This window comes from Gossypium hirsutum, chromosome D04, assembly GCF_007990345.1.
Source record: "Gossypium hirsutum isolate 1008001.06 chromosome D04, Gossypium_hirsutum_v2.1, whole genome shotgun sequence".
NCBI lineage: Eukaryota > Viridiplantae > Streptophyta > Magnoliopsida > Malvales > Malvaceae > Gossypium > Gossypium hirsutum.
This window is the reverse complement of record NC_053440.1, coordinates 1,449,527-1,500,170: the sequence shown is the minus strand read 5'-3', so window position 1 is coordinate 1,500,170 and position 50,644 is coordinate 1,449,527. Positions and strand designations below refer to the sequence as shown.

General features: G+C 34.0%; 6 protein-coding genes across 16 annotated transcripts; 2 read left to right on the top strand and 4 right to left on the bottom strand.

The window, feature by feature from the left end:
• Window positions 1-751: 751 nt before the first annotated feature.
• On the bottom strand, window positions 752-2,487 carry LOC107931562 (actin cytoskeleton-regulatory complex protein PAN1). Its single transcript, XM_016863483.2, has one exon. It carries the CDS (start codon window positions 2,411-2,413, stop codon window positions 965-967), a length of 1,449 nt encoding a protein of 482 aa, XP_016718972.1. The 5' UTR covers window positions 2,414-2,487; the 3' UTR covers window positions 752-964.
• Window positions 2,488-6,485: 3,998 nt separating this feature from the next.
• LOC107931557 (60S ribosomal protein L18a-like protein) lies at window positions 6,486-9,653 on the bottom strand. 6 transcript variants are annotated; one of them, XR_005912307.1, is made up of 6 exons: window positions 9,520-9,653; window positions 8,797-8,885; window positions 8,105-8,231; window positions 7,909-8,026; window positions 7,224-7,391; window positions 6,486-7,004 (listed from the first exon to the last, which is right to left on the bottom strand). XR_005912307.1 is itself a non-coding variant. In XM_041091601.1 (5 exons), the coding sequence occupies exons 2-5, from the start codon at window positions 8,813-8,815 to the stop codon at window positions 7,338-7,340; spliced, it is 318 nt and encodes a 105-aa protein (XP_040947535.1). In that variant the 5' UTR covers window positions 8,816-8,885; window positions 9,520-9,653; the 3' UTR covers window positions 7,011-7,337. The 6 variants fall into 6 exon arrangements, 4 of the variants coding, with proteins under 4 accessions (XP_040947535.1, XP_040947536.1, XP_016718969.1 ...); XR_005912308.1 differs by having other exon boundaries at window positions 8,797-8,880; window positions 9,520-9,601; XM_041091601.1 differs by lacking the exon at window positions 6,486-7,004 and having other exon boundaries at window positions 7,011-7,391.
• An 11,549-nt stretch (window positions 9,654-21,202) lies between these two features.
• LOC107931567 (U-box domain-containing protein 34) lies at window positions 21,203-26,470 on the top strand. The gene is made up of 9 exons (XM_041092109.1): window positions 21,203-21,358; window positions 21,589-21,686; window positions 21,812-21,933; window positions 22,407-22,634; window positions 23,137-23,470; window positions 23,951-24,052; window positions 24,147-24,575; window positions 25,147-25,944; window positions 26,049-26,470. The coding sequence occupies exons 1-9, from the start codon at window positions 21,217-21,219 to the stop codon at window positions 26,235-26,237; spliced, it is 2,442 nt and encodes an 813-aa protein (XP_040948043.1). The 5' UTR covers window positions 21,203-21,216; the 3' UTR covers window positions 26,238-26,470.
• On the bottom strand, window positions 23,987-29,983 carry LOC107931611 (tRNA N(3)-methylcytidine methyltransferase METTL2). 5 transcript variants are annotated; one of them, XR_005912306.1, is made up of 11 exons: window positions 29,675-29,983; window positions 29,371-29,460; window positions 29,120-29,224; window positions 28,705-28,812; window positions 28,464-28,535; window positions 28,343-28,393; window positions 27,957-28,019; window positions 27,732-27,856; window positions 26,636-27,152; window positions 25,069-26,410; window positions 23,987-24,705 (listed from the first exon to the last, which is right to left on the bottom strand). XR_005912306.1 is itself a non-coding variant. In XM_016863547.2 (9 exons), exons 1-9 carry the CDS (start codon window positions 29,873-29,875, stop codon window positions 27,116-27,118), a joined length of 852 nt encoding a protein of 283 aa, XP_016719036.1. In that variant the 5' UTR covers window positions 29,876-29,983; the 3' UTR covers window positions 26,594-27,115. The 5 variants fall into 5 exon arrangements, 3 of the variants coding, with proteins under 3 accessions (XP_016719036.1, XP_016719035.1, XP_016719037.1); XR_001693276.2 differs by having other exon boundaries at window positions 23,987-26,410; window positions 27,957-28,065; window positions 28,343-28,389; XM_016863547.2 differs by lacking the exons at window positions 23,987-24,705; window positions 25,069-26,410 and having other exon boundaries at window positions 26,594-27,152.
• A 1,853-nt stretch (window positions 29,984-31,836) lies between these two features.
• Window positions 31,837-32,594, top strand: LOC107931618 (uncharacterized). Its single transcript, XM_016863555.2, has one exon. The coding sequence runs from the start codon at window positions 32,025-32,027 to the stop codon at window positions 32,385-32,387; it is 363 nt and encodes a 120-aa protein (XP_016719044.1). The 5' UTR covers window positions 31,837-32,024; the 3' UTR covers window positions 32,388-32,594.
• Window positions 32,595-32,757: 163 nt separating this feature from the next.
• Window positions 32,758-38,685, bottom strand: LOC107931616 (probable phospholipid-transporting ATPase 4). 2 transcript variants are annotated; one of them, XM_016863553.2, is made up of 11 exons: window positions 38,145-38,685; window positions 35,922-37,756; window positions 35,731-35,841; window positions 35,346-35,622; window positions 35,176-35,264; window positions 34,994-35,066; window positions 34,698-34,907; window positions 34,473-34,598; window positions 34,190-34,288; window positions 33,906-34,097; window positions 32,758-33,819 (listed from the first exon to the last, which is right to left on the bottom strand). In XM_016863553.2, exons 2-11 carry the CDS (start codon window positions 37,649-37,651, stop codon window positions 33,184-33,186), a joined length of 3,543 nt encoding a protein of 1,180 aa, XP_016719042.1. In that variant the 5' UTR covers window positions 37,652-37,756; window positions 38,145-38,685; the 3' UTR covers window positions 32,758-33,183. The 2 variants fall into 2 exon arrangements, with proteins under 2 accessions (XP_016719042.1, XP_016719043.1); XM_016863554.2 differs by having other exon boundaries at window positions 35,922-37,726.
• Window positions 38,686-50,644: the final 11,959 nt, after the last annotated feature.

The following is a 50,644-nucleotide window of genomic DNA, read 5'->3' as shown; positions in this document are numbered from 1 at the left end:
CAAACTAACCCGACCCATTATCAGTTTTAAACACCCTGCCCACTACCACCATTTCTTAAACTCTATTACTCGCACAGGCCCTCTGCTTTAAAAATTTGTAAGGCCTCAGTTGTGGCATGCCACTTATTTAATAAACAAATGTTGCACATTGTTATTTAATTATATACTTAACGTGCCTACCGTTAAGATGCTGATGATTATTATATATATATTTTTAATCATTAGAAAGCGTAAAGTCTTAACAGCAATGTGACTTGAACTTAGGTCACATTTGATGTGATAAATATCTTAATTATCAGATCAGTACACAGGGTTCAATGATGATGATTATATTATTATTATATAAAAAATAGGTAAAAGTACCACAAAACCTTTTTGTACTATACTTCGTATTGCATTTTAATTTCTCTACTGAAAAATAAGTAAATTAGTTCTTGTATATTAGAATTTTGCCGTTAAAATTTGGTTTTTATATTTAAGGTATAATAACAAATTTAGCATTTACCTTTACACATTTATTCAATTTACTCTTACTCTTTTATTTTTTTCTATAAAAAATTTAATTAAAATAAAAAAATATTTAAAATTATGATATTTTGGATTTAAATTAAGTATATTTTACTTTTTACATGATTTAAAATAAAAAACATTTCTACTTATTTTTATAAAAATAAATGTTTTCGTTAATTATTTAAGAGTGACAACCATTTAATAAATTCCTTAAATAGAAAAAAAAATTGGGAATAATATGTACCACTTATAAACGCAAACTTTAATTATAAAATTTAAATAAATTAATATATTACATTGAAAAGAAATAAAAAAGCTGTATATATAATTGAACTTGTGTATATGCAAGTGCAACTGAAAGGACAAATTTGCCACGGAAAAATAAATAAACGAATGAATGAATGAAAGAAAATAATAAAAGCAAAGGGGACATTTTAGGGTTGTGGTTCATAAATCACGGTGAGGTTGGGCCAAGATTAGACCTCGCCCGAACGGAGTTTATTTTTTCCAGCGTCAGACCGGCCCTGAACCTTGCAATGAAATGATCGGCTTTGGTATTTACATCTGGACTTGGACAAAACAAAGCTCCTCCCCTTGAATCTTCACCCTCCATTTCACCCATTCTTTTAACATCCGACGGACTCGCTTCACCGCTTGATGGATCATCCGAATCCGCTGAATTAATACTTTTTATCCTAACAAAGTCACCCTGCACTTCGAACTTCCATGGCCGCAATTTAAACGGCGGAGGAGGTGGCGGTGGAGGGACTGGATATAACGGTGATTCATTCCCACTTTCCATGCTCTCTTCTACATTGTTCATGTTATTTATCTTGACTGGAAAAGGAGGCTTCTGGGTTGTTACCGGTGGTTCCATTGAATGGTGCTTTCTGGCTTTGCTTTTCTTGGAAGAAACGATGCTTTGGTAAAATGATGGTAATGGCGGTGGTGGAGGTGGTGGAGGCGGCGGCGGAGGTGATGGGGTTGGATATAAAGGAAGCGTTGAAAGGTTAAAGAATTCCTCAAGGTTTTCTACGCTTCTCTGCCTTTGCTTCTTCTTTTTTCTTCTTAAGGAAATTAAGAAATCATTAGTCCCTCCACCACCTGTCTTTTTCTCACTCTTGGAACTTCTCTTCTCCGGCTCGTCATCTATTGGAGGCGAGATCTTCATCTCACTGAATATTACTTCCTTACGTTCACTTCTCTCTTTGGTTTTAGCATCTTCATAATGAGTCCGCTTAGATTTTCTTCTAACTACCTTAGGAAGCTGCGGTGGAGGTGACTGAGGTGGTGGCTGCGGAGACGTGCAAACAGTATCAACAGCTATATCCTTGGTATTATTAATATAGACTTGTTGATCATGCTGTCGCCTTGACCTACTACGGTAATTATACAAATGAGTATCATCATAAAACCTCCAGCGATCATCACCGTTCACCATCCAAGAAGAATATTCCTGCCGTATATCTGGATACGAGCTGCTACTTTTTAACCTCCGTAATGAGTTATAAGCCGTGCGATCATACCATTGACTTGGCGTTGAAGGGTTTGATCCTGGGACATGATCATCAGCGTGTTTGGGACTGGGTCTGGTAGTAGCTTCGTAAGTAGTTGTTGGGGTTGGGGTATTATTATTACTGCTATTGCTTAAGAAGCCACAGATTATGGCGAAAAGCACGAGGACTAAGTTCACGGAATCCCATGATTTTTTAACAAGTTGAGGCTTGAATATGTTGGACGTCAAAGACAGAAACGAAGGGATGACAAACAACACAAATGCAAACGCAATGACTAGCAAGAGGATGATAAGGATACCGGTGTTTAAGAAGAAAGATGAAGGTTTCCGCCGCCGGCTGTCGGAGGTTTCCAGCCAAAATGGCGTCATCTCTCCATCTTCCTCCATCTTTTTCTAAGAGAGAAACACTTTTACTTGCCTTTTGGTTTTGGGTATATGCGTTTCATAGAGAGAGATGGGTTGCCTTCACAGTTCACATGCTGCCTGTCCTTATAAGAATGACTGCGAAACGCAACGTAGAGGTGTGTTGATGGTTTCTCCTCCATTGAAATTTTGTCCGTCAATCACTCCCATTAATCGGGACAGCAATGGCTTTAAAAGAAATAATACTTATAATTAATAAACCCATGTTTCTATTCTGCATCTTCTAATTTTCTATCGAGACATGCAATCCACTTCATGTTCGCGTTCAATCTAAATTGTTGAAACTGTATAATTATCTTATATTATTTTTATATTTATGAGTTAAAAATACTCTATAAATAATTTTAAATATTTCTTTAAAAAAATAAATATGAATTATTAAAAAAATTAAAAGAGACAATATTAAGCCGTAAAGTGAAGTGTCAATCCGCCGCGTAGCAAAACCAAATTAAAAGAAGAATGGAGTGACGTGAATTGCCAAAAGCTTGTAGTAGTAAGATAAGGGCAGCTAACAAGGAACAGTAAAGTATAAACTTGTTAATAAAATTTTATGGAATAAAAAAATTTAAATTAATCGAATTAATGGATTTTATTTTATTATCTTAATTCGATTAGAAATTTTTTTCGAATCGAGTTGAGTGAAATGAAATGAAATTTGAGTTGATCGAGTTAAATTAAAAAAATTAAACATGTGAAATTAAAATATTGTTACAATATAACTAATTTGAAACAATATATATTTGAAAACTTTTTTAAAGTAAAATAAGAAAAAAAGATATTTTAATATGATAAACTTGAATAGTTAATTAATTTATTTAGGTCCCAAAATTGTTATTTTAAAACATTTTAAAAGTTTTAACTTTCTTTATATATTCTTTAAATTTTTTATAATTTTTTTAAATATAAATTTTGGAATTTTTATAAATATTTTGATTTTTTTTTGTAATTTTTGTTGAGAGAGGCCAATTTGCTCAATTTCAAAATTATCAGGGACCAAAGAGATATTTACACCAATCTGCTTGAATTGTAAAATTCAACTCAACTTGAACTCAAAAATTGAATTACTTATTCTATTTTATTCGAAAAAAATCAAATAATTCGATTCGATTAACTTGAAATTCGTATTTTTTTCGAATCGAATTGAGTTTTACTCACCCTTATTTTATTTTCTCATCTGTCTTTTTCATTTCTCTTTTCTCTTGTTTATTGTTAATTTGCTTTGGTACGTAAAAGTATTATGGAGGCGCATGTACTAGTGTCACGGGCCAAAGTGCAGGTCTAGCCCCGTGACACTAGGAGATAGATTGCATTTTAGTTTCTTGATTCGAAAAATGAGTAAATTAGTCCTTGTACATTAGATTAAAAAGTAAATTGGTCTTTTCAATTAAAAATTTCATCCATTTGTACAATTAAAAACGAGTGTGATTGGCGGAATAACTAGACAGTTACACATGGCGTGCCACTTTTATCTCATGTTGACGTACAATGACCAATTTTTAATAACACAAATATATTAATTTTTTAACAGAATGACCAGTTTGCTCTTTCATCTAATGTATAAAGACTAATTTACTCATTTTTTTAGTATAGAGAACAAAATGCAATTTGACTTCTAGTATAGGAATCTTTATGATACTTTTACTGAAAATTTTCTATAAATTCTTAGTTGCATATTTAATTAGAATAATATTTGGCACAGTCCCAATAAAATCAGGGTCACACAAGTGTCTTATAGGGGTATAGTAAAATATTAAAAAAATAGACACATAGCAATTTTTTAAGGTTGCTTGTGGAATAATAATAAAAAAAACACATTGCTAGTATACCAAATACTAACCAATTTAATTATAGCAACCAATTTTATTAGTTTAAATTCACTATTAGTCTCGTAGGAGTTTGTCCCTCGTAGTTATCGTGCCAAGCGGTTGTGGTGTACCCTCGTTCATTGTTCCTTCCGCTCCCCTACTAATGCATTAGTTGGGAAGTTACGTATTGTTCAATTTGATCATTATTAAATTTCTACTTTTTAAATTTTTAAATTTCAATTCAAACTCAAACGATAGTCGTTAAATTTATTAATTAAAATATTTCAATTTTTGCATATAACGGTATCTTCGTCATATAATATTTTTCGTAAAGAAATTGTTTTATTGAAATAAAAGAATGGAAGAGTGTTAGTTGGTGTTGCTTCAAATCCAGATTTTAGGTAGGAATTAAGAGTCCAGCAAGACCTAATCACGTTTTCTTATTTCCATTATATCTACCGAATGAAACATGAAAATGGTCTTACGTAAACAACTGGGGGTTTACTTACGGCACAAATAATGGGAGACGTTAGATTCGTGTCAATTAATTTTGGGAAGGATTTCCGGTTCTGCCTGCTTTTGCAAGTTGGTTTATAAAACAGCAGTGGGGGATATACGCCATACTACATAAGCCTCTCCATGGTTCAGGTCGGGGTCCACTCGAAAAACGAGAGGGTTTGAATAAAAATATAGGTTTGAAAAATTAACTTGGGCGTAAAAATAAGATCCGCTTAATAAACAGGCTGAACCCTTAGTAAGGTATTTTTGGCTCCGGCCTGACTCGAATTAGCAAAAAAGATAAAAATTTTCTTACTGTTTTGCTATTATTTCACTATTATATTACTACTATTTTGTTATTATTTGGATATTGTATAACTCTTGTTACTATTTTAGAGGCATTTGCTTGTTAAGTTACACCTAATGTTATTTAAATATAAACATCTTTTAAATTTTATTTTCAATTTGTTGAGAAACATTTATTTTAATGTTCTTAGTATTTTTAATGTATTATATTTTTATTTTTTTTATATAAAAAATTAATTCGGGCTGGTTGAGTTGGGCCTGAATTTTAATATTTTTATCCGATCCATGGACAAGTCTATAGCAACTATAGCCCTATTCTAATTTCTATATTTTTATTTCTTTTTTCTCTTCATCAACGCTGTAGAACCCAAGACACAATTCTAATTCAGTCAACCTTCTAACAAATACATCTTTATTTATTTTCCTTTCTTAATTTTAGAGGTACTCATAGGTCAGGTCGGGTTGGGCCTAAGCATGAAATTAACATATTTTATGCATGCTCAAGTCCAGCTTGACTAAAAAATATGGGCTTAAAATTATGTCCAAACACACACATATTTACAAAAAATTAACCCAAGCAGAAAATAGAGGCCGCAAGCTTAATTGCTTATGTCACTCCTCCTCGGTGATAACTCCTCCCCCTTCATCCATCGTGATCTCCTCCGCTCTTTCACTTTTCTATCTCCAACTCCCATCATCCTTCATCGTCCATCCCCTCCACGACCACTTCTCTTGATCTTTCATTGACCACCCTTCTTTTTTTTGGCAAGAGAAGTTTTTTGAATAATAATTTTGGCCTAAGGTCTGACCCTTGGTTCGTTCCTTATGGGAGGATTTTTTAGTTGATGAAGACTTGTGTATTCTTGAATCCATTTTAACTCGTCTTTCTTGAGTTCATGGTAAACCTATTCTTGAATTCGAGTCAACTCGTTTTGTTTCCGTTTGATATGATGGATCTAATGTTTTTACGACTTCAAAAGATTTCAAAGATGATTAAGATCATCGATGGTGGTTACAATGCACTAGTTTGCATGTTTCATTTTCTAGTGGTTGATGCCTAACGATGAAGTAGGAGCTCTTGATGTGGCTTCTATCCATGATAATGACATTTTCTGCGGCATTTTTTTTTCTAGGACTAGACATATGGCTTGATTTGCAGCGAAGCACTCGTACAGTTTTATTTGATTTTTCTAATGTCTGATTTCTTTGTAATGATTTACAAACAAATTAACGAATATCCTGCTGTCGAACATAAAAAAAATTCCTTCTACGCTTTCTTCTTTATTAGGGTGTTTGGGTTGTAAAAGAATATAATGTTTATGAGCCAATTAAGCTAGAATTGAACTGGATTTAAATATAATATCAACACATTATACTTGCCCAACCAGACCAAAATATAAATATAAATTTTTGCTGAACCTCATCCGTACTTTTAAATGGCCAACCTAAACCATTTTAGGCCCACTTATATTATTAATTTTATAAAAAAAATATTTACATTCTTTGATTTAATATTATATATAACTATAAATCACATAATATAATATAATATAATATAATATATTACAAACTTAAGTTCCAGCAGCTGAGCCCAATCCATATTTCAAATAAGTAAATCCATTTTTTATGTAATATAATATAATATATATATTTTTTATGTAAATCCATTTTTCAAGTCTAATATTTTTACTCCAATCTTTCCCAAATTTGTATCCCAAATTTGCATCCTTCAAGCTTGGATGGGTAACCCAGTGGTAATAAGCAAATTTGCAAAAGAATCTCCATGTACTCAAGTTTCCCAGGCCACTTACCAGACGATGCCATGGCATCCTTTTATGAAACTACCAAGGTTCCCCTCATTACATTTTCAGTCATCATCTTCAATAACATCAACTTGATAATCTTTTCCATGGATCCGAACCCAGCAAAAATGGCCAAATAATACCCTACAATGAAGCATGAATTTTCCTCTGTTTTCAAAATGAAAACTGAAAGTAATGTCTCAAGAGATATATCAGTAATTACGTCGTGCTTGTGTTACCAGTACATACAATTCCTCTATGATATGGATATTACAAAGCTGTAATATAGATTGTGTTATGTTCATCACTAACGGGGGCTACAAAGCAGATAACTGAACCTTCAATGATTCTGAGGTATTATACCTTCTTGCTTCTTTCCTTCTGTTGCAGATTCACAACTGCATGTATTCTTGTCTCACCTTTTGTTCGAGGAAGCTCCTTAAGCAGTACTAAAGGTACAGACTGCAGTAGGATGAACTAGAAGACGAGAATAGCTATTGTGATTATCAAAGCAATTGTACATATCAATGCCTGCAAAAAGCAACGATCTGGGATTAAATAGAAAAGATAGCAAGGGGATGCTTATCCTTTCATTAACTTATCACTGCAAGGTCATCTGGACTACCTAGACACTTTTTACTATTACTCCAATTACTTTCAGATTTAATTCTTTCATATGCCACGACATTGCTACAGTTAAAGAGTGGCAAAATTGTTATATGCTGGCACCTGGTAACCCCAACCCCTTTTAATGATCAAAAAAAGCTTTCAAAATTTTTTTCTTTCATCTGAGTTTCAGTTAATGACATTTACAAGGTGTCTAATAGTTTTAGTGGAGTATCTCTCTGGTACACAAAATTGTCTTCCAAAGCATGGTATAGCAGTGCGGAATATAATAGAAATATATAAATTTGTTTATCATTTCTCTAGATTGCAGTAAAATGAACTTTAACTCAAAGTAAAAGTGAAATGGCAAATCATTAAAACCTTGTGTGCTGCTAAATACAACCATAACATCAAACATACCAATGCCTAAATTAGCACTTACAGCTATTGCAGAGGCAGCAAGTCCAGCTCTTTCTCTTGGGTCTTTGTGGTAGTAGTTTCCGAAGTAGAGAATGGTGGCATAATACCACATCAATGGGAAAACAAATCCAAGCAGAAGACTGCAAACGAGCATATATGCTCATGAGTCAAGAAAACAACATGCGATGGAAGAGTATGAAGAGGGCAGGAGAACTCACGAAAACCACCCTATCCCACAGCCAAAGCAAGGAAGAGGTTTATCATAAATGCTCAGCTGCGGGTTTTCCGCATCTCTAATAAGTGCATATTCACCAATTTTCTGTTCAACTGCTTCTGTTAAGTGCTCTGCATTAACCAAGTTGCTAACCATGATTTAACAATATAAACAAACATTTTTTTAAAAATAAACTTTACTCAAAGAGGCTAAATACAACACATTGACTGGCCTAATGGTGGTGTCAGTCAGCATGAACTAAGGCAGATGTTTGTGGTTTAACTTCATGTCAGACTAAAACAAAGGCTATAACTGAAATACACATCAGTTAGCCATTCGTATGAATGCAATAAATCAGTCCACAAGTTGAATGTGCAGGACAGTAGCTTTCTAGGATTCGTGATTACTGCTTATATCCATGCACTAGAATTCACATTTGGTTGAATTTTTCAGTTTTTTTATGCATAAACAGCATTGCATATAATATGGAAGTCATAATAGACGGTCCTCAGTAGCAATTACTTTAGCTGATTAATTGTAATTCATAAACTAACGCACATATCACAAAATACAAAAAGCAATAAAACTCCTGAAAGCTTTGAGATTTTGACAATTTTACAGGTAACTATCAACTTTTGAGCATAGCACTGAACTATCATATGCAGAGATAAAAAAGGAAGGGCATAGAAGGAATACGTTTAATACTCGGATCCATGCATGCATTCAGGATATCTAACTCTTAGTTGGTTGCCTCAGCTCCTCTCTCTGCCTTTGAAGGATCTGTCCTGTCGAGAATAAGTGAGGAATGTAAAATATTAGCAGCAATAATCACCATTAAAAAACCTTCATAAAACCAGAAAACTGTTAATACCTCAGTAAGAACACTGATTTCCTAATTTCTACTTCCTCAAAAAAGAAGGTTACAAAAACAATCTTCAAGCAAAACTCAACTAACCCCATCACCCTTTTCCTCGAAATAAGTACATCCACACTTAAAAACACACCACAAATTAAGAATTGAATTGAATATGCATAAAGAATTCTCAATCAACTAAACTCTCCTAGCTTAAAAGCAAAGAAATGACAGAGGCGGCCATTCTGGTAAAATTTTAATTTAATATCAACACTAACCAAAGGAAATATCGAAGAATCCTTGTCAATCCTCAAAGTATACCACCCCAAGAGTTACTACGATTAATAGCAAAAAAAGAAGAAAGGTAGACGATAATCCCCACAAAAGTCAAACCTTGATTTCTACAAAAAGGGTTAATTCTCAACAAAAAAAAACTACAGGGCAGAAAAAAATCATTCTACAAAGATCAAGTTTACCAATTTAGCAACAAAAATCTAAATTTCAAAGCAAACTGAGTATGGAACAGTAAAATGTTGGAAGACGGAGAGCGAAAGAGTGAAACTTGCCAGTCGAAGTGAGAGAAGGCGGCAAGGCGCAGGTGTTTTTTTTTTCTCCGCTGTCTCTGTTACATATATTATGTGATATAAAGATATGTACTAGTGTAATCACTTATTTGCTCCTCAAATTAAAAAAAAAAATTCATTTTAGTTTTTTTTTTTTTAAATTTAAAGAAAAATTCATTAATTATGAAATCATACAATTCGGGAAATAACTAATATCTTTTTTCACAATATTATGGCACGTTAATAATTAGTTCGGTTACAACTCAAACACAATATATTTGGAGTGATTGCAAGCACTTAATACAATAAAGAAATCAGTCTTGAATGGTCCAAAGCGACAGGTATAAATGGAAAAAAGAACCGAGCATCCATCAAACTTGAGAGAATGATGTCAAAATTAGCACTAAAATCACTCGCAAAATTAAGACTATATGCATAAGTAAGACTAAAAAGTGTATTACAAGAGTAGATAATAGCTTCTAAAAGTGATGAGTTATTAAATAATGGAAAAACAAACAAAAAAAAAAACAAATAAAACTGTTAAAATAGAAGGTCGATAATGATAATAAAAGAGAGAAATAAGATACACTAATTTTACGTGGAAACCCTTTCGGGATAGTTACAAATGGAAACCCTTTCGGGATAATTACAAGGGGTATAGATTGTGTCTACTTCGGGATAATGCAGTAAGGTTGAAGCACGTTATTCAAATCAATATCAAACAGAGGAAGTAAACTTCTAAACCTCGGTCTTTGCCCTCGTGGATTCCACTATCTTGCCACTTTTATTTTATTTTAATAAGAATTTGAGTCACAACTCTTACAAAAACTTAAGACAACACGAGTCCAAACTGACACATGAAATCATTTATTATTCTGAAATACTCTTAAACATAAACAAATTAATAAGTCAACGAAGAGCCACCCACTTTTTAAAAGAGACCACTGGTGGTCGATGGTGTTTTAGCGATGATAGGCATCGTCATCTGTTCATCACAATTTGTGAAAGACAATAATGATAGCCACAAAATAAATCTAAAAACTAAAAAGAGAGAAAACACATGGAGTGAATGAAAAGAAAAGAAAAAGAAAAAGAGGGTTTTATTTATTTCCCATTTCCTAACATGAATTTTATTTATTTAAATAATAATTGTATAAATAAAATAATAATCTTATAAATAAACAATTCAAGGGGAAAAGACCATGAAGAAAACTTAATGTAGATTCAACTTTTTCATTTTTTTCAACATTAATGACCACCATGTCTTTAGGTCGATAATGGTAAGAATAGATGTCTTTAGGTTGTTACCCAAAATGGGTATGTTGCGTTTGAAGCAAGCATGGTTGGGGATATATAGGTGAGGATGATTAGATGAGGTCTTAGAGACTTAGTAGGTGGAAGGCCATGCTAATAGCTCCATAATCAATTCCTAGTTCGATGGTGCGATGATGGAGGATGTAAAACTTGAGCAGCTCGGAGTAACAATTATTGGTGTTGATGGTTGTGGGTGAAGGCGGTGTCTAGCACTTGACAAATTTGACGAGGATTAAGGAGCAAGGCCAAGTGTATAATAAAATTTATTGTTTATAAAATAAACTAATAAAAAGGAAACGTTTAAATATGGTTTACGTCTTGTTTGTGTTTTTTTTAAAGAAAAATGTTTTATTTATAAAAATAACATCAGAAAAAGATAAAAAATGGGCATTCATTTATTTATAATTTTGTATGAATATTTTTTAAATCTTATGTATTTTATTAAAAAATGAAATTTTAAATAAATTTTTTTACTTTTAAAATTTTTTAAAATTTAAAATTTGCGTTTTTAAGAAATAAAACTAAATTGATAGAATGTGTAAAGTTGATGGCTAAATTTGTAGATTTTTTAGAATTATGACTAAATTGATAGAATCTGTAAACATTGAAGGGGTAAATTTGTTGTTATATCAATAAAAAGGTGACAATTAGTGATTTAATAGAGGAGTGACAAAATATTAAATTTCAATAATGTTAGTGGTTAAAATGAAAATTTTTAAACTTTAATGACCAATACAGGAATACGTTAATAGTTAGGTGTCTCTTTTATAGTTTACCCTATTTGTATGTATATGGACATAAACATGCCAATCAAGTGATAAGAGTTTGGTTTGTTGGAATATCCAAACGCCATTGCTGACTGCTACTCTCCACCAAACAAACGTTAAACTCATGACTCCATAGGATTAGACGATTGATATGTGATATTGATTCTTTAATGTTTATTGATTCATTTGAAAATGTCGGTTGAGTATTAACTTGATTAGTATAGGTATTATTATTAATGTAAGAAGACGTGGGTTTAAGTGCATTGAAGCGTATTATCTACCTATTTATGGGTTAGAGAAGAGTTATGTATAGTTTTAAGCATTATGTAAAAAAGAAGCAGTTATGATCAAAACCTATAATGAGATTGTTTAAAAATAATATTATTATGGTTAAAAGGTTACATTATGCTATAAATTTACATATTTTTTTATATATTTAAAATTTAATTTAATTTTTTAGAAATTTATTTATTTATATTTTGAATTTAAAATTTTAAGTTTATGAATACTTAGCTTTGACTACTCAGATTTTTATCACTTTTCAAAGATAAATAAGATTATATATTTCAAGAAATTGTGTTTTCAAGGATAAATATAACAAGGTTAACTCGAACAAATAGCAACATTGTAACATCCTCAACCCAATTCGAGTAGCCGAATCTGGATTTTGGGTATTACCACAAAATACAGACACAAGCTTAATTTACTTATACGATTTACAAATAATGACAACTTACTTAACTACAAAATTTTCAAATTAAAATACATAAGTAGATAAAATTAGTAAATACAACTACAACACGAAGTAATTAAATTACAGTGATATCCAAATTGAAACCCAAATTTATTACAATACCCCCAAGTGTGGATTTGTAAGTAGTATTTTAGTCTTTGAACACACCATCAAACTTGCTCTATATGCATATAATAGCCTAATATGCCACTCTTTAGGCATAGTCTTGAAATCGTCCCTACTGGCTCAGACTCATATAAATTCACCTAGAACAAAACATACATCCAAATAAGTTCATAAAAACTTAGCGAAGAAAACATCATTTACCTGTGTCATTTCTGCACATCTCAACTGATAACTTATTTAGATGATCTGATCGTTCTGAACCTTCAATTTAATCATTGGCATATACTCCCTCAATTTCTATTCTCATTTACACATAAGATACCATACATTGCTCAGAACTCATTTCTTACCCATCAACATCTTCGATACGCCACTTACCTCTTTCAATTTGACCTTTCATAAGTCATTACTCATTTCCTTTACAAAGGTCCATACGACTGAAACACCGTTGCTCTTGTATCCGTAACTTTAAGTCATCGTTTCACAATCCATGTTTGATCACAAACACAGATAACAGGTACATTCCTTCTGATATACAGTGATAAAAATCCTTATTCAAAAGACGCTTCTTTTATGTTTACCCATCACCTCTTCCATATCTCATCACTTCATTATTCATAGTCGAATCATGATCTTGTAAAACAATTTATCATAGCCTATTAAGACACTGTGCCTTTCTGATCTTTCTAATCACACTTACAAGCCATACTAAACGCGCCAAAGTAATTTAATACAGAATCCGCCACAAGAATCATTCCTTTAGGATACACCATTGCAAGCCTTACTAGGATACGCCGCAAAGGCATTGCTTTCAGATTTCGCCATGTACGCCGTTCTTTCAAGTTTTCGCCACAAAGTCTATTACGTCAGAATTTGCCATACAGGCCATTGATTCATTGTTTGCCACAAGGTCCGTTCTTAAGAGTGCGCTACGAAGGCGTTCCTTACGGAGTTTTCCACAAGGGCATTCCTTTCATATTCCGCCACAGGCTTTTTTTCATATTACACCACAAAAGCTTTTCCTTTCATATTACACCACAAATGAACGAAATGAATAGAAAAAGAGAAATGAGAAACATTCAAGAATGATTATGGTTTTCTCAGAAATGGAGAAATGGAATCATTTGGAAATGAATGTAGGTTTCCAAAAATGGAAATGGAAATGAAAACGAAAATGAAAACTTGCAATCCTATATAAGATTACTTAAAAATTGATGGAAGAATGGGATTATATTTTTGGACTATTTTGAAGCTTGAAAATGAAAATAAATCATTTGGTCATAGTGAACACGTTGAGTTGTGACATATTGAATGAATTTTCTCAAAATTTTATCAGTGGTAAAATCGTCAAAATTTTACCGAGGGTAAAATTGTCAAAATTTTACTGGGGTAAAATTAGGTGAGAAAATTATGTAAATATTAAAGTTTATTTTGGGAAATAGAAAATTTGAATAAAATTAGATCATATTACAGAATACTAGGTCAAAAAGGCCTAAGAAATACTCGTAATGGACCCGATGTGAGAGAGATCTAAAACCCCTCATGTAAGGAGGTGGGACGACAAAACCCTAATTAGAGTTGCCGCCTCCTATATCCTAGATAAACTAGGATATTATTTTTCCAATGAAAATAAACTTCTACAACTCTACAAGGGTTCTATCTTCTCTTCCTAAATAGATGACACGAGTAGAGCTATGAAAACAACTTTTGAGATATTGTTATTCTACTGAAAAATAAAGAGAATTTATTCTCAACTTATAAATATACTTTTCAGAATAACAATTTTACTGGTTTCTATTATAGAAGAGAGAATTTTTGTTTTCACCCCAAAAGGAAAACTTTTTCTAGTTTTGCGTTTTGATTCAATTGGTTTGAGGCCACACTCGAAGTAGTTCGTGGTACGAGAATAGCAGATAAGATCATTTGGTTGAAAGCTAGGAAAAATAAAGGTTCCGCTTATCTAAAAATACATGTATGAATTTGGTTAAGGTTTATCACTATAAATATCACAAACCGGGTTGGTTTTCAAATTTTAAATTTTTCGCTGTGCAAGAAAACCGTTTTCAAATTGAGTTTTTTTCCAACAGAAACCCCTTTCCACTTTTTCGTATTCCTTTTCGAAATCAAGTTTCATGGCAAAAACACATTTTCTCCTTCCTTTTCTCTTTTTGATGGCTTTGAACATATCATATGCAATAATGATATTGCCCTGAATCTGTTTCCTTTCTATGAAAGTTGATTGTACAAGGTGGATGACTGCTTCAAGAGTCGGTTTTATCCTAGCCGCTAAAAGTCTAGAAATAATATTGTATCCAGATTTACGTAGTCTAATAGGTCAAAATTAGGATATGTTAATCGAGTCTTTTTGTTCGAGGATTAAGACCACATTAGTATCATTTAAGCCTTTTAGAAGCCTTCCACTATGAAAAAACTCCATTCACCATCTTGAAAATGTCTTCCTCTATCAAGTTCTAGAAATGATGATAAAATATTTTGGAAAATCATTCGGGACTCGGGGCCTTATACCATACCAAAAGTCGCAGTCTTAGCCTCTTCCATCACGATCTCTTTACATATTTCCCTGTTCATATCATTGAAGATAACATTTTCAAAAGACCCCAACACTTCCTCAATTTCCGTAATCTCCTTCAAGTTGAAGACCATTTTTAAATGGCTTGCTATGTAGAACATTAAACTTTTGTCTCCCTCGATCCATTCGAAGTGATCATCCTTTAATTTTGTGATTTGGTTGAATCTTCTATTGGCCATAGTTGTAGCATGGAAAATCTAGTATTTTTGTCCTCGTGACGTAGCCAATTAATCCTCAGCCTTTGATGCTAGTGTCTTTCTTCCTTTTCCTATAGAACATCGAGGTCCTTTTCCAAAGCTCTAAACTTTTATCTATTGTGATTTTAAGGTAGTTCTTTTTTAATGTTCATCATCTTGCTAGTGATCGCATCAATCTTCCTTCTTAAGCTTCGATCATTTCCTTTACTCCTTTGTTGAAGTTTAGTCTTGGTTCTTGATATATATGTCCACGAATCCTATTCTTACCCCATTGTTCATATTCCTCCATTCTTTCTTAATAAAATCACTGCATTCACTAGTGACAACGGTGCCATAGTGTATAAACGTTGTGCAGAGAAATTTGTACAAAAGATGTAGAATAATAATGTGGCTTAGACTACAAGTGTGATAGGTCAGTTGTAATATAGAAATTTTACAACGAAATACTAAGTATTCAGAGGATATAACCAAATGAGATTAGGTGATAAAATTGATCAACATTGATTAAGCATGTGAGAAGGAAGGCTAGCTAGCTAATTACCAAATATCACAGTAAGACAAATCGAGAAAAGGGGTAAATTATACTAAATGATAAACTAAAATGACTAAGATGTAATAAATCCAGTTTTACAATATTAATAATCAGGCAAACAAGGTGGTTGATTAATATCCATGTTAATGGATAATTATCGGTTTAAGGGAGCTAGAATGTCTAATTTTCCTAATTGATCCAATTTTACTTCTCGATCACTATTTTACCCAATTAAGCTATTTAATTTGATTTATCTTTTGACCTCATTAAATTAAATCGATCTAATCGAATTAATACTCGATAAGATCTCCTTTCAGTCTCACTTATCTAGATAATCCCCTGTAGTCACCAATTCTAGGTTTTCAAATTCATTCGATCTGATCCAAATTTTACGATCTAATTGATAATCCTTAAATCAACCAAATAATATTTCAATTAATCAACCACAAGTCAATTTAGTTCCTACCCATTATCAATTCATAAGACACAATCAATTTCATGCTAGATTAAACAAGAAAATAACATAAAATAAACAAGGTTGAGAAATGCTTAGTAAAACCATAAATCCCTTGGATTGATTGATGGGTAATGTATTAAATCCTCATTTATCCATAGCCCAATCGTTAATAGATGAAATCAGATGAATAAAATAATCTAACTCTATTGAAATGATAAGAGATTGCAAAGAGTCTTGTACTCTTTTGCTAAGGAAAGCAAAGTGTAGAAAAAGAACTAAAATGAATTTTTTAAAAGTTAACCTAAAAGAGAATAATAGTAAGAATCTAAAGAATTGTCCTTTCAAATTGTTTCATAAAGTGACTTATATAGTCTAACACAATTTGACCTACAAATGATAAAAATGCCCTCTTTTAATAATTGACTTATGGCTGAACTAAAAATTGCCCATTAGATTTTTCCCTCGCTAGGAACCAATGACACTACACCCAACCTTCAGTGTCGCAACAGCCTCGATAGTGTACTTCCTTGGGTGCTTGGAAGCTTCAATGTTGCAACATTGACTCTTTGGTGTTGCAACATTGTCCTCAATAAACGTGGCTTCTTCAACTTTGGTGACTATGCTTGTAACATCCCACCCGACGTAGTTCCTGTTGAAGTTATGTGTGGGTAGATTGTTGGCTAAGTATAAGATAGAAAAGGCTGATTTACGCCCTATCCGCCAGTGTGATGTTAAGTGTTTGTTGTCACGCCATGATGGACGGACTGCTCGACTAATCTGGTAGGTTTGTAATGACTTGGATGAAGGATTTTTCTTTTGGCAAAGTGTGGGTATTTATGTTTTGGTGTGGTCGTTAGGGGAACTTGCCGGTTGGCGGATTCTCTTGGTAAGTTTTGTGTAATAGATTTTTATTTTTATACTCGCTAGTGGTGGATTGTAGAATTGTGGACTTGATAGTTTTCTGTTTGAACACGTGTGTTTACTATATAATTTTAGTTGGTTTTTTTGTTATGATCTAGTTAAAAATTGACTAGAATGCATTAGATATTTAAGATGAGATTTTCCTAGAAATTATTATGTTGACCACTATAGAGTGATAAGTTAGCTTTACATGGTTAGCCACGTGTAAGTTTTTATGGGAACTGTGTGAGCTATGAATATCAGTAAGGCTATTATAGTGGGGGTTCTTAATTTTTCTTCCTTTACCTTATTTTTACTCTAGTAACCCGTTTAAGTAAGAGTTCTTGGTTAGAGAAAGACCATCAAGTATTCCAATTATAAGAAAGAGTTGTAGAGTGTAGTGAAGGTCTTGTTGTAACCAGCTTCGTTAAAGTTATTTTGTGAGTATCTAGTTTGTATTAATCTTCTAAGTTTTCCTCTTAGTTTTAATATATTGCTAAATTTTGGTTGTCCTAGTTTAGAATTTAGGTAAAAAGGATCTTCATGAGATATGGTATGTTGTTGCATGTAATCATCTACATGTGCATGTTAGTGACAGGAAACAAACTCGACTTCTTTAGTGTGTAAACTCGATATCCAGATAAGATGGGCCACTGGTAGGGCATGTTAGTTGTTAACTAGAATAGCAAGTGTGGCAAAGCACTGGTAAGGCATGTTAGTTGCTAGCCAGATTATCTTGAGTGCTAAGTTTCTGGTAGAGCATGATAGTTGCTAACCAACCTAGCGAAATGGGTGCTGCCTAGGGTAGGACATGTTAGTTATTAGTCATGGAAAAGATCCCTTAATTCATGGGAATATGAATGTGTTTGAAACTGTAATGTCTAGGATATTTATTCCATTATGTAAATATGGGATCTGAGGTTAGCACAAGGAAGATTGAAAGGAAGGGTAAGAAAATGTGAATTTGGGATTTGTTACATGTTATGTATGTCTGTAATTGAGAAAGAAATGTTGATTAGGAAAGTGTGATAATTTTTTTATGTTAAGTAATATATCTGCATCCAGTGAATGTGTGGAGTACGCAACGAATCTGCTAAGTTATTGTGTTTTGGCATGTCAAATCCGCCTTAGTGAAATTAAGTTCGGTAGGTATGTAAGAATCAGTCTAACTTTATGTCTGAGATGTGAAGGGTAAGTGTTGTAATAGATTGTGTTTCTGAATGAATGTATACGTTCTAATAAGACAATGTGTTTGTTGTGATGGTAGATAAGAAAGGTATTCGCCCAAAATTAGAATTCGTCTAGGGATACTATCTGCCAAGGATAGGAATCCGCCACAGACCTACGTTGAAGAGTATACGCCATATGTTTAGGGTGTCAACTTAGTAAAAATGTGTGTATGTTTTTAATTATGTTATATTATCCTTGTTCTTGTGATTTGTCTAAAAAGGGTCAAGTATTCCTAAGTTTGGAGCTCATTAAGTTTTTTTGAACTTACTCCTTTTCTTTCTCCTCTTCCAAGTGGTGCTTCATCGTAAAGCTTGTTGAAGGAGCTCAGCCAAAAGGAGCGATCTCTTATATGAGCTTCGCCTATGTTTGTTTTGTAACATGCAATATATTTTTAGGAGTGGCGTATATTGCCATTTTGTAAATAAGATCTGTAATAAAATACCTCTTTATAAATCCCTGTTTTAAAAGCATGTTACCCTTGAAGGATTGGTTAAGCTCTGATGAAATTGGAATATATGGTATTTTTCTAAATTGTATACGCCAAATTGTTATAAATGGAGTTTATTGTTAGTGTTGCCTTTAGGATTTTTGTGAAAGAAGTTAACTCACTTGGTATCTATAACAATTTGTTAGTTTTATTTTAAAGGCTTCCGTCAAAAGCTATTTACTAAAAATGTTTATATTATATGATTTATACCTGTTTTGGTTGTTTTAACCTCTAAAAATTTTGGGTTAATGCCTCAGCTTGTATAATATACGTCAAAAGAAAAATAAAAGTCAACTAAGTTCAAGTCTGCTTTCTGTGTAACACCTCAACTCACTGTTGGGAATTGGGTGTTACAGTGCTTGATGTTGCAACCTTGATAGCTTGGAGTCGCGACCAAATAGGCTGGTGTCATGACATCATTCCCTTGATGTCGCGACTTCGGAGAAACGTCACTTAGGAGTGCAATTTGATGAAGTCTAACTCCTTGATTGGTGTTGGAGGTATTAGTGTCGCGACACCAAAACAATAGTGTCATGACCTTGACCACAGTGGAGGCTCTTCTTCTCGTTTTCACCTCAACCATATTCTTGAAACAAGCTTAATTCAAACATTAAACACCTAATGACATAAACTTGCTATTTTATTCCGAAAAGTATAAAAATTGCCATAAACATTAACATTGAACTTAAAATCTAATAAGTAAAGAAACATAGTAAAAAACATCATAAAATATTTGAGAACAAACTCTTTAAATGTCTAAAGAGCTTAACGTATATAAATACGATAGATCAAGTGACAAGCCATTTTGGGTCGAACTTAAAAGATCTCAAATAACGGCTATCACATCACTCAAGCTTTAGAATAACCGGCTTATGGTTTGAGCCTATGGCTAAGCCAGTGATACCGCTACAATGAGGGAAGATATCAAGCTATTTAAGATTGCATAAGACTTGGTCCAATCTTTCGTGAATAAAAGCATCATCATCACTTTTGTTATTGATTCTCATAAACACTTTTAGGATAAAAAGCACTTTAAAATAAAAGCATTGCTAAACAAGATGCTTTTGAACTTTTCAAAAGTATTTTTTGAAAAAAAATGATTTGCAAAAGCACTTTTTTAGTAGAAACTTTTGGGATAAAAAATACTTTTTCCCAAAAGCACCTATAAGAAACTATGTTAAACTAAGCCTTAATCTACTGAAAAATTCCCCACCTTTTTTGTGTTGGAATCTCACTTCGTTGAAGTCTCCAATGCAACACCACGCGACATCCTCTTCTCTATTGAAATTTTTAAGAGTCTCCCTGACCTTAGCTCTGCCTTCATTATAGGGACTACCATAAGAGAAGTTGCACCTCCATGGTCGGCCTTCATCATTCTTCACAATCACGTTGATGAAATTTTTTGAGAAATTTTCAACATTGATGTTGATGGATTGCCACCACCATAATGCAAGGCCTCCTGCTCTTCCTACAGGCTCAACATAAAAGGAATTATCAAAATTAAAGCTTCTTCTCAATTTCTCTAACTTCCCCCCTTTTTGTTTAGTTTCCATGAGAAAGATGATTTGAGGCTTATGTTTCCTATTAAAATCCTTTAAAGCCCCAATGGTAATTTGCTGGTCAATACCCCTGCAATTCTAGCTCAAAATTGTACTTATATTTTTATAGTATTGTACAATTTAAAAGTCTTTAATTTTTTAATATTATATATATTAATTATTTTAATAATGGTTATGAAATAAAAATATTTTATTAAATATATAATACAATGAATGTCATATCGAAAATTAAAAATACTATACCAACAAGAATTGCATAAATAAATCACATTACATTTTCAAAAGTAAACATAAATTCGAACCTTAGGACAGTTACGAACAACAAACATAGACCGACATGCAAAATAAAAATAAAAATAATAATAATTTTTTTCAACAATGAAAAGAAAACTAATTCTATTTTCAGTTTGGTGTTGGAACAAGGAAACCATAGAGCATCGTGTGGAAGAACTATTATTATTAAGCAGTGCACGGTTAAAATTGTTTTAAATGTAATTAATGAGGGAAAAAAAGGCAGTTTTCTGGTTCAAAGCTTCCAAGAAATTTAAGAGTAAAGAGCAGAACTAATTCCCCAACAGTGAATACCTGGTAACTAGAAAAGACGAGAAAAAATGGAGAAAACAAAACTAGGAAGGCAAGAAGTTGTTTTTTTTGTTCCCTGTAAACATGGTAGCAACCCTTACCCAAATTTAGCAGAGAAAAAACAAAAAGAAGACCAAACAATGATGATATATGTTGTTTCTTTCATTCTTGTTCATGCATTACATTGTTAATCATAACGCAGTCTTTCCTCCGGCTCGCTGTGACAATGGAAGAAACCTCTGGATATACAGCCATTGCCGTCGACAAGGACAGGAACAGCCAACTTGCTGCAAAATGGGCAGTGGATCACCTGCTGAAACCCGGCTCCAAATGCTTCTTCGTTCATGTTTTAAAGAGTTTGCATCCGCGTAGGTATCCCTCTCTTTCGTCATGGTCATGATATACAATCCCTTTTGTCTATCGGTGACTATGGTTTAGCATGTGGTGTCCTTCTCAGCAATCTAAAAACTTTGTGCTGATACTTGCGGTCCATTTCTTCAATTTATTTTATGTTGTCTAGAGGAGATGGCAATGAGCAACATCATTACTTTTTTTCCCTGTTGCATTTGATATGTGTTCTTTTGGGATTTTTTTTCAGAGGAGTTTGAAGCCATACCTATGGAAGGTCGGCCGCCGTCTGAAGCTGAGATGCAACTCTACTTCCTTTCTTGCCGAGGATACTGCTCTCGAAAAGGGGTAAGTTCGTTACCAAATTAGTCTCTCGAGCCTGAAATTTTTTCTCTTGTCATCGGGTTTGATGCAAGTGGATATAAATGCCATTTTGAAGAAGCTGAGTTTCATGAACACTGGGACATTTTCAGATTGAATCACATGAGATGGTCCTCCATGGCATTGATGTTCCAAGTACTCTGGTTGACTACATCAACAACAACGACATTGGAAATATCATTGTTGGTGCTTCCAGCCGGAATGTTCTTACAAGGTCTTCTCCCTCTCTCTCTTTCTCTCTCAAGAATATTATTCAATAATGTCATTTTCCTCCAGAAAATAAATGAAACCGGCTCAATAGGAACCACTATTTTGGAAGAGTAATAAGGCTACAGTGTGAGTTATGAGAATTAGAAGTGCATGCATGATTTATTGGTCACCAGATACGGATATTGTCTGTAGGACTTGCTAACTGATATTTGTTCTTTGAATTTATGTAAATGACATGGGGTAGTATGAACTCAGCAACATAAAAGCAAGATAAAACAAACTCTTATTTGCAGGTCAGAATAAAGAACAGAAATTCATTGCAGAAAATTGTAGTAAATTTTTTCTGCAATTACTAGTACTAGATATATTCCCCGCACATGATTGTTTCTCCTAGTAAAACTGTTCGGTATCAAGCAGTCCAAGGGTGTGGGTGTGGTTCGTGTTTTCCTAACATCATTCTGGAAATTGTCTTTTCAGGAAACTTAGAAATCCAGATGTGCCAACCAGCTTGCTCAAACTTGCACCAGAATCTTGTGGAGTATATGTCATATTGAAAGGAAAAGTTCAGGCTTCCCGATTAGCAAGCAGGTCTCAGAAATCCGAAGACAGCAAAAGCACAAACCCACACAAGTCACAGCATCTGAAAGCGCTTCTTTCCACACGTACATATGATAACTCAGAGATTGAAGACATAAGCAGGAGCAGGTAACATGAAATATACCACATTTCTTCTTGGTGGGCTATTAATTAACTGATGCAAAGCCAAAACTAACGTCTCCCTAAGTTCCTAGGCCCACTATATGAGTATCAACATTAGAACTACTGAAATATATCACCATGATGTCTTAGACCTTGAGAGTTAAGACAGAAAAAGTAAGCAAGGCCTGTGACATTTATTGCATAATTTTCATCCATGGTTTAGATGCAACAGAATCTCAACAAGTTCCATTTCGGAAAATGTCACTTAAGGCTTCCATTTTTCCAGGGGAATGAATTTCATATATCATTGCTGAAAGTAAATTAGAATTATCAACCAATGTTAATAAGATAGTACTAAGAAGCTAGGATGAAAAAAGTGAAATGATCTCACCTTCTTCTCTATGAAGAATTTTGCTAATAGTCCACTTCTTAATTTCCTGGATTGGGGTCTAAGCCTGTTGTTTTAGAACTCCACAAGTATTTACTCACACCACTAGCATTGATGCAGATCCACATCCTCCCATTTCAATGGCTCGTCTTCACTGACTCGTACTAGCTCACAAAGAACTGTTTCAAGCAGTAAAGGCAGAAGTAGCGGAATAACTTCTGATAGAGTCAATGATTCCTTTCAAGTAAGACCATGTGAGAATTTGAAGACAAATAAACAAGTTACATCACCTAAAGCTTCAAAGAGAAGTAAAATACCAGAATCTCTTCATAGAATTTCCATAACAGAGAGAACAGATTTTTCAGGGCCACCAAGTTGCAGATCAACTGACATATCTAGTCACGGTTCAGAAAGTACAGCTTACAATTCCAGTTCTTTGGCCTCCCTGACTCCCGTGAGTATATTGTGATAAATTCATTTAGGAATTATGTTTGGACAAACATCAAAACATACAATGACTTCCTGAAATAACTTGTTGGCTCAAGTTATTATGCAACAAGATCCAATTTCCATCTTGTTTGATTTGTTTTCTAGTAGATCTAACAATATTTTTACTGGCTGCTAACCTTCTGGGAGAGGTTTACAGCAAAGGAGTTCTCCAGAATCTAAAAGCCTGCACATCTATTATATGTAGCCTTCAATTAGTTTAGCTTATTGAGCTTTTTTCTCTCTAAAATGGATGAAATTCAAGATAGCATTACATTACAAATATGTAAACTATGGTTGCCTGATTACCATGAATACAGTGACTGGTGCGCTTCAGTCCAAAATGAATCTGTCTTCCTATGGCCTAAATATATGTTCCAATTCTTTATTTTATGAGTCCAATACCATATTATTGAGACATATTTCATCTTTTCCATGGGTTACATAGCGAGGCTTGGAGGTTGAGATGAAGCGACTTCGAAAAGAATTAAAGAGATCCATGGATATGTTTAAATCAGTTTGCGAAGAAGCTGTTGTAGCAAAAGATAAGGTAAGATTGGATGTTTATGATCATATGTGATCTTATCAATAAAAACTTAGCAATATACTTCCAGTTTGCTTGACTGGGCCTTTTCTTTTCCCAGCTGAAGGAGCTTCAGGAATGGAAAGAAGCAGAAGAGCGCAAATTAGAGGAAGTCAAGCTTTCTGAGGAGGCAGCAGTGGCTTTGGCAGAGGCAGAAAGGGAAAAAACCAAGGCTGCTATGGATGCAGCACAGACAGCACAACGTTTAGCAGATATGGAGGCACGGAAGAGAAAACTCGCAGAATTGAAAGCCAATCAGGAGGAAGAAGAAAAACAGAGAGCACTAGATAAGCTGGTTAACAATAAAGCTGCTTATAGAAAATACACCCTTGATGACATTGAAGCTGCGACAGATTACTTCGCGAGTGCACATAAGATTGGTGAAGGAGGATATGGGCCGGTTTTTAAAGCCACCCTTGACCATACTGCTGTAGCCATCAAGATCTTAAGGCCAGATATATCACAAGGACAGAAGCAATTCCAACAAGAGGTAACTATGCTTGTTAATCCTGTTTCCTAAGAACAATTAAACTTCATTGAATGTTACGGTGTCCCAAAACATTGGGTATCTCTTTTCTTGGTGAAGAAGTTTGAATCATCTCTTATAGTAAAACTCAAAGCTGCATTATAGGTAATCTGTCAATTGCAGTATATTTAAAACCACAGCTTCTATATATCACAATAAGAAATAAAAAAAAGTGCCAGAAATGAATGAGGTGGGCATCATTTGACATTATAATGATAGCTGAATGTAATATCTGAAATGAGTAAGGACTAGCAAAGAATGTTGAGTTAATTTCATTTTAAATTTATAGAAATGTTCCTTTTATAGCTTCTTTTAAACTTGTTCATAGTCTTATAATTTAAGATGGTAATGACTTATAAAAGCCTTTAAAAGCCCTGCCACCTAGAAAACCACCAAATATGATGTCCACAGCAATTTCTCTAGCCAAATAGAGGGGAGATAAAGAGTATGGTCTTACCTTCATGTGTTTATAGTGGCAGAACTTATCTGTCCTTCTTCCTTCCTTTCATTTGTATTAAATAAATTTGTTATGTAGGTTGAGGTTCTAAGCTGCATGAGACATCCACACCTGGTTCTGCTCATAGGTGCCTGCCCTGAGTATGGATGTCTGGTTTATGAATACATGGAAAATGGAAGCTTAGAAGATCGGCTCTTTAGAAAAGACAACACTCCCTCAATACCATGGAAAATCAGGTTTAGAATAGCGGCTGAGATTGCTACAGGCCTTCTGTTCCTTCATCAAACAAAGCCAGAGCCACTGGTACATCGTGACCTCAAGCCTGCAAACATTCTCTTAGACAAGAATTATGTGAGCAAGATTAGTGATGTTGGCTTGTCCCGACTGGTTCCAGCATCTATTGCAGATGGTGTTGCTCAATATCGCTTAACAGCAGCTCGGGGAACATTTTGTTACATTGATCCAGAGTATCAGCAAACAGGAATGCTAGGTGTAAAATCAGATCTATATTCACTTGGTGTGGTTCTATTACAGCTGCTAACGTCAAAGCCACCAGTTGGATTGACTGTCCATATCCAGGAGGCAATAGAAAAAGGAACCTTTGCAGAAATGCTTGATCCAACAGTACCAGACTGGCCCGTTGAAGAGGCTTTATCATTAGCAAAACTCGCTTTACAGTGCTGTGAGCTAAGGAAAAGAGATAGGCCAGACCTTGATTCAGTTGTGTTACCAGAGCTGAATCGCCTTAGGAATCTCGAACTTCAACATGAAGCGAACAACAGTGAGATTCAACACGAAGCCAACAACAGCGAGAAAGTTGCTTCTAAGCCACCTCTTCATATTTCAGTTCCAGAGATTAGATCACAAGAAAATCAGGTTAGTTAATGCATGAAGATTACAGTCACTAGTCTATTTTACATTATGCATAATCAAGATAAAATGACAAACAACCCTAATGTAGAAATTGCATTCAAATGTAGATCACTGAAAGAAGCGGATGGCAAAGGTTAGTATCGATAACCAGAGTGTGGAAGTCCAACATCCTTCCATCCAACAGGGGTGTTGCTGGAAAGTCAAACAGGAAGCCTGGTGAAGCAAACTGTTGGTCATTTGTAACTTGTACCGGACCTCCTCAGCAGTTGAGAAGAGCCAAGTCATTTTCATCATAGAACATAAAAGTCGTTGCAGTGCCTGTAGACCTGGAGTAATTCTAGAGATCACCCTGAAATTTTTCCTATGGATCAATACTTATACTTCTATTTCTCATTCTTGCTAACATGGAAAATCCACCTTGGAGGCTTGAAGACGATATCTTTTGATTATAAACCTATATAATTAGTTCCTGCAGATTGTTTGAACAAATTGAAGAGTTTTAAAATGTACCGAGTTACAGTTTCTTTAATGGTTGATCTCCATAAAAAGTAATTGCAAAATGTTAATTAGTACACAGTGGCACTAATTAACGTGAAACTTATGATCAAAAGTGTAACTAATACTTTTTTTTCTTAAATCATTCAAATTAATGTATTAAATGCAAAAAACTTTATTAATATATTGGTCAACCAACCGGTCCATTTGCAAAGTCTGCATCACATCCAGAACCTAAAATTTCCAGTAGCACGACAGGAGGTTTACTGGGAACAGAAAGGCCAACCATCTGCATCTACTGATGTCTTAAATAGCGGCCAACAAGGAGGATCCTTTCCTTCATTTTTAATAAGAGAAAAGAATAATTTCTTAATGTAAGTTGAATATCAACAGCAAGCGGGATCCTGTCTGCCAGACTGCCACAACTAATTTGATAAAAGTTGACCTTTTCCTTCCATGGATTTTAGGCAATGGAGTTCTAACATAGGTCCCATGCCGACCCTCACATCAGGGATGGTCAAGCTTCAAGTATGGAGCATCTGAAGCAAAAAAATATATTGGGACTATAACACCCAGCCACAAAAACACCCAAACCTGGCTGTGGCTGATCAATGAACACTCAATATATGAATCACAGTACTATCATCTGGGTTACATAATCTCGGCCAACCCCGGAATATCACTCCAAATTTTTAAAAACAGCTCGTACCCAGCGCCTGGAGATTAATATAACCATTAGAATTGAAGAAACTGAAAGGAAAGCAAAAAGAACAGCAGAGAAAAAGAAATAGAACTAGTTTGCCTCCTTTAGTGTATAGCAACTAGCAAGTTCCAACAGATCTCATGATGAGAAATTTCATTCAAAAACCAAAGTAGTTTATTCTCAACTCTTGCATGCATTTTCTTTCATCTTTTCCTGTCAAGTCATTTTCCTTTACTAAATCAGGACATTTTCTCTGCTGTCTTACCAACAATATTCATTCAATCAAGTAAACAGTCTACAAAGAATAAGAGCAGAAAGTACACAGAAGAAGAATGGTAGCACACATTATAATGTTCATGATATGAGAGTTGCAGATCTGATTCAAGGCATTAGCAACACATTGGTAAGTTCACAGGAGCTAGTGAACACATGCAGACGTATACTTTCAGAAGACTAGGGAACATCCAGGGAAAAGCAATAATATGAATGCAACAGTCGCCATCAATTACATACTTATGCCTTAGAAAATTATTATAGATAACAAGAATGGATAACTTTTAAGTTTTAAGCAATAATCAACTACTAAACATACCTATCCATAGTTATATTCTTATGACTATTCTTGATTTGCTTGCAGTATGTGCTGATATCTACAGTGTTGAAGCCAGCTTGGAAAAATAAGGTTGACAAGAAGTCCTCAGAAAAGTAAAATGAACACTAGAGACAAGAGATTAACAAACATAGAAAATCAGGCAATAAGATGCATTTTTCATGTGAAAAAAGAAAAACCATAATCTGTGCTGTACAACATACTTACAGTTCCATCACCGCGTACATAAAAGCCCTCACTTATCATCTGATTCTTGTTTTCTAGCTTCACCTTATAAGTTGAAAGCATGCAACAAAAGAAGAAAGGTGCATGCCAACTGAATTAAAACAGTTTTTTGAATTTAGGAAAAGGAGTCAAAAGACTAAGTATAGCCCAGAACAAAATCAAGGTTCCAACCAAGCAAAACAGGGGACAACAGATTGAGATGTGATCATTTCCTCTATAAAAAGTACCATAACTTGGAAAAAAGAAGGAATTATTCAACTAAAAAAGGCCACTATTGATGCAAACCAGAAGAAACATATCACTGGCACACAAGGTGGGAACAGAAGAAATGAGACTGAAGTGGAGTACATATTTGAAGCACAACTTACTTGTGCAAAATCTCCAATGGCGTAATCTCGCAAGAGAACATAACCATCTGGCTGCAGGCAAAATATCATTTAGATTGAAGAATATATCCAGGCCATCTCAAAAGTAACATCTTAGATATACCTTTAGTACTCTTTTAATATTCTGTAATATCGAAGGCATTTTATGTGGAGAAACTGCAGAAAGCATGAAAATCTGCTTAACATGTTAGTTACCATATAGATGTTGTCCTTAATAAATGAAAACATGAACATTTCCCTTGAAATAACCAGTAAAAATTAGCAGGCAATTAGTTCTACAAATCATTAATGGTAACTAGATGCAGGATCAGAACCTCAGAATTGGGGATTTCCAGTACTCTTACCAAGGTAATTACATCAACTGAAGACGGATTAATCCTTTCAAGAAGATTGTCAACTGTAACATCACATAGAAATGCATTCACCCGATCTTCTTTGAACTCCGCATGTGACTGCATTTCAACAGTAAAAGTTAGTCCTGCCTAATCATATAAGCAACTCTTACTTACCATCTAAGCAACAACACACACCTCTTCCCCTTCACATGTCAAGCGCTATTGTAAACTTAACAATTACAGTGATTAGTAATGTCCTATGAACATTATTAAGCATACATGCAAGCTCTATGCAAGTTTAGTGTACTAAGCCGGAAATGTTCAATGATGGATTGGCACAAACAGGTATTTGAACTTCTTAAATAAAGAAAATAGAAATTATGTCCCAAATGCCAAATATTCATGGTTAGAAAAGGTTGTAAACCTTAACAAGCGCGATTGCATGAGGTGAGATATCACAAGCTTGCACATAAAGTTCGGGATATGCTGCAATAAGTGGAAAGATTGTATTGCCAGCTCCACAACCAACCTGCCAGAAGAAAATGGTCAATCAAGTACATAGATTAGTAACTAAGCTTAAAATTAAGCACCATGGGAAACAAATGAGAAACCTTGTTAAATTTGAACTAACAGGTAATATACATTGCTTTAGAATCGATGAAGCATAAAGTGTACCTCTAAAAGAACCTTGACATTAGCGGAATTAGCATCATCAGAAAAGTATTGCCCCCAGTCCTTCTCCAAGTAATGTCTATCTTTGAAGAACTAAAACAACATAATAGTCAAACTCAGAATCCATGTAATATACTTTATCCTTTTGAAACGAAACAACCAGAAAGAACAAAAGCTTCACTCAGTAAATTTTCCCAGAAATGTTATATCAAAACAGAAATTCAGAAAAGGGTTTTCTGAACATACCCAAAACATAAAAGTGTTAGCTTTACAGTTATTCTTTTTAAGGGAAAAAAGAAGCAAAGACCTTGTTTTTATGGCGCTTATAGAAATTGTCCCAAAACTTGGTGGCGTTTTTCTGGTAGTACTCAGCCAAATTCGGGTATTTGCGAGCAGCTTGAATGGCCATCGGACGAAACCATGGGTCATGGCTGATGAACAGAGAAAATTGATGGCGCCTACGACAGTACCTGGGATCAACTGCTATTGCCAGTGGTACAACTGTCATTTTCAGCGTTATCCCCGGTTCTGCACTTTCCTGATTTTGTGCTTTTTATTTTCCTTTCTATCAAATAAAAAATTATTTTGAACTAAACATTTTAAAATTAAAAATTTAGTCCTTGTATTTTAGAAATTTAGTCCCTATTTTTTATATTTTAAAATTCAAATTTAATTATTAATAATATTTTATTTTTGAATTTATTGTCATGGCATTTTGAAATAATAAAAAATTTATTACTAATTAAAAAAAGATGTCATAATTAACGTAAATTTAACAGTTAGATTTGAATTTAGAGGGACTAAATTTTTAATTTTTGAAAGTATAGGGACTATAAGCATATTTTAACTTTTAAAAAATTATTAAATAAATTTTAAAAAATTTATGTTTGAAAAAATATTTTATTCCAAAAATTTGAACATCATAATTTAGAATTGAATCAAAAGCTAATTATAGAACAACTCTAGTCTCTTTTGTTCTTTAAACCAAAACCCAATTAATTCACAGACACGGACCATCTAGCTCACTCTTACCATGGCTCACCATGGCTTTACTACCCATACGAAGTTCTCGATAAAAATTCTCTAATGCATCAAAAATAAAGTGAAAGCAACTCAAAGACTAAAAAAGACAGAATAACCACAAGAAAGCAATAACATGCTATTGAATTATTATGAAAGATTACAACTGAGTGGTTACACATTAAGAGAAATGTCTTTATTTATAGTTGAACTCTCGTAAATGCAATGGTACACATTAGATTACATTAACAATAAAGATTAGAGCATATCTACAATTGAGATTCTTATCGGGTTGACTCAATCTTTTAAGATTATAAAATCAAATCTTCTAAGTATATTTATCGTTTTTTAAAATTTAAAAGGTATTTATATCACTTTTTTATATGTGTAAAGGGCATTATATATGCCTAGATTATGAGACACCCACGATGTGGAGAAATTATTTTATGGATCGTTCTCATCACATCATCCATGGTCTCTTTCAATAATTTAATGACATTTCAATAATTTTCTCATATCATTAACACATAATTTTAGTAATTTATTTACCCTAAACCCCGAATCAGAATCCTAAACCCCACTTGGAAAACTAACACCTTCACTTATTTTTCTCTTGATGTTCTTGATCTGATTATTACCATTAACAAGATAATATTGCAACTTAAATTTTTAAAATTGAATCCATAATCGAATTGGTTTAATTATTTATTTTTCTATTTAATTAGTTTTTTTTATTCGATTAAATATATTGATATTCTACTCGATTCTCCACCCAATCAATCAATAGGCTCTAGTTCTAAAAACAATGATTTCAATCATGTTCTTTGAGGCAAAACGTCAACAACTTCAAATCTCCATCCTTATTTATTCTTAGCATCTCTCATGTCTAGTTCCAATTTTTCTTTTTTGCAAAATTTAATATACTTAATTATTGCACCTAATATTCTTTAATTAAATTAATTCGTTATTAATGTCATTTATCTATTTTAAGGTCTTAAGAAATAGTAAAATATTTAAGGGTAATTATTTGATATATTATCGAGTTTTTTAAATCAAATATTATATATATATATATTACTATATCTCAATTTGCTTGTTAAATCTAAAAAACTCGAAAGATAGTGTATGAAATATTTTTCTATAATTATTTTTAAGCATAATATTAACTAATTTAAATTTTATTTTAAAACCTTTATAAAAGAAAAAAAAAGGGAGAACTTGCGAATAATTGATAAATTATGAACAGATCGGACCCAGGGCAGCTATGCAGTCCCCAAGAGAAAGAAGAGTAGATGAAGAACAGTTAAAAATGATGTAAAATTTGGACAATCTCTCAATTCCAAATTCGTTGACCTAGTCAAACATGAAGCACAACACATGGAAGTTGGGCATCAATGGCCATTCCCATTCAGAATTAGCTGCCCCATGCACTGCATGCTAAACTAGTGACAACAGTTGGAGGAGTCCCACTTGAATTAATAATACTAAACTAATGCCAAGACCATCACCATCTGTTTTCAACAACTTCACAAATAAATAAAAAGAAGGCAAGTAAAGTAAAGGCAAGGATATTTATTTTCTCCTCCACCACCGCCACATCTTCCCATCTTCATCCTTGCAATCTTGGTTTAGTTTTGATGATGGAGGGCTTCAATTTTAGATCCAAATCATCCAGGGATGGGGGGATGCAGATGGAGAGTTACTATGGAGGTAAAGGAGGAGGGCCTAGCAACATGCAGGACTTGAGGTGTTACAGTGCTAATTATGCTAATTCTGTTCAACCAAATCAGCTTGGCAAAGAGATTAAGATGAAGAAAAGCAAAAGCTCCTTTGGGTCTTCTTCCAAAACCTGGAGCTTTAATGACCCTGAGTTGCAGAGGAAGAAAAGGGTTGCTAGCTACAAGGTTTATGCTGTTGAAGGCAAGATGAAAGGTTCTTTGAGGAAGAGTTTCAGGTGGATCAAGGACACTTACATCCAAGCTGTCTATGGTTGGAGGTGATCCCATCTCATCCTTGCCTATTCTCTACTTTTGTTTCTCTTGTCTCTTCTCTCTCTGTCTTTTCCTATGTGAACTTGGGATTTGGGATGTCCAAAAATTCTTCAACATCAAAATTCCTGAATCCTATAGATAGCTATAAAAAGAAAAATTATTACTTGTCTGGTACCTAAGCAAAAACCACATCTATGAAATTTGGAAATTAATGTTTCTTGGTTGAGTTTCTCAAGTTGGGGGAGACTAAAGACCCATGGCATAGTTACTGAGGCTTTAGATTGCCTTAAACCTATTATTCTGATCAAGATCAGGTCATCTAGCATAGTTACTGATAATAAGAATGGTACAGATCTATCAAAAACAATACTCCAATGAATTTAATATATAAAAATATGTATAAAATAATAAAATTCAGAGATACAAGAAGCCAACATCAAAACAAGTGTGTACTAGATGAAAACAAGGAAGATGACTTGCTTCAAATCCTCATTTTTTTTTCTTCTTACATCAACAGCATTTGCAAGATTGTACGTCTTTACAGACTTGCACAGGCAAGCCGAGATAAGGCAACTTGTAACAAAGATGAAGCTATAGACTATTTTCACCGGCTACCAACTCTTGTTATGTGTGTGTCGAGTAGTGTACAGACAACACAATACAATACAATACAATACAATTGCCCCCAGCACCCAGAGGCCTTTGTATAATCAATGGGACTTGTGTAATCTAAAGAGATCAAGAAAATAAGAGTGGCTCAATGTTAAAATTGTTAAGTGAGGCCCTAAAAAATCTTCAAAAAAGGCTATTGTTTTTTATTCAACTTGGCTCGGACTTGCCTGATCTTTGCGTCCACACGTGCAGTGAACCCAATCTTAGTTTTCTGTCTTGCCTTGGACCGTTCTCTAGTCCACATGTGTTGATCCTCAACATCTTTCCTGTAGTACTTGATCTCTTGGATAATATGATGATCCTCTGGCTCGAAACATCTTTGGTAAGCTATATGAGCCATGTAAGGGAGGGTACAAGCGATTGTGGCTAAGAGGGTGGTCTGCCAGTAGATGGGTGCGGGAGCAAGGGCTTCCACTAGGATTTGGTAGGCATCGCCAGATATTCTAGGAGATAGCGCGCCATAAATTAAGAGAAATATATACCACGCAGCAATGCTACCCCCTATTGTGACGTGCTGGATCCATGTGAAGTAACTCATTGTGAGGGCAATCTGGCAATTGAGAGACCAAACGATGCAAGTGAACATTGTTGTACCCAAGACAGCCAAATCGGCGGTCTGGCCTTCAGCACGGAAAGCTTGGTCGTACAGGATGATAATATTGATGAAGAAAATGATTAAAGAGCACAATAGACCATTTCCCATCCACCCGAGTATCCTGTACCAGTCGAAAAACAAATTCCTAGGTCCTTGCTGATATACTGCAGGAAACTGCAAGACATGCAATATCTTTTAAGTCAAGTCTCAACTCTAACATGGATGAATTGCTAATGAAAGAAGCCTTTTACAAAACTAACCTCTAAGCAGACCTCAGAAGAAACATCTTGCTCAAAAACTCCTAGTGACATTACTGGTAGGGAGGTAAGAACAACATTGAACAACAACATGTACCAGTCATCGTAAACTGATTGTCCAGAAAAGCCTGTAAATGCCTCGAAGTAGAAGAGGGTGAGGCCAAACGCTATATTCTTGTAGAAGAAATAGCAAATCTGAATCCAAAATACCGGAACTGGTACAGCATTAGAGGGGGGCCAAGCATTTAAAAAACAAGAAAATGAAACAGACAATTCCTCGTTATTACCATCTGTGCGATCCTCTTGTAACACCAATGTCCATGGACAACAAGAAGTCTTTCCAAGAAACGAAACTGGGAAACAGAGAAGTCACTGGCCATTACAGCCTGAAAACGGGAAAAAGTTTGGTAAAATTCACTAACATGAAAAATTAACCAGTCTTAAGAAGCATCATGTCAAGATAGAACAGCAAAAGCCTACAATTTGATAATAATTGTTACAAACATCAAACATATTTGAGAACAAAACATTTATCGGCAGTTGATGAGGATGCAAGAAGATGTTACCAACCTGCATACCTTCCACACCACTGATACCAACTCCAATATCAGCCTCTTGAATCATTCCAACATCATTTGCACCATCACCAATTGCTAAGGTGGTTTTCCCAGTTCCTTGTTTTACTAATCTTGTTACCTGGTGCCAAGGAAAAAAAAAACCGAGAATAGACAATAAGATCTTCACTTTCAGGAATATCACCCGATTTAATCCATTAGAAACATAGAAAATTCTTACTAGTGCCTTCTGCTTTGGAGACACACGACAGCATATTACAGATGCACATTCAACCGCTAAGCCTAAGAATTTAAGTTTCATATCATCTTCCAAGGCATATGCAAGAGTCTTTCCATCAATGATTAATGCAAAGGCAGCATGTGGATCATTTTCTTGTTTGATCATTTCTAAACCATTGGTGATTTGCTTCAATATGTCCTCCTTGACTTCCTGATGAGTAACAAAAGGGCAACAAAGTCTAACATCTAATGAAATCAATTTCCAAAAGAAAATTTCCTGTCAAGAGAAATACATACCTGTTTGTCCTCTGAACCACTTTCTGTAATACAGATTTGCTTCATGCCTTGTCTTAGCAGACTGCAAGCAAACCTGCATCACAAAGAGAAATTTTCACTAAATAGCTATCATGGAACATCTTTACACCTTTCAGGTTACCATTAGTGGATGAAAATAACGAGAGAAATGGCAGGAGACAAACCCTATATTTATAGCGGTTTCCATCTTATCCCCTGTCAAAACCCAGAGCTTCAAACCGGCTTGTGCTAGTTTATCGATACATTGGGGCACCTGAAATGATACCAGGTTGAAAATGAAAAACACCAAAAGACAAGTGTGTTAGAGAAACCAAGCAAGGGTAATAACACATACCCCCTTCTGCAGTTTGTCCTCCACGGCAGTTGCACCAACGAGAAACAAATCCCTCTCCATCATATCTGCACCATTTTCAAGCATTGCATCTCTATCAGCCCCAATAGATGTTTTTGCTTTCTGAAATTCATTGTTCCAAGCAGTATACTCAGACTCCTCGAGCTTTCTATAAGCCAGTGCCAATGTACGCAATCCAGCTTCTCCATAATCATTCAAATGCCTAGTGGTATCTTCCAGATACAATTTTCCATCCTTTGACAACCGATCGAAAATAATGCTGTGCCAAAAAGAGGAACAAACCCTCATACCATTGAAGGAACACATTGGTGTAGGCTACCATGTGAATACCCTGATGATGAGGTCAAAGGACAACATAGAGACTAACCTGTCAGCACCTTTACACAGGAGAAGAATTTGCCCTTCTTCATCCCTTACAATAACAGTCATCCGCTTTCTTTTGCTTGTAAATTCCAACACATTCAAAATTTTGTATTCCCTACAAGATTCCCAAAGGACCGTTAAGATGCTCAAATAAAAAAAATTCTAAAAAGAACAAGCAACAATTGCCATCCCCACCTTTCAATTGGTTTTCCTGAAGCCGTATACTTTTCACGAACAAACACACTTGATTGAGTTCTTTGGAAAAACTCAAAACCCAATTCTCTGGCAGCAACAAGAAAGGATCCTTCATCAGGCGACTCTGCTTCATATGTATAATTGCCGGTCTCTTCATTCAGCTCAGGGATAGCAGTGTGACAAACTGCTAATATTTGGCAAAATAACATAATGCGTGCTGCAGTAGGCTCTTTCAACCAGTTCCCATTCATGAGTCGGTTGTCCTCAAAATTAAACCCTTTTATGGGAGATTTATGAGCCTTTTCTTTCTTGGAAGCGACAAGGGTCTTAAGTTCTCCTTGATCCTCCTGGTCATTAGCCATCTGTTGTGCAGCAGCAAGTTCAACTTCACTAGGGGACACACCATATGGAATACCAGCAATGGAACATTTGAGAAAATCCATCTGATTGCAGGTCAAAGTGCCTGTTTTATCTGAAAGGATGGTGTCTACTTGGCCCAGTTCCTCATTTAAATTAGATGTCCGTGCTTGAGCAGGAATCCCAGTGTCCTCATCATACATTTGTATGTCTTGATTAATAAAGGTTGCTTGCAAAACCTTCACCACCTCAATCGAAACATAAAGAGAAATAGGTATTAAATATCCATAAAGCATGAGGGCAGTCACCATGTGGCTAAGCCCTGATATTACAGGCTTTTTGGGACTATAGTATTCATCTGCATCCTGGGGTCGCATAAACCACCACACTGGCATGCTGTACTTAATTTCCACAGCAAAGCCAAAAGAGCTGATCAATGATATCACCAGAAGGACACTGAAAAGAACATAAATTATATAATCCATTTTCTTTTCTACTCTGCTCCTCTTGGAAGGGGACCTGGTGGAGTTCTGCATGACTTTGCTATCATGGCCAGTGAAGATCACAACCCCGTACACAAACTCTGTATTTCGGAGTTTTGAATCTCTAAGGAGAATTTGGGTAGGGTCAATAGCATAAACTTTACCTTCATATTCAAGGTTACCAACAAAGGTGTAAAGGCTAGGGTTGGGATCTTCACATTTAATTATTCCTTTGAAGTTGTTGAAATTATCATCCTCATCCAAACCCAAGGTTGCCTCCAAAGCTTTCTTTGCCTTCAAGTTGGTCTCACCATCTAAATTCATGGTCTCCACGTAGCAAATTCCATCCTCGTAGTTTGATGATAACAGTAGCAAATCTGCAGGAAAGAACTGATCCTTCTCCACTTTCACCACATCTCCAACTCGAACGTCTTCCCATGTCTTTTTACCGAAGCCGCCTTCCTCATTATGAACATGTACTTTCCGACTATTAACCTCCCTATCTTGCATAAACCTTCGCCAATCCTCCAAACCTTCCTTCGCCATGCTTAGCCCTACGACGAAGGCCAAAGGTGCAATCATGCTCACAGGAGAAAATGGCGAAAGGGGTGTAAGTGAAGCAATTGCACATCCAAGGAAGTACAAATTGGCTACTCGGTGGAATTGTTCATACAGAGCTTTTGGCAAGAAAGAAAAAAAATTATATTTGGTTGTGGATATGATATTTGATCGATAAGGTTTTTGGTTGAGCACTTGAGGTTCGTTGCAGTATACAGTTCTTGAGAATCCCGGCCCTCCTATAGACTGTCCCCCGCTCCCTGAACTTCGAAATAGACAAAACGAATAAAGATGGCTCTTGCGGAGCTTTGCTCTTATCCTACCCCGTGCCATCTTCTCAGAATCAAGCTTTTCTTTATTTATTTACTATCAAACAAAGACAAGCTCCAAAATCTACCACTCAGTCACCTATAACACGCAGCTTCTTTGCTTTAGTTCCTGATTTCCAAATACCAAATGATTCATATTTACAAAATGAAGCTTACAACAAATCAACATTGGTTAAAGCTACAAATCTGACCCAAAAGAAATTCCAAGGTACGAGAGAACACCCCATGCAGCCGTTCCCAGAATCCAACATAATAAATATATATATATATCCATGCATGCATGCATACACATATATATATAATTTGTTAGCAGAAAGGCAAGAAACAAAAAACACACGTACCCAACATTACTTTTAAGCTAAGATCATTAAAATAAAGGTGTAATGGACAAAGGAGACAATGCTGAGCTGAAACTTTGAAATTTCAACAAATGCACAACACATCATTGATACTTGACCCAAAAGAAAATAACCCAAATACTCGAAATGAAAAGTTACCTGGAATCTAGAGGCTGGTTCATCTTCAATACCAAATGAAGTAGGCAATCTCTCTAATGGTTAATTTGGATTAAAGAAGAACATGTAGAGATAAAAAGAGAAACAGAGAGATAGAAAAGCCAGGGTTTAAGGCTTCCCCTTCCCTCTGTTTCTTTGAATCCAATAACAAGATTTCCCGGGGTCTCCTTCGCCCCTTCACTTCTATACGTAATATTTATAAATCTCTCTGTTTTTTTTTTATGATTATTTTTGTGTATAATGAAAATTTTAAGGTTTCTTTGTTTTTATTTTATGAAAATCAGAAGAGAAAGCATAATGTGTTGATGGGTCAGGTTTTGCAAGAGAAGGAGAGAAAAGAGAAGGGTGGCATGGCATGGCACTCAATCTTCATTTTTCGTTTTTATATAAATATGGAATCAGCCAAAACAGAACCTATCTTTTGTAACGTTGTTTTTTTGTGGGGCCTATTTTTATCCTACGTGTCACATCCCTTGTAATAATAATAACAAAAGCTTTTCTTCGTTCATCTATTTATGGAAAACAAAATTACTCTTATAATTAGACTTTATAATCCTACTTTGTTTACCTCTATATTTAATCTCCAAAGATTTAGGACTTTTTGACTATCAACTCCCCCCATAATTTATTATTAGTCCCTACACTTTTATAGGATTTGAAATTTAGGCGGTGCAATCTTTTACTTCGCATCTCACCATCCCTAATGTTTTTAACCTTATCGAAAGTAAATGCATCGCCCATCCAAATCAAGCATTAGTCTTTTAAAAGTTAAAAATTCAATCTATCTTTTTTTTTTCAATTTAAAAATCCTAATCCAAACATTATAGTCATAGGTAGTTTTCGACAAAATTTACCAATTTAATATGTTTATTTTCTGTTTGTTGCAAGAAAACTAAGAAATTAATAAGACATGTTGCTTCCAAGCCAGATAATTACTTTCACCAATTAACAAAAAAAATCATTCAACCAGTTTGTAATGGTTTGCAAATCAATTGGTTTTTTTTTTATTATCTCTCACTAGACTAGTACTCCACTCAATTTCTAATCCAACTAGTCCGATTAGCCACTCCAATCCAGTTTAGAGAACATTAAATTTTCAATTCTTTTTTCATTTTTTTATTTTAAAGAGTTAGATTTTCATAGTATTTTTAAAAAATATAAAATTTAAAATTTTATGTATTTTTAAGGGTAAGGACCAAATTTTATTGCAAGATAAAATTTAACCATAATAACATTGTTACGTATTTTGCAACCAAATTTATGGTTAAAATCAACTTTATACAATAACATGTAATCGTTGCGCAACATAAGACGTAATCAAATATGATGTAGTTGTAAATTAATATTTTACAACTATATAAATAGGTAAACTACACAAATAGCCACTCAACTATTAGTATATTTCTATTTTGGTTATCAAATTATAAAAACTTTAAATTTTATCACAAACATTTTTAATTGGTTTTGCTTTGGTCATCCTTTGTTAAATTGTTAACAGAAATTGTGGCGCAGTCTCTTACACATTTAGTCCTCGACACTTACACATTCTATCAATTTGTTTCTAATTCTAAATAATTCAACAAACTTAATCATCCGCATTTACAAATTTTATCAATTTGATCCCCAAACATATTTTTTTTAAAAATAAACATAATAAATCATGTAAATGTAATAAAAAATTTATCAGCAGTAACCCAAGTTCTTGTTACATTTTAAAAAAGAAATTTAATTACGTCTTTTATTCTGGAATCCCCAAAAGTAAGATCTTGCTCCAATTGTCCAAATAAATAATTTTAGGGAGGCCTCTTTGTTTACTCTATTTCATTTCACCAATTGTAAATTATGAGGGTTTTATTTAAGCCACAAAAATTAGGAAGGATTCTAATTAAGACATTAAAATCAGGGGGAAGGTTATATCTCCACCTTATGAAAAATATAGGGGTTCTAAAGATTATATCTTCTCCTTAAAAGGTAATAATTCAAGTATAGTAAATTGGTAAATCTTTGGTTGAGGTATACCAAGGTAGTGGAGGTAGACAAGTAGAGTCAAACCACTATAAATCGATTTTCTAAGCTTTTCTTCCATTTCATTATCATTTAGAAAAGTTTGCAAAAAATTTTAAAATACCAATTCACCTCCCTCTCGATATTTTTGGGCCTAACAATTGGTAACATAGTTTGGTCTCCATCAAAGGTTTAACCACCAGAAAATGTTCAGAGGCTGACTATATGAACAAGGATTTTCAACAACCACATTCAGCTCCTCGTCATTGTTCAACTACGCATATAATTTAGCTACATGATTTCCAAATTTGCAGTGAACTGCTATCATTCTCTCTACATTTTCATCATCGAAAACCTGAAGGTAGCTAAATATGACCAGATTTAATGATGCCAAATGATAAATGTCAAAATTAACATACTTTAGTCTCATTCTTAATGCATCTTTAGGTGATTACATGATGTTAACTATGAATTATATACTCATAATCCTTTAAATTCATATTTTGAATCTTAATAGAGCACTTAGGAGCAATAAGAGTGAAAAATGAGTGAAAATCAAAATATTGGAGCAATCTAGAAGCTGCACATGGGAAACAGAGTTTCATACTGCCAGACCACACAATCGTGTGAGCCACATGGGTGTGTGCCCAAAGCGTGTCAATTTCGCGGACCATGTACGCTAAAAATAGGAGATTCCGATTTTTAGGTTTTTTGGCACTTTAGGAAGATATAAATGATAAAAAAGAAAAGAGGAACCGACCGTCTTAGTTTAGCATGGAAGTTACCCAAAAGAACACCATTGAAGCTGATTTCTAAGTAGTTCATCAAAATTCAAGATTCCAAGCTTATTTCCTAGGAAGTTGGCATGGGTTTCTTTTATTTTAATGGTTATACTGTATTTTCGGTGTTTATTCTTGCAAGTATGAACTAATTTTCTAAATACACATGGAAGATGAACCCTAGAATGGATTCTATTATTTGATTTCTAGTTTTATTCAGTAAAATCTTAGTTTATTTATTTTCAATTATGAATGCTTAATTGTTCTTGAGTTAATATTTCTAGAGTATTAATCCATGTTTGATGTGCTTGAGTTTGAGGTTGAATAGACCCTTCTTGTGATTAGATCTTTCATAATTGGATGGACTTGCATACAATCCTAGAAATAAAACAACATAAATCTACCAGATTAGAGTCAAATCTAATATGAGGATTTATAGAGTGAATTAATGCCATAATAAGTGTTTTAATTAGAAATAAATTTCAATTAATCAACCTAGAGTTAGTTATTCTTATGCTCGAAAGAGATATTAGCAGAAATTAAGAATTTCTACGGATCAAAGAACTAGGATTGAATGTCTTTACTAGGTTTGAAGGTGATATGTTAGGTGTTTATGATGTTTTAAACTTGGTTTTTACGTGTCATAAGTCCATGATTTGATATTAAGCTCCTATGTGTTAAAGTAACTGAGTTTTGAAGAGACTTTTAGGTCTTGGCATAGGTGTATCAGTACATGTACTTGGTTGTATTGTTAGAAGTCCAACAGATTCAAAATATCTATGATATCACGAAGATGTATCGGTACATCTCCTCACTAGTAATGATACATCTATGGCAGATTTTGTTTTGAGTTGTTTTGACCCTCGAAGACCCGTACTTGATCCTAAACACCTCCAAACACCTAGAAATTTTAAAATGATTTCAATATGATTTTAAAGTTTTAAAATTGAAAATTGATTATGTGATATGGTTTGATAAAAAATTTTAGACTCGATTACTTAGTGAATACAATGTATTATTGTAACTTGAGTTACTTCGACAACGATGTGACATCTCGTATCCAAGTTTGCTATTCGAGTTGGATGTAAAGTGTCACGTTGAAAATAGAATTATTGCATTAAAACCAACCGTTAAGTTCAACAACAATTCTTGCCATTATTCCTTTAGAATTTAAGTCATAACTTAAGAATGACCCGTACAATTAACCCTATTGGCAGATCGATTGAATACTTAATGTATTCATGTTAACCTTTGCTTTTTTGGTCATATTCTAAATTGTATCTATGTCATATATAATGATTCAATACATAAATTAATAAATTTAGAGTTAAAACTAAATTATTGTGATAAATTATATAAAATATACTTAAAATTATAAAAACTTAAATAGGTAGATGACAAAATAAAATAAATATGAACACTACAAACATTTCTTTTTGTTCTTTTCCTTTCCTTTATAAAAAGTAATTACTTGATTACTTTCAAACTTCATTTTCTTCCATCGCTTTTTCGCATAAATCATAAAATACAAAGTTCATAATACCCTCCCAATTAAATCGAATCATAACTCAGGTCACTCGTTTGAAAAATGGGAGGGTTTGGAAAGAAAAATATAGGTCCAAAAAATAGATTTAAACAAAAAATAAGGCTTGTTTTCTAAACGGAATAGGTCTCGGGTAAGATTTTTGACCCGAGCTCAGCTCGACCCGAATTCGCCTAAATTTTTTCACTGGTGCTTATTATTGTATAACTCTTGTTTTATTATTAATTTTATTACTATTTTAGATGTATTTGCTTACTAAGTTGCAACTATCTTAATTATTTTCTTAAATTTACTTTTATAGAAAAATAATTTAAAAAATTTAATACAGACACCAAGCTCGAGTTTAACATTTTTATCTGAATCAAATTTAAACAAAATCTTGACCTTATTTTTCGCACCAAAATCTAAAATTTTATATTGGCAAAATTCGAATCCAAAGCATCGTTAGGTCTACTTCCAACGCTTTGAAACCCAGTTAATGCGAACACGGAAATTTAGACAAGCCGTAAAGATTTGGACGGAGAACCCTTGAATCACATGAATCTCCCTGCTTTGGTTCTCCCAGAAGAGAGTGACGGTTCACCCACACATGGATTACAGTCAATTGCCATGTATATGATTATATTTATAAACAAATATGAACTCGTTTGGCAAGAGTCAATTCTATGAGACCTCAATAATAATATATCATCTCAATTTTATTGATGAAATTTTAAATTTATTATTAGATTAAAATTTTATTTTAATATTTTTATGCATACTTTATTATTTCTATCGAGTGTGTATATTATTAGAGATTATTTGACCCGAATCACATCACTTGTTGAAGAAATAAATACCATACAACACAAGTTAAATCCGTATAGAACTGTTCTTCTTCTATTTGACTTTGATTAGAACAAGATTTTTCAACCATTAAATAGATGTAGTCGACCCTATTGTATCATTCGTTTTTCAACATTAGTAAATTTTTCCTCCTCTACCAATGATTTTTTCCTGATAAATCTCTGTGTTCTTTTTTTCTTTTCTTTTCTTATAGCTTTGCGATTGTTCTACCACTATTATCGATGTTTATTATAACATATATTAATAATTTTGTTGATTGATTTGATGTCACAAATTAACTTGGCTAGGATTCATGAAAACATCATTTAAACAACTGTATTCATTAATATTATTAATCTGATCTATTTATGTGTTTAAAAATTTTTTTACTTACAATTGAATCTATTTTTTTATTTTTTAATATGTACATATTTCATGTTTTATTATTAATTAGTTTCAAACTATACGTTTCATTATTTATTGTATTTTATTTTTAAACGTAAATCTATGTTCTAAATATGTAACTTCTACACACATACGTGCAATAGAATTTCTATTTTTTTTATAAAATGAGTTATATTATTATAAATATATATACATTTTTATATAAATTAGCTTTTAATGCGCATGCGTTGTATATGTGATTTCACATGTTTAATAGTTAATTAGTTTTGTTCAATATTGTATTTCTAATGACAATAATTAGCATAAAATAATATTCATATTTGAATTATTGAATATAATTAAAATATATTAATTTATCAATTCATTATAAATTTTTTAAATAATAATTAAAATATTTTTAATATGTACATACGATATAATTTTATTTTATATAATTAATGTAAAGTTACATTATTTAAAATAGCAAACTAATTAACTCTATTTAAATAATAATTCTATTTTACATAAATAAAATTAACACAACTTTTATTTAACATTAATATTCTTTATTATTATTTTTTATCACTCGTTAATTAATTAAATTATAAAACTAAAAAATCAACAAACGAAATTAAAAATTCAATGTTTTACTAATTACGTATTATTTGGATTTTAATTGGGATATTTGAGAAAAAAAATAGTTGACCAATTGTTTTTCTTAAAAATGATTAAACATGGTTTCAGATTTTATCTTAACTTACGCTGGGGTTTCCAAAATATTTTAATAATTCATTCATTTAATTAATTGTAAAAGTTGTTTTTAGATTAAATTTTCATAATTTTTTTAATTACGAAGTTAATTTATGATATTTAAGATTAGGTATGGATTTTAAATTGATTTCACAACCCATCGTGAATCATTTAAAAAAGTTTTTTAAAAAGTCGATTGAGTTTTAGTTCGATTAACGTTGGTATTGTTGTCAGTGCACAAGGTCGTGAAGTTGAGTCTATTGAAACGTATTATCTTAATGTTAAAAAAAAATTAAAAACTTTTTTTTTCTTGAGTGAATTAACAAATCTTTTATCTACATCCAGGGGTAAAGCCAAAAAAATTTGTAGGGGTGGCAGAAATTAAATTGTAATTTTTACGATAGTAAAAATTCATTTTAATAGCCTATATCTTTATAATTTTTAAAGAATTAAATCAAATTTTTATCATTTTAAAGGAACAAAGTGCAATTTTATCTTTATTAATTTAAAATTTTTAAAAATTTTAAAGAGTCCAAATAAAAATTTTTCATCATTTAAAAATAAACAAAAACAAAATTTTGCAAATGGATGAAAGTGGATTGTAAATCAAGCTGTGAATAGATTGTAACCCTTCATATGCATTATTTGCAAAATAAAAATAAAAATGATTAGGTAATAAAATAATTTTTAAATTAAATTAATAAAAAATATTTAGATTGTGTTTTTTTCCCTGAATATAACTTTCAAAAAATAATTTTCGAAAAATAGATTTTTTCTAGAAAAGTTGATGTAGAAGCCCAAATTTACCCGGGCCCTAACAGCAAAACAAATTTCAGCCCAAATGGCCCAGTTACATTATAAAATTAATTGGACCAGCCCAAACACCAACCCACAAGCCTAATTACAACCCAAACCCGAGGCCCAAATCTGGAGCCTAATTCCCCCCAAAAACCCAACTAGGGTTTCAGAAAAATGAAACCCTAGCCAAACCTAGCGCCGCATCCATCCCTCTGCCGTTTGCCTTGTCCCATCGCCACCCACCGTGCCTAGCTTCATCAACACCTGCAAAATGGCAGAAAAAGCCGGAGCACACAATAGATAGTGCAAAGAATACAACTAAAAAATACAATGTAAATTGGCTATAAAAGCCAAACAATATCTCTGTACATTTCTTAAGGGATAGCGTTTTTGAATCCAAAAAAGAAAAAACAGATCAAAAGGTTGACTCCAATTTATTATTCTCTGTTCTTGTTTCTTATTTACTTTACTCTTTATTTATTGTTTTTTTTTTCGCATTCGTTCAACAAAGAAAAAGGAATTGAAAGGGAGAGGAGAAAATACCTTACCGCTTCGACGGGCTGGTGTCGGAACCCCACCCTTGCCGTCGTCGGATTCGAGCCGAAAGGGGCATCTCATCCCTTTTCCTTTTGGTCTTGCGGTTGAGAAGGCTTAGCCTTCGGGGATGCCGCAAAATTGGGAGGCTTAGAGGCCTTTCTCGCGCAACCCCGGCCATTAGCCATGGAGGCGGAAATGGCGGCCTGAGCTTAAGGGGTCGAAAGAGATGTAGGGAGGAGAGCACTCGGGCTCTCAGTTCTCCTTTTTTTGTTTTTTTTGTTGTTTTCTTGATTGCTTAGAAAATGAAATGGAGGCTGCCCGATTAGGGTTCTTCTTGGCCCTTGCTTGATGTGTGAAACGACGCCGTTTGGAGTCTGATCAGTGGCTCCAAAACGGCGTCGTATTGAGCTCTGACCCGCGCGGTGACCCGACCCAGGGGAAGGATCCGCGTGTTTTCTTTAAATGGGATATTTGCGCGCGCAGTCCCTCCGACTTTGTAGCGCGTTGCAATCTAGTCCTATTTCGCTATTTCCTATTTTTCAATGTAGCCCCAGAATTCTGTTTTTGTTCTAATTTGACCCTATGCTGCACTGCGTTTTGGGGCTTCGGGGTATTTACCATTTTGGTCCCCCCTTTTTTCGCGCATATTACATCTTGACCCTTTATTCTGTTTTATTTTTGATTTCAGCCCTGAGGTTTTGTTCCCGTTTTGAATTAGTCCTATTATTATTATTATTACTGTTATTATTATTACCTATTTATTTATATTGATTTTATTTAAACTTCCGGTACATATATATATATTTATATATTTTACAACTTATGTACCTATATATATCTATATACACATTTTCATTTTCATAAATACATACATATTTATATATAATCTTTATAGTCTAAAATACACCCTTTTTTATATTTTTTTAAATCCGCATATACATACACATTTTCAATATATTTTTAGTATGTATATAAATTAACGTATTTATTTGTATACATATGTATATTTTCATTAGTTTTAAACTTTAGTTTGTACATATATACTTTTTCTTTTATTTTACAATATATATACACTTACTTTTTATATGTATTCCTTTATCTTCGTATTCCATAGTTTTATACACCTATATGTACATATTTTTACATATACGCATATTTATTTATCTTATATAAAATATACTTTATATATTTTGTTAATTCATGTATACACATATCTTAGTTCATGTCTATATATATCTTTTTATACTTAATTGTATTTGCTATTTATTTATTTCATTTTGTTATTATTTTGAATGAATGATTTAACTTTATTCGTTTTTTATTTTGTTATTTTGTATGTTGTAAGTTTGATCGTTCATATTGATTGCTATAGCTTGCATCGTTTTTATATTTTCATGTTCATTATGATTTTGCCATGCATAAATAATGTAATTTGCTTTCACTATAATTTTGTGCTTTATTTTTACTCGATATAACAAAATTTATTTTTTAAAATGGCATTTCGTGTTTGGATTCGAGAAAATCGTGCCCTAACTTACTGGGTTTCGATTCTCTCGATAAATCTAAATGTACAAATCTTTCTAAACTCAAATTTTAGATGACCTCGGGATTAAAAAAATCACGTCCTAACTTACTGGTCGTGATCTCATTTTTAAATCCGAGATGGCTAAAATATCTTTTAAATAAGCATTTTTCATTCGCGTATCGAGAATTTGAGATATTGTATGCTAACTTACTGGATATGATTCTCTTTCTCGATTAACGTGAAATATATTTCTTTTTCCAAAAATTTTCATTTTAATACAAGGATCGTATTTTTAATTCTTTCAAGTTCTCAATTTTCGACATCAAGACATTAGGTAATCAACTAGGTACCAATTTCTGGGCGTTACGAGGGTGCTAATCCTTCCTCGTACGTAACCGACTCCCGAACCCATTTTCTAAATTTCGTAGACCAAAACCGTTGTTTTAATAAAATCAAATTATTTATTAAAAACAACCTTTTTCCAAGGTGACCCAATCACACCTCAAAAAGGATTGGTGGCGACTCCCTTTTTCATTTTCAAAACCCAAGTCGACCCGTTTTTCAATCAAAAAATGGTGTCAACAGCTTGGCGACTCCATTTTTCATTTTCAAAACCCAAGTCGACCCCGTTTTTCAATCAAAAAAATGGTGTCAACAGCTTGGCGACTCCGCTGGGGATACCGATAAGAGGGTCAAGCCACGTGGTGATTACTTTTTGTCTTTTGTCAAAAATTGAAAATTCGGTTTAAAATTACGATCCTTTCATTGCATTTTATCTGTCTTTATCATAATCATCATCATTGGGGTTTATAATTGCTCTGTTTGTTTAAATTTTGGTATCTTTCCGCATTGCATTGTATGACCGTTGGTCACACCTCTTTAAGTGGGAGTGAGAAGCTACGCCTTCGTGAGGTTTTCACCTCCGCATGGGATAGTGAATCGCTTTCGGGATATATCCGTACCTATGTCTTCGTGAGATTTTCATCTCCGCATGGCCATAGGGAAATGTATCCCCCTGAATCGAACTTGGTCCGTATGAGCCTATAATGGGTGAGGATCGAGGAATCTGCTGGTTCAGGTACCCTACTTTAGAACCAAACCACATGTAATGAGCCATAGGAACTGACCTAGGTAGAGCTACTCCAAATTTTAGTGCTTACCTAAATGAATGTTGTATTTATTGTCGCTTATTTTAAATCTTATTCTGTGTTTAATGCTAATTTACTTTGTTTGTGATTGCATGGCATCTTCATTCTAAAAGAGGTGTCGATTTACGTTCAGTTTCTTGGTAGAAAGCTTATCATGGAAAAGGGGTTTGTTGATAAAGTAGAGGATAATGCGGCTGTGCGAATATGGGCTGAAACGACACAACGAGAGAAAGGCGATAGTCTTACCGAAGGGTACGTGTCAGAATTGTGGGATTTTACCCGTATCAGTGTAATCCAGAATGACCTTCGAGAAATGAAAGAAGTCTGGGATCAATGGGATGTCGAGGCCAAGCAGCTGTTCTATTGTAACTATGGTGACCTACCTTATCTGCTTAATGTCAAAGTAGACAAGTATTTATTCTGAGCCCTTGCTCAGTTTTGGAATCCTGCCTACAGTTGTTTCACTTTTGGGAAAGTAGATTTGACGCCTACTGTGGAGGAGTATACGACCTTGCTTCGGTGCCTAAAGATTCAAGTCGACAAGGCTTATTCCAGAGCTGCTTGTGTCCCTCCGTTGTTAAAGAAATTAATGAACATCACTGGGATGAGCGAGCAGTGGGTCGCTGCCCGGATCCAACAGAATGGCGACAGTAAATGTGTTCCTTGGAAAAGTTTGCGAGATTTGGTGCTTGTACATCCTAACTTAAAGAAAAGGGTCGATGTCTTTGCTTTAGGTATCTATGGACTAGTGGTTTTCCCCAAAGCTTTAGGACACATAGACGAGGCTGTATCTGATTTGTTTGATCGGCTTAGTAAAGGGGTTACACCGGTTCCGGCAATACTCGCTGAAACTTTTAGATTCTTGAATGCGTGTCGAAAAGCAGGGGAGGGAAGGTTTATTGGATGCGCGCAGCTCTTATTGGCATGGTTCCATAGCCACTTCTGAAAAGTCGAAAAGGTCTCTTATCGGGTATTCTCTGATAGCTACTGCCCTCTAGGAGAATTGGTGGCCACGCCAAGACGGGATGATATTTCAGAAGAAAAATGGATAGAGATACTCCAGAATCTCCAGGATGAAGATATTGAATGGAGGGCTCCTTGGTTAATTCCTGATGAGATATTGTACCGATGTGGAGATTTCGACTGGGTTCCGCTGCTCGGGATATGGGGAGCTATCGGATATGCTCCTCTACTCGTATCAAGACAGTATAGATCACGACAATTCATACCAGCAACGCAGGGGTTGGCCTATTGTGATTTTTCCTATAGGGAGGACAATTACAAGAAGAAGGTTCGAGAAATATCTAGTGCCTGGAACCAGACTCGTCGAATGAAGATCTTAGCCGTGGGTCCGACAATTACCCCCGAGTATAGTCAGTGGCGTGATCAAAGGATCAACGACAACATCCCGGCGTCAAATTCAGAAACTGCTCGATCTTTAGAGGAACACTTACAAGTTTTGCCTTCTGAGATGGAAATCATCAAACAAGAATTTGAAAAAAGGAGTTTAGAATTGGGGAAGAAGATAGAACAACTAGAGGAAGAAAAATTGCAGTTAGGACTGGATGTGGACATTCAAAGATTAGAGGCCGATAAATTGAGAAAAGGAAAGAACAAAGCAGAAGAAGATTTGGACAGCCTGAAGACAGATTACAAGAAGTTGCGTAGGTCGGTAAGAGCTACTGGCTTGGGTAAAATGCCAGAACAATGGCGACAAGAAATTCAGGAGGAAAAGACGAAAACTAATCAATGGGAAAAGAAATTTCAGGATACTCGGGCTCGAGAAGTCGCCTTGGGAAAGAGTCTACCAGTACCGTAATCGTAATGCTACGGTGGAATTAAGGGCGAGCTTAGACAAAATTGAAGAATTAAAAGGACAAATAGGAGGGCTAGAGAATGCATTGCAAAATAGTGAAATCCGGATAGAGCTTCTGGAAGAAAATAATGAGCAGTGGCAAAGACAATTCTGTCGGTCTCAAGAGCAGATTAGAGAAAGAGATTATATTATGGGAGAGGCGGTGACTCAAGTGCGCGAAGTAGCTGATCATCTGCAAACTCTAGCGGTTCAGGCTGATCTATTAAGTTTGAAGTATGAGTCAGAGTCGGACAGGGGCCGAGAATTAGCTTGGCTTCTTAGAAAGGTTAAGGCTTTGAGTGTGAGGGCAAAGCCATATATGTAGTCTATTTTA

What these genes read in the sequence shown, in the direction of transcription:
- LOC107931562 (XM_016863483.2), bottom strand. Translation starts at nt 2,413, where the DNA reads ATGGAGGAAGATGGAGAGATGACGCCATTTTGGCTGGAAACCTCCGAC.
- LOC107931557 (XM_041091601.1), bottom strand. An exon ending in TGTGGGATAGGGTGGTTTTC is followed by an intron (nt 8,027 to 8,104) that starts GTGAGTTCTCCT and finishes GCTCGTTTGCAG; the next exon opens with TCTTCTGCTTGGATTTGTTT. An exon ending in TTGCTGCCTCTGCAATAGCT is followed by an intron (nt 7,392 to 7,908) that starts GTAAGTGCTAAT and finishes TGCTTTTTGCAG; the next exon opens with GCATTGATATGTACAATTGC.
- LOC107931567 (XM_041092109.1), top strand. Translation starts at nt 21,217, where the DNA reads ATGGAAGAAACCTCTGGATATACAGCCATTGCCGTCGACAAGGACAGG. An exon ending in GATACTGCTCTCGAAAAGGG is followed by an intron (nt 21,687 to 21,811) that starts GTAAGTTCGTTA and finishes GGACATTTTCAG; the next exon opens with ATTGAATCACATGAGATGGT. An exon ending in CTGTTGTAGCAAAAGATAAG is followed by an intron (nt 24,053 to 24,146) that starts GTAAGATTGGAT and finishes TTCTTTTCCCAG; the next exon opens with CTGAAGGAGCTTCAGGAATG.
- LOC107931611 (XM_016863546.2), bottom strand. Translation starts at nt 29,875, where the DNA reads ATGACAGTTGTACCACTGGCAATAGCAGTTGATCCCAGGTACTGTCGT. An exon ending in CCATTGGAGATTTTGCACAA is followed by an intron (nt 28,066 to 28,342) that starts GTAAGTTGTGCT and finishes GTTTTAATTCAG; the next exon opens with TTGGCATGCACCTTTCTTCT. An exon ending in AAGAATATAACTATGGATAG is followed by an intron (nt 27,153 to 27,731) that starts GTATGTTTAGTA and finishes ATTAATCTCCAG; the next exon opens with GCGCTGGGTACGAGCTGTTT.
- LOC107931618 (XM_016863555.2), top strand. Translation starts at nt 32,025, where the DNA reads ATGATGGAGGGCTTCAATTTTAGATCCAAATCATCCAGGGATGGGGGG.
- LOC107931616 (XM_016863553.2), bottom strand. Translation starts at nt 37,651, where the DNA reads ATGGCACGGGGTAGGATAAGAGCAAAGCTCCGCAAGAGCCATCTTTAT. An exon ending in TCAGGAAAACCAATTGAAAG is followed by an intron (nt 35,842 to 35,921) that starts GTGGGGATGGCA and finishes GGAATCTTGTAG; the next exon opens with GGAATACAAAATTTTGAATG. An exon ending in GAAACCGCTATAAATATAGG is followed by an intron (nt 35,067 to 35,175) that starts GTTTGTCTCCTG and finishes TTTGTGATGCAG; the next exon opens with GTTTGCTTGCAGTCTGCTAA.